This window comes from Armigeres subalbatus, chromosome 2 (assembly GCF_024139115.2).
Source record: "Armigeres subalbatus isolate Guangzhou_Male chromosome 2, GZ_Asu_2, whole genome shotgun sequence".
NCBI lineage: Eukaryota > Metazoa > Arthropoda > Insecta > Diptera > Culicidae > Armigeres > Armigeres subalbatus.
Genome location: NC_085140.1, coordinates 354,436,091 through 354,508,179, shown reverse-complemented (window position 1 = coordinate 354,508,179; position 72,089 = coordinate 354,436,091). Strand labels below are relative to the sequence as shown.

The 72,089-nt window shown below is 40.3% G+C and overlaps 2 protein-coding genes across 3 annotated transcripts in view; both read right to left on the bottom strand.

Annotated features, from left to right (window-relative positions):
- LOC134217096 (putative helicase mov-10-B.1) overlaps window positions 1-9,630 on the bottom strand; it is a 16,045-nt gene extending 6,415 nt beyond the window's left edge. Inside the window, exons 1-5 of the mRNA XM_062695867.1 lie at window positions 9,496-9,630; window positions 9,379-9,430; window positions 1,860-2,508; window positions 1,550-1,793; window positions 1,184-1,485 (exon numbers count right to left, since the gene is read on the bottom strand). Coding sequence (XP_062551851.1) covers window positions 1,184-1,485; window positions 1,550-1,793; window positions 1,860-2,508; window positions 9,379-9,430; window positions 9,496-9,525 — 1,277 coding nt within the window. The 5' untranslated portion in view covers window positions 9,526-9,630. The remainder of the gene's footprint in view (window positions 1-1,183; window positions 1,486-1,549; window positions 1,794-1,859; window positions 2,509-9,378; window positions 9,431-9,495) is intronic.
- Window positions 9,631-24,346: 14,716 nt separating this feature from the next.
- Window positions 24,347-54,647, bottom strand: LOC134212936 (putative helicase MOV-10). Of its 2 annotated transcripts, XM_062691289.1 has the most exons (7): window positions 54,631-54,647; window positions 54,027-54,396; window positions 53,896-53,956; window positions 43,585-44,395; window positions 43,227-43,518; window positions 42,861-43,162; window positions 24,347-26,122 (listed from the first exon to the last, which is right to left on the bottom strand). In XM_062691289.1, the coding sequence occupies exons 2-7, from the start codon at window positions 54,081-54,083 to the stop codon at window positions 24,520-24,522; spliced, it is 3,126 nt and encodes a 1,041-aa protein (XP_062547273.1). In that variant the 5' UTR covers window positions 54,084-54,396; window positions 54,631-54,647; the 3' UTR covers window positions 24,347-24,519. The 2 variants fall into 2 exon arrangements, with proteins under 2 accessions (XP_062547273.1, XP_062547272.1); XM_062691288.1 differs by lacking the exon at window positions 54,631-54,647 and having other exon boundaries at window positions 54,027-54,455.
- Between the last annotated feature and the right edge of the window lie 17,442 nt (window positions 54,648-72,089).

The following is a 72,089-nucleotide window of genomic DNA, read 5'->3' as shown; positions in this document are numbered from 1 at the left end:
TACCCTACCGCAACATTCATGTTTGCCAAAAATACTACGCTGCAAAATTCATCAAATCTCACATGGAACAATATACTCCAATATAACTGCTCACTAGCGCCGCCTTTTGGAAGAAGTACTCATTATACTAAGCACCGTTTTGTAGTCTTGGACATCATGAACAACTTTGCCGAATACTACTTGAGTATAGGTACAAAGGATCCCAAGCTACAGCCATATTTCACACATTTAAGAATATTGCGAGCACACTAGCGCCACCTATTCCAAATAACCTAAATTCCTAATTCATTAAAAATTACTAATTACTTCTCCCATCACAGGGCAGTCCATTCCCACTAGACGATCGTTGCTAAAGACATCACCTTTACAAATTCCAAATTCGTTCGAGCAAAATATTCACAATGTACAATATTCCATATATCGGAGCATCATGAGTAGTCTAAAATAATGAGTTCATACATACCACCACCTAGCGGCCAAATTCTGAACTAATCAATGCCTCATATCAAAGCACACGCCTTCCTGCATAACCTTTTTGAGAAGGTGCAGTTCAAAATGGGTAGGGTTATAACTTACCCTTAAAGGGTATATAAGCAAAATAAGCATAAAAAACACTGTTTTTGTATCCTTTTTTACGAAAACCCCTCCCCGCGAGGTATTCGCCCACCTATGGTCGATCTCATAACGTTCAAAACGTTCTTCTAGATTAAATTATCTTTCGATACAGCCCAAAAAATCCAGAATTGACCAAACAACCAAAAAGTTATAACAATTTCAATTTGGAGTCAATATGACCCCATACAACGTAAGTTTTTTGAGCACAGACAGAAGGTTAATGACGGAGCATGGGAGTTACTTTCCAACCTCAATGTGCACAGTCAAAGTGTATTAAAAATTTCAATTTTCAATAACAGTACTGGCCACGTCTTTACGGTTTATTGGGAATGGGTATACCGTAAAGGAAATCATGATGCAATCAATCACCTACTGCATTTGATTGAAATTACGTGAAAATGATCCTACAATTTATTTTGTTAGGTAATTGAAGTAAATTTTCCCTGATCGCTTATTTGATCACTTACATGAGTGTCACTAGTTTTTAAATTAATAATTTGTTAAATAACTCAATTGTTTCTAGTGTCTAAGACAAGACATTGTAGTATTGAGTTCATCTTAGACTAACCTTGTAAAACACTTTGGTGGACATCTTGCAACCGCTACCGGGAAACAAAGGCTCCTGATCAAGTTCGCACTCATTCGATTCAGTGCACACTGCTCCAAACAAAATGTCGTTCGATTCAGCAAGAAAGACACCTTGGATACTTTTGCTGTATCGATGAGCTTCAGCTTCCGGAAGGTGATCGTTTCTTTGGAGATGTTATCTATGAAACCGTATATTTTTTTCGTTTCATGCTCACCTTCCGATACGAAAACAACCTTTACTTCCTCGCTCAGAAGTTTGGGTTTCTGTTTGAATTGGTCAATCTACAGCAAAGGAATACATCAACTAGTTAAAAAGAAGGCTGCTTTCAATCATGTGTTCACTTACCGAAATACTAAAAAATCCTGAATTACCGTGCGCAACGATGACTGGTTTCAAAATAGTGTAGTTAGAATACTCCTGGAGCAAGTGTTGGGCTTCCAAGTAATTTAGCAAAGCAAGTTGTATGGAATAATTCTCCACCGTCAGTGACACCCTATATAAATTATTATCGCGGCAATTGGTTTTGTAAAGTGAGACTACATATCTTGGAATGTCATATGGCGGTAATTTCGCTAATTTGAGCTCGGTTCTGAAAATAATAAAATTAATCTTCAACAGCCTACCAAATCAACATTTTTTTCAAACCAGTACATACTTGTTTGTCTTTCTCGTATATGTCTTAAGTTCAGCTTCCTTGTTCGTAAAGTAAAACTGTTCGACGATTTGATACTCGGAATCAATGCCTGGAATAATGTAAGTTGCCGTGATAAGAAGAGAATTATTACGTCCTTTTGCCAGCACCATTTCATCGAGCGTGACCGTTATTTCAAACGAATTACTTGAATAGACCCGAAGCACCTGATATCCAACGAATACCGGCATGAGTTGGACGCCATCGAAGATGTAAATGGAGTTCAAAACCATAGTCGTCATACGTTCGGTAGTTATAGTGATTGTAAATGTTGGAGGCATCATTGGAAGCTGTTTCAAGCTCAGCGTAAATATCTGACAATAGATTCGGTTATTACGGGGATCAAAGCTTAGCAAATGATCCAACTTGAATCCGCTACCATGGTCCGTTGCTATATGGTTCCGGAACATCCACACCGATCCGAATCGTTGCTGACAAATGGCGCAATCTTTAGTTGGATCGATCACCGTCAAGCGTCGTGGAATCCGAACGATTGTGTCCACTTGTTGGATTATCCATTGTCGGTTAAACGAAGGATCCTCTAAGAATGGTTTCGGATTAACGGCTTCCGCTTCCGGCTTATAGGTTGTAGGCTCATCATGCTTTTTTGAAACTGTTTCATTGGAATTTTTTTGAGTTAGTGAAGGGTCAGCTGTGTTTTGATGATATGGAATGATATGGAAATGCTAATATCATCTTCCAAACTTAGACGTGTTTTGATGTTTTGTTAGCTATAAAGCTATATATGTAGACAAATAATCAGAAGGAATACATTTTGGCTGTTACGCCCTGTTCAAATGTTGGTCTAGAATTATACTTGATTTTTTCCAATGGGGCATTGCCGTTGTTTTTCAAGTCCGCCTGTGCTTGTGATTTTGTACTGCACAGATAGTTAATCTATTAATCTATTGTAATACCACAATGGCACGAAAAAAATCTAAATATTTTTTTATAGGCTGATACAATCGCCTCTCCACATCTCGATATTGAAGGGACCATCGAGATAGGGAGAGATCGAGTAATGGAAGGAAAATTTAAATGGGTACTAGATCCAAAAAAGCTCGTTGCTATGAAAAACGACAACAAAACAAATGTACAAATGAACAACAACAGGAAACATTGTTGATGTGTTTGTTATTGTCCAAAGATGGTCTAGTAGTCCAAAAATCTGACCATATCGACATAAGGAGAGTGAATCCTGAACAAAATATGATCAGAACCCATCGAGATAGAGAGATATCCAGATAGGGAGGCAGTCTTCAAGGTGCAACATATGTGAGACCTAAGTTTGTGCACCCAATCAAACATTGCTTGCTATGTTCGAAGTTGCACATAGCAATCTGAACACGAGCCTGAACTTCGATACACCCAGGCGCAATGTACAATGTTCAAACATCGAGTTTAAACTTGGGTTCAAACATGTGCGCTTGCACACGAGAATGCTACGCTTGGGTAAATGAACGGGTTGCTAGGGAAACTATTGTTGATTCTTCACGTTTCCCAGGCTTGTTATTCATATCTCGAATAAGAGAATTTAACCAAACTTCAATGAAGGTATGATTGAAAAATTGAAACATGTTGTGCACATTTTTCGCACTTGCATAACGAAGCATTTATAGAGTTGAGGTCTTGATTCAGGCCTTTCATTCATGACGTCTTAGGTTCGAATCTGCTCTGAGCGGAGCTTTTTGTTCCATTTTCGAGGTTCTGAAAGCAATTCTTCTTAGGATTTTGGGACTCTGCAACCACGAAAAAACTAAAAGACTATTATTCTTCCATTTACTTCCACTATTCACTTTTTATGTATCAACAAACAGATACGTATTTCGTTTCCTACTTAGAAACTTCTTCAGTGTTTTGTTATCGACTCGATAACAAAACACTGAAGAAGTTTCCAAGTAGGAAACGAAATACGTATCTGTTTGTTGATACATAAAAAGTGAATAGTGGAAGTAAATGGAAGAATAAGTCTTTTAATCTTGTAGCATTTCCCCTAAGACGCCCTAAAATAATTAATCATCACGAAAAAACTGATTACCTAGTTAATATTTCTAAAATTTTGGATTTGGATTGGATTTTGATTGGATTTGGATTGGATTTGGATTGGATTTGGATTGGATTTGGATTGGATTTGGATTGGATATGGATTGATTTGATTGATTTGATTGATTTGGATTGATTTGGATTGATTTAGATTGGTTTGGATTGATTTGGATTGATTTGGATTGGTTTGATTGGTTTGATTTGATTGGATTTGATTGATTTGGATTGGATTTGGATTGATTTGATTGATTGATTTGGATTGGATTTGATTGATTGATTTGATTGATTTGGATTGGTTTGATTGATTTGGTTGGATTGGATTGATTTGGATTTGATTGATTTGGATTGATTTGATTGGTTTGGATTGATTGGTTTGATTGGATTTGATTGGTTTGGATTGATTTGGATTGATTTGGATTGATTTGGATTGATTTGATTGATTGATTTGATTGGTTTGGATTGATTTGGATTGATTTGGATTGGATTTGATTGATTTGGATTGGATTTGGATTGATTGATTGGATTTGATTGGTTTGGATTGGTTTGGATTGATTTGGATTGATTTGGATTGGTTTGGATTGGATTGATTTGGATTGATTTGGATTGATTTGGATTGATTTGGTTGATTTGATTGATTTGATTGGATTTGGATTGGATTTGATTGGAATTTGGATTGGTTTGATTGGATTTGGATTGATTGGATTGGATTTGATTGATTTGATTGATTTGGATTGGATTTGGATTGATTTGGATTGGATTGGATTTGATTGGATTTGGATTGGTTTGGATTGGATTTGGATTGATTTGGATTGATTTGGATTGGTTTGGATTGGATTTGGATTGGATTGACTGGATTGATTGATTGATTTGGATTGATTTGGATTGGATTTGGATTGATTGATTTGGATTGATTTGGATTGGATTTGATTGATTTGGATTGATTTGGATTGGATTTGATTGATTTGGATTGATTTGGATTGGATTTGGATTGAATTTGATTGGATTTGTATTTGATTTGAATTTGATTTGGATTGATTTGATTGATTTGGATTGAATTTGATTGATTTGGATTGATTTGATTGGATTTGGATTGATTTGGATTGATTTGATTGATTTGGATTGGATTTGATTGATTTGGTTGGATTTGATTGATTTGGATTGGATTTGGATTGGATTTGGATTGATTTGGATTGATTTGGATTGGATTTTGGATTGATCACGTTGGATTACCTAGTTATTGGTTTGGATTGATTTGATTGATTTGGATTGGTTTGGATTGATTTGGATTGATTGGATTGGATTTGGATTGGTTTGGATTGGATTTGGATTGGTTTGGATTGATTTGGATTGATTTGATTGGATTTGGATTGATTTGATTGGATTTGGATTGATTTGGATTGGATTTGATTGATTTGGATTGGATTTGATTGATTTGGATTGATTTGGATTGATTTGGATTGATTTGGATTGATTTGGATTGATTTGGATTGGATTTGGATTGATTTGATTGATTTGGATTGATTTGGATTGATTTGGATTGATTTGGATTGGATTTGATTGATTTGATTGATTTGATTGATTTGGATTGATTTGGATTGGATTTGGATTGATTTGATTGATTTGGATTGATTTGGACTGGATTTGGATTGATTTGGATTGGATTTGGATTGGTTTGATTGATTTGGATTGATTTGGATTGATTTGGATTGATTTGGATTGATTTGGATTGATTTGGATTGATTTGGATTGATTTGGATTGATTTGATTGATTTGATTGATTTGGATTGATTTGGATTGGATTTGATTGATTTGGATTGATTTGGATTGATTTGGATTGGATTTGGATTGATTTGGATTGATTTGGATTGATTTGGATTGGTTGATCTGGATTGATTTGGATTGGATTTGGATTGGATTTGGATTGGATTTGGATTGGATTTGGATTTGGATTGGATTGGATTTGGATTGGATTTGGATTGGATTTGGATTGGATTTGGATTTGGATTGGATTTGAATTGGATTTGGATTGGATTTGGATTGGATTTGGATTGGATTTGGATTGGATTTGGATTGGATTTGGATTGGATTTGGATTGGATTTGGATTGGATTTGGATTGGATTTGGAATGGATTTGGATTGGATTTGGATTGGATTTGGATTGGATTTGGATTGGATTTGGATTGGATTTGGATTGGATTTGGATTGGATTTGGATTGGATTTGGATTGGATTTGGATTGGATTTGGATTGAATTTGTTTTTATACAAAATAGCATAAATCCTTATGATTTCATCGACACAATCCTATACTCAGCAACACATATTTGAAACATGGAAAGACAACATTCCACTCAGCAAAATAAAAATTGTTGTTTCTTTTCTGCTGCCACTTTGTTTAAATAAATGATTCATGATGTACGATTTTTTTGTGGTTATAAATTACAGCCACCACACACAACCACTTGTGAATAATAAAATTGTTTTTTAATATCAAATCATTTAATGAATATAATTAAGGCAGTCAAAATTAGAGGGGCTCAAGTGAAAATTGGGTCAAATTTGAACTACGTCAGTTCAGCGGACGATGGAAGCCAACCAGCCCCCACCTTGAGGGAAGTTAAGGATGCCATTCAACAGCTAAAGACCAATAAAGCAACTGGTAAGGATGGTATCGGAGCTGAGCTCATCAAGATGGGCCCGGAAAGCTGGCCACTTGCCTGCACAAACTGACAGTCAGAATCTGGGAAACCGAACAGCTACCGGAGGAGTGGAAGGAAGGGGTTATATGCCCCATCTACAAAATTGCCGTGAATACCAGGTCCCAACGCACCATCTGTTCGTTGATTTCAAGGCGGCATACGACAGTATAGACCGCGTAGAGCTATGGAAAATTATGGACGAGAACAGCTTCCCTGGGAAGCTTACCAGACTGATCAAAGCAACGGTGGAGGTGTGCAAAACTGTGTGAAGATTTCGGGCGAACACTCCAGTTCGTTCGAATCGCGCCGGGGACTAAGACAAGGTGATGGACTTTCGTGCCTGTTGTTCAACATTGCGCTAGAAGGTGTCATGCGGAGAGCCGGGTGTAACAGCCGGGGTACGATTTTCAACAGATCCAGTCAATTTATTTGCTTCGCGGATGACATGGACATTGTCGGCCGAACATTTGCAAAGGTGGCAGAACTGTACACCCGCCTGAAACGTGAAGCAACAAAAGTTGGACTGGTGGTGAATGCGTCAAAGACAAAGTACATGCTTGTGGGCGGAACCGAGCGCGACAGGGCCCGCCTGGGAAGCAGTATTACGATAGACAGGGATACCTTCGAGGTGGTCGAGGAATTCATCTACCTCGGATCCTTGCTAACGGCTGACAACAACGTTAGTCGTGAAATACGAAGGCGCATCATCTGTGGAAGTCGGGCCGGGGTCGGAGTATTCGAGAGACGGGTGCTTAGAACCATCTTTGGCGGTGTGCAAAAAGACGGTGTGTGGCGGCGAAGAATGAACCATGAGCTCGCCCAACTCTACGGCGAACCCAGTATCCAGAAGGTAGCTAAAGCCGGAAGGGTACGATGGGCAGGACATGTTGCAAGAATGCCGGACAGCAACCCTGCAAAGATGGTGTTCGCTTCCGATCCGGCAGGTACGAGACGGCGTGGAGCGCAGCGAGCGAGATGGGCAGACCAGGTGCAAAACGACTTGGCGAGCGTGGGGCGTATCCGAGGATGGAGAGATGCAGCCTCGAACCGTGCATTGTGGCGTCAAATTGTTGATTCAGTGTTATCTGTTTAGATCTTAACTAAATAAATGAAAAAAATGAAATGAATTTCACAAATTACGTAACGCTAAATTTGATGATTTTGGATCACCTCCCACGTAACACTTTTTGAATGGAAGGTTTAATTTTTTGGATGTATCGTAACGCTCGGCCCGACCCCCTCCCTCCCCCTATAGCGTTAGGTAATTTGTAAAAGGCCCCTTAATGTAAAAAAATCACAGGAAAACTAATAATTTCTTGATTTTTCATGCAATTGGTATGAAATAAATAAGAATATTGAAAAACTTTACACCCAATTTTCTCAAAACCAAATTTTTTGTCACAGAGGAATGCACGAATATTTTAAATTTTGGATTTCTTGAATGTTAGTTTTCTTCAATTGTTGTGAGTATTGAACGCTGTTCTGGATTGATCCCACATGTGACATGCGAGCGATTCCAGTCGAATCGTGATAAAAAAAACAATACCATACTCGCAATGTCGTTTGAAATTCGTGAAGCTTGAAACCCATATTTCCTAAAGCACAATGGTTTCATTTTTGGCCGCTTCGCTCGGGCTACTTCCATGATCAATAACAATCCGAGCCTTCCGAAACACCTTAATGACCACCATAAGGGGTCGTACACTTATTACGTAAGCATTTTTTCTGGGCTCCCCCAATGTAAGATTTTTCCCATACAAATGATTTATTTATATGGCCGCAAAAGTGCTTACGTAATATGTGTACGGCCCCCAACGGTGTCTCTATGGGGAAATATTAATTTTCAAAAATCAGTATCTATGAAACACGTACAACGCTATTCAAGAGGGAATTTTCATGGATTAATACAGATGACACCTCAGTTCGGCTTGCTAAGTCTAAGTACCTCATATCGAAAAAAAAATTTTGGAGTGTGGAAAATGTGTCAAACGCAACGCAAACGTATACTATGTGCAGGGCTCTTAAGCCTTAGTGTGAGAGAAAGACAAACATGTCTAAGCCCCTCTATTGATGAAAATACGACGCGATCCGTCATTTTCCGGTTGACTATTGGTTTAGATTCTGATTGCCGATAAAAATGCAATTATCACGTATACTATAGCGGCACACACCATTATCAGCACTCAGAACACTAATATGTCCTCTAATATTTATGTAATGAACGAATGGTTAACCCTCTGACACCCAGATTTTAGTTTTAGCTCTAACTCACTATTTTGCTTTTCAAAATTCATCTGAACACGTTTTGGGCCATACAAATTTGCAATTTGCGATTTCATCAATTTCACATTTTGAATTTTTAGAATTTAGATTTTCAAGTTTTTTGTTCAAGGGTTTTTTATTTTCCGTGTCAACAGTTAGGGAAATATTTGAGATTGTATCATTCACAGAAATAACCTTCTGTTGAATAAGCTTAGTTGTGGCAAAATACTAAACTTCAAATTACAAACGAAAACAAGGAAGAACAAAACATTACTCAATTATCAATAACTTTTTATACGTTTGTAGAATTTTGAAAATGAATTTAAACCACATTTAAACATACATTGGAGTTTACATTTTTGGTCGACATCAAAAACGTTTCGAAATCTGAACAATGAAAATTACCAAAAAAAAATGATCAATGTACCCCGTCTAAAGGCGGTCTAAGGCGTTAGAGGGTTAACAGCAGATGAATATTTACCTGATTCATCATACGGGTACGCCCTTGCATTAGAATCATCTCCTAAAAACAACTGAAAAAATCAAAACGCAAAGTTAGACCAAATTGCTTCACATTGTCTGCCAAGATATGTTTTACTTTCTTCAACCATTGAATAAGCTTTGCCATGCCACACAGGTTTTGCTAGTCGGTCTAGATATTTTAAATTCCTTCTCTAATACACGCAGGAACGACTGATTGCCAGTTATAGAACTAGCTCCCGTCTCTGCCGTGTGGGCTCAATATATGTTTCTCGTCAGCTTGGTGCCGATGTATAGTTTATATAGTTTTTGTGTTTCTCGTACACTAAGGCTCTGTCTCATTTCCAGAATTTAGTTCAATTTAACTTAAAAGTGCTACCCAGCAATACCAATAAGACATCGATCAAAAATGATTCGATATCTGTCAAAAGTAGTCTTGCTCTGCGCCCAGGGTTATTCGAGTATGTTATGTCACTTTTAAGGTTAATTTGCGTTTGATTCTCCAAATGAGATAGCTTTGGGCTTTGGTCCGATTCGCGAATTAAAGTTAAATTAAACTTAAAAGTGACAGTTCGAACAACTTCAAATAACCCTGCTCGCAGAGCAATATTACTTTTGACAGACATCGAATTATTATATGACCGGGTGATTTTGTAATTTTTAAACTGTTACTTTTAGGCTTAATTTGATTTTAATTCGCGAATCGAACCAAATCCTTAGTGTACAACTATTGATCGCCAGTAATAGAACGTTATCACAAGTTAAAAAACGTGCCTCGGTCTCTGCCGTGTGAGCTCAATGTTTGTTTCTCACGGACCGTGAGTCACGGTTGTCAGCACCGATATTGTTATTGTCGTTCTTAGTGTACATAAAGGCTACATGATCACTCCAAAAGCGAACTTTTAATAGAAGGTCCGGTGACAAACTAGTGTAATGTCTGTATGCGTGTAAATATTCTTTTTAAAACTCCCGTTTTAAAACCCGTTACCCGTTTTTCTCGCAACAAGTTGCATTCAACAAGAAATTTTAGGCCACTTTTTTTCGCTATTGAAATTTATCTCGATCAGATTATTACCGCTAGTAGAAATGCAGTTTGTAAATAAGCTCTATTGCACTTGCACAAAAGATATTTTAGTTACTAGATAAAGATTGTCGCTGTCGTCGCTGTCCGGAACATCTTTTGCTGGCGAGGATAGGGGATCTAAATGTCAATGAAGGAAAAATACATACGATTTGACAGTTTGATACCACACATGTTTCGGACAGCAGAACAAAGGGAACAGCAGCGACAATCTTTATCTAGTAACTAAAATATCTTTTACTTGTACACATGGGTAAACGACTTCCCAGATTTTTTTAAATTTTTTTTTTTCTAAATACTTATATTTGCAAATTATCTAATACATGCATTCAAATAAATGTGAATTAATGGAAATAACTGAATCTATCTCCCTAAAAAGCAATTTTGACCTCTCTTACGCTGAAAAAAATCCAATCATATCCATTATGTGTGGCACACTTAAATTTTGACTATAGCATTTCCCACATAACGGCTATGTGAATTCGCATAACTCATATAAGGAAACACACATTTATTAACTAATATCCTTTATGTGGTTATTAAAGCACTTTTTTTTTTTAATTTCTTTGGATTTTTGTTATTAAAAATGTGTGGATTTTTATTAGTGTAAGTGCTTTTCTTGTTACTATTATGTATTTTCTTGTTTTATAGTACACGAGAAAGGCACCATCACCGCTAGGTGGATTATGCTGGGTTTTTCCTTCAATCTAATCTAACTTGGGCAATTATCCACCGGTATCGTTGGATCCAGAAACTCATATAGTTGTCGTTCCCGGAATCTGGAGGAGCATAGTTCCGGATTCCGTTTGGGTAATAGATTTTTTGTTTTGTTTTGAAAAAAATCTTTTCTCAGCAATTTAACGATTTTAAAATATAAATTCAATAACAGATGTTGTTACACTACGTAATGCAGAATGACCTGATAGGCTCTTTGTGATTATTAGGCCACTTTGGAAGCACCTGGTGAGATATGAATACGCTTTTTTTCTTGAACAAGGTAAACGGAAATCTGCAAACAGACACCTGAGGAGGTGTTTCAGGCACTGTGGGGATGGGCTCACCCCACCCACAAAAATCAAAACCCGTTCGCCAGTCCATATCCCCCGGTTCGCAATTAAGCAATACATCAGGGGATGACTATTGAGAACGCTCACGCCTATGCTAACGCACTCGACTTTATAACACAACATTGACTTCAAGGGTGGTAAGCTCACCACCCATCGATCGCAAGCTATGATAGTAACCTATCGATCTGTATCATAAACTCACGTAGGAGACGAGCACCCCGACAACAAACACCGCGCGTGAACCGCAATGACCTCTATATCTACATACGGAGGTCACCGCAGCCCACCCACGACGTTTTGGTTGTCGGGGTGAGCATGGTGTTCGCTGCATCACAGTAGTCTCTACTGCAGCTGCTGCTGCACAGTACTTAGTATCTCTCTCATTTAAACCACGTGCTATCTTAGCCGTTTCCGTTACCCACCCGAATTGTTTCGATGGTAGAACGGCCTTTGCGGAACCCATACTGGTTGCTTGAAAAGCTACCAGCACACTCCGTATAGTCCGTCAATCTATTCAGGATCACCCTCTCTTGCAACTTACCAGTTGTGTCGAGAAGGTAAATTGGTCTGTATACTGAAGGCTCCCCGGAGATTTCCCAGGCTTAGGCAATAGGACCGACTTCTGCTGTTTCCAACGATCTGTGAAGTTTTCTTCGTCCAAGCAACGTTGGTGGCAGCTCCAACATATCTGGAGCGTCAAGAATCACGTGCTTAAGGACCAGGTTGGGAATACAATCCGGACCTGGTGCCCTATTTAGCTTAAGTTTTCTGGCAACGGCGATAAGCTCATCGTTAGTCACTAGCGGTACCACGTTCACTGACTCGTACGGTGTGGCGGGCCAATCCGATGAGTCATGTTTCGGGAACAAACCTTCAACGACCTGGCTAATATCTCCGGGGATTTCTCTATCCTGTATGTATCCCATGGAGCAGCGGTTCTCAACCTTTTTCTCAAGAGGCACCCCTTCGAACTTTTCAATCCCCCTATTTTTTCAGTATAAATGGAAATAAACGTTACTCATAAGATACATGAAAAAGAGATCTGAAAACTATCGGAATGTATGGCTCTCCAAAAAGTTATCTGAAATCTCTGTTATTCCGTGAAACTTTCTAATTCAAGTTCAGTTCACGCATCAGGACTATTTGAGGCTTCCGAGTTTAGAAGAAGGCTTTCAAGTCTCTTGAAAGAAAGCTTCCGAGCCTCTTGAAAGGAAGCTTCCGAGCCTCTGTAAAGCCTCTTGAAAGGAGTCTTCCGAGCCTTTTGAAATGAGGCTTCCGACCCTCTTGGAAGGAGGCTTCCGAGTTTCTTGAAAGGAGGCTTCCGAGCTTTTTGAAATGAGGCTTCCGAGTCTTTTGAAATGAGGCTTCCAACCCTCTTGGAAGGAGGCTTCCGAGTTTATTGCAGAAGGCTTCCGAGCCTTTTGGCAATCGTTTGGTGATGGGGCAAAGATCATTGTTATAGAAAACGCAGCCCGAAAGCGGTTGTAAAATGCATTGGCTGCGTTCGACAGTTGCTAATTAAATGAGTCCGTATGTACTTCCGCAATCAGTTGAGTAGATGGCAGTTGTGGGCCAACGTATGTCAATTCAAAAGTTCACACAGGATTTGCATTAGCATGAGCATAAGCATTAGAGTGGGGCGTCATGGTCATTTTTTCAAATCAATGGTTTTTTGAAGCCATTCTGGGTCCTGAACAACTCTGCAGAATTTGGGACCGATTGGTTGCCTCCTCGCTTTCCGCATCGCGTTTGAAGTTTGAATGGAAATTAGTATGGGAGAACGTATATTTTTGCTTTTCTACTACTAGAGGTTTTAGTTCATCGTAAACCAAGTGGCACATTGCATTAAAGTATAACCCAAAGGATGCCGAAAAACTTTGCTGAAGAAGGCACGTTGCTGGAACGTTTACGAAAAAAGTTATAACGCTTCGAACATTGAGTGTTCAAACCATATGCAAAAATCGTTTATTCTGCCGGCACTGCCGTACTACGTAGACCAATAATTTAACTGAGTGTTATTTCAAAACTATTGATCTTATAGGGCTTTAGAGCTAATGGGAGCTATCAGGAATTATTTCACAAAGAAAAAAATCCGACAGAAAGGAAGATGGGTTTTGCCCTTCGATAACCATAGGTTGTCCGGTAGTGCTGGCAGAAACATTGATTTCTTGCGTATGGTTTGAACAATCAATTTTCGAAACGGAATAACATTTTTTGTAGACCTTCGAGCTACGTGCCTTCTTCGGCAAAGTCTTTCAGCATCTTCCAGACTATATGCTAACGTATTGAGTCACGTGATTGATGATAAATTGAAGCCGCTAATAGCAAAAATGTAAAAAAATACGTTTTCCCATACTAATCTCCATGTAAATTAAAAACGCGATGCGGCATGCGAGGTTGCAACCAATCGAGCCCATATTTTGCACAGTTGATGGGGGTCCCAAAACGATTCAGAAAAATCTTTATCTCACTTGATCGGACAAAGTTTGCGTTTTTCCATACAACTGCGCCCCACTCTAATAAGCATGAGCATGAGACCATGAGCATGTGCATGATGACCGTGCATTTCGTAGTTGCTACTCCGTGATCGACCAGAACAATCGCAATTGCACAGGGGCACAGGAATGGATGGAAGCATGGGACTTGCTCTCAAACCTCAATGTGCACAGTCCGAGAGCTCTAGTATTTTTGATAGTCGATAACAGCGCTGGCCACGTCCTCATGGGGATGGGAAGGAATTGATGATGCAGTTACTCGCCCACTGCAAGCCGAGAACACCTCTGCACTCGCCACGAGTTCCTGCGGAATTTAATTGGAATCTGGGGGTTAGGTTCTATGGCAGAGGTTCGTCTTGGTTCACGGGTTGCCAATGTGATAGGAATGAAAGGGTGGTGTATATTCTAAATTGGATGCCGAAACGAGCTTCTTTGCTCATTTTGAATAGCAGTTACCTGCTAGAAATATATGAAAAGATACAAAGTAGAAGGAATGGAACGGACCTGGGATTGAACCCACGACCTCCTGCGTGTGAGGCAGAAACGGTAGCCATATGACCACCAAGTTCGTTCAAATTCAAAAGTTTACATAGGACACAGGATCTAAACAGATAAAACTCACAAAGGATTAACAGGAAAACAAGGAATATTTGCTTGTGGTGGAGCTACAAGCTGCATTTTTGTGACCAACGGTTACAGGTGTTTGTTGTCTGTGTCAGGACCAGAGATCAAACACCTCAGTACGGCCTGGCAGGTATGAGTCTTGTGACCTTCAACTCCACACCTCCGGTAAAGCCGACTCCGATCCGGACCTTTGCAGTCATATGACTTATGTCCGTAATCGAAGCACTTGAAGCAGGCATGAGGTTGTTGGTTTGTACACACAGCGAAAAAAACCTGTGATTCCAACATTTTTTTAATTTCATTTCAAAAGTTTGCAAAATTTGGTATATATAACAGCTAAAACTTTTCCGTCAAATGTAAAATTGATTGATTCGAAAGTTTTTTCTTAGTTTGAAGTTGTGATTTTTACAGTGTAAGTTCTTAGAACAAAATTTGTAAAATATTCAAACAAACTAGAATATTTTACGTTTTTGGTAATACTGGGAGGAAAAAATAATATTTATAACTGGTAGCTCATGGCTATTCGTCACTGACAGTTGCAAAAAAGCAGTCCAAAGCGCGCCTAAAAACTTTTCTCTTTTCAAACAGGTAAATACTTGTGATATTTTTTAAAAGTTATTTTGTCTTTAAAGTATTTAAATATAATTTTAGCACTTCAATGATCCCTGAGATACTGAAAACCGAAAAAAATAATCCAGCAGTTTGTTACCAAGTTGAAGCGATTATGCAGCAGAAAAAAATTGAAGGAGGGCGGAATAGGCGCAAATAATCCGCAAGATACAAATGGGTTACCGGCGGTTGATTGCAGTCACTCCTGGAGGAGCGATGTGTGTAAGAGGGAGTTTGGGGAAAGCTGGATCAATGCGACCGACACATGCTGAAAAAATTGAGGCCTCTTTTGGTAAGTGAATAAGTTTGGTGCAGCAATTATTCCGTTTCAAATTATATCGATTATTTGTGTTTAATGAAGTATTTACTTTCAGGAAGTAAATTAAACCGCGTATACCAACCAACCTACCTTCAGCTTGGCCTTATGCAGTACCTTCTTGGCGTCAGCCAGAGCTACCTGGAATAAGGCAACCTGTGTTCCAGCATAAACTTTCCGCAACCGAATCGGGATTTCCTGGCGTTCAACGCCACACAGATCTCTCAGCTTCAGTAATTTCGTCCAGGCCTCGGCATTGGATTACCTCCACTGAGCATAGGGCTCTCACTTGTACCGCATCATCCAGCACCTCTTCTGCCAACTTTTTATACGCGCGCAGATTCCCGCTTCAGGACGAGCATCATCTTGCCCTTCTGCGTTCTACGGATGCAGTTGACACCATCCCCTAGGCCACTGAGCTGTTTATCGCTCTGCAAAGCCTTCAGAACGACAGCATTGCTCTTACCATCAGCCTTGACGATTATTGCTTCACCTCTGTCCTTCCTACCATGACCATTGGAAGGTGTGCCCTTTCCTCTACACAGAGAAAAAAAAAGTTGGGATTCCAACAATGTTCTAATTTTATTTCAACAATATGAGAAAATTGGTGTTTTTGACAGCTAAACCATTTCATTCAAATAAAAAATTGATTGATTTGAAAGTTTTTGTTTCGATCAAAATTCTTATTTTCACAGTCAAAGTTTTCAGAACAATATTCTTAAAATAATCAAACAAACCTAAACTAATCACAATTTTGGCAACACTGGCAAGTAGAAGTAATGTAACTGGCAGCCAACGACTGTCTGTCAGTGACAATTGCGGGAAAACAGCAGTGGAAATTTTCTGGACTTGAACAGGTAATCAATTTGTTTTAATAATATATGTTTAAAGCTTAATATAAGCATTATGTTTTAGTATTTCTCTGGTTCGTTGGCGTGAAGTAAAGACGCAGTTTAAAATGGCCACTAATTGGACCGTTCGTTCACTTTCTCAGGAAACCAAATTGCAATGCTGTATGCTCGGCTGAACGGCACTGGACCACAAACGGATTGATCCAGAAACGCCCATAAATTGGAACCACCTCAACGATTCCCACAACTATGACGACGCTGGTAAATACGGTGGCCACGGAATCGGCAAAGTCGGCGGCTCCCACTTCTGGAATGGTAGCCCGGCGAAAACTCCCGTCACCGTGTACGCATCAATGTGGCGGCAGAATTGGCAATCAGTTAAATCCTTTTTGCAGAATATCAACCTTGTGGTTGTTGAAAGGATGGAAATGTGGGCAAAATCAGAAATTGTTTATATGAAGAAATAAAAACAAAACATTCTATTTAAATACAATACAAATTGATTTAATTATATGCATGATTTTATTTGGGCAAAAATAAATTGAAAAACCACATATGAAAATGAAAGTAAACATGACTTGTTGTTTTAAAAGTATCACTAGTTGATTTTAATGTAAAACACACATTTCATTTTGAGAGGAAAATGTTGTTTTGAAAGATTTGACGCTTATCAATGTTCTTGCGAAATGACAATTTTTGCATTGGTAGATTTAACAATGCTATACCACAGACAAACAGACGTAACAGCTTGAACATTTTTCTGAAAAACCCATCGGTCAACTCCTCTACCACCATCTTGCGAGCATGTTACACGAACCAATGTTTCGTATGACATTGTCACCAGAAGGCGCTGGAGTGAAATGTCAAACTCGAAGGATTACGATGCCAGCGCCCCTAGTTGTGAAACGCGCAATCAATCAAATTCAAAATGATCGTTGAAGTCATGGTCGATGGTAATTTCTCTAGTGTTACGTCTGTTTGTCTGTGGCTATACTTTCTACTGAAAATCACTAACTAATTTTCTTAGTTTTACCAACGTTTTTTTACTTTTACCAACGATTTTTTTTTGTGTGTACTGACACACCTCTTCTTGGCCAATGGTGCCTTCGCTCTGTCGGTTTTCGCCTTTTTGGGGTTAACAACTTCCCTCCAGGGCAGGCCTTCCTCCTGGTAAACTTCGGTAGTCCTCGTAGAAGGAGGAAGTGATTTCCGTCGTTCCTTAGGGTCGGTAACATGCTGAACCTTCTCCCGATGGATCTTAGTAGCCTTCCTCTTTTGCAATACCGGCTTGGCGCTAGCTCCTTTCAGGTCGGTTGCCATACTGACCTTACTTAGCTATGGAATTGCTCCAGTGACTGCCATGCGTCTGCGGAGCTCTGCAGTCTGGCTTTCTGCCAGCTACTTTTCTTCAGTAAGGACTCGAATCTTCGAATCGGCTACTTTCCTGGCCTCCACCGCTTGAATCAGAGATATGAATAAGCTGCCCTGAGGGAAGTTAGTTTGAATCGAACAATATCATGCAACGTGTATCATGCAACAATATCATTATTTTACAACACCAGTTCAGTTCTGACAATTTCGTATAAGATAAGGTGAGGAGACTTGATCCCTTGGCAAACTTGATCCGGTTTACCGAGAATCAAAGTAGTTTTGCTCTAGCGTATTTTTAAGTATAATATATTTATAAGTATACAGCCCATGATGAATCATGCGTCTGCGCCCCACACCATTTTCTAGTTTCCCTCCGCGTGTTGTACGTATCACTTTTCGCGCTAAAACCCCGAAAGCTCTCCGGTCCGTCTTTTTTAACGTCCATGCTTCTTTAGCTTAGCTTAGGTTAGCTTAGCTTGATTGACTGTACCCATCGTAGTTGCTAGTGGTGATTGGCCGAGAAACAACAAATAATGCACAGCTCACCAATTGAATAATTTTCTCGGGACTAGAAAGCTATTCGAAAAGTTTCTTTAATACAATAACGATGCCGGCCACGTCCTCACAATCAATTAGGATAAGGGGAGGAAAATTAGTTCGACGCTCATTGATTCAAGAGACCGAGGAATCCTCTGCATCTCCATAAGCGCACTGGAAAGGATTAGTATGTTAGTTAGTTGTTTTGAACGACGCCATATTCATGATGATACAAAAACGGAAAAGCAACGTTTGTCTTACGTATTTTCCCGAAGACTGATTCGATATCTTAACTACTTCGCGACGACTAAAACACGCACTGCACAACGCTTGCTCGATGGCTACTGCAAACCATTGAAGATCGCGCTTGTTTCGACCGGAGCAGAGCGCAATACATGCACATAAGCCACCAAACACCAGATAGATAATTTATCATATTCGCATCGATTGTTCAATGGCTACTGCCAACTCATGAGCCACCGAACACCGTATCACTTACTGGATAAACACGACTGGACAAGAAACAATTTTTCACTTTCTGATTAATTTACTAACCCGCACCAAGCAGCACACAATTTCGGTGACCGGCCGATCATTTTTCTTTCCGCAAAAAGCATAGTTAACCTCTTTTAACGTCCATGCTTCATGTCCATAAATCAGAGTTTTATATAGAACAAATTTCGTTTCCGTCTGCATGTTGCGGGACCTAAGCTGGTTACGTAATCCGTAGAAGGCAGTATTCGCAGCAGATATACGTCTTTTCACTTCACGGAAAACGTCATTGTTACATGTCACAAGCTTTCCAAGGTAAACAAATTCTCCAACAACTTCAAACACATCCCCATCAAGCACTACCTCTGCACCAACACCACTAGGTCTTCCTCTATCTCTCGCTGCCACCATGTACTTGTCTTGGTAGAGTTAATGGTTAAGCCTATCCTCGCCGTCTCCCTCTTCAGTGGAACAAAAGCCTCCACTACTGCTCTGTGATCGATTCCAATGAGGTCGATGTCGTCCGCAAAGCCCAGGAGCATACGTGACCGTGTGGTGATAGTGCCGTTCCTCTGCACGCCAGATCTACTAATAGCGCCCCCGAGTGCAATGTTGAAAAACAATTCGAAACTGCATAATCCTGCTTCAATTTGTCTAAGGTCACAAACGAGGTTAACAGTTCGTCTGCAAACCGAATACTTGATTTCGAGCCATACATCATTGCACGTATCAGTCTAATCAGTTTCGCCGGAAAACCATGTTCGGACATTATCTGCCACAGCTCATTTCTTCTCACTGGATCGTACGCTGCACTGAAATCAATGAACAGTTAGTGAGTCTGCAAGTTGTACTTCCGGAGTTTATCAAAGGATCATCCGCAGGCTAAACATCTGATCCGTCGTTGATCGGCCCTAACGAAAATCTGCCTGGCATTCACTGATGAAGGACTCCTCAATCGGTCTCAGTCTGTTAAACGGCAGGATTTTTTATGCCGAGTTCAGAAGGATAGTCCTTCTGTAATTGGCACACTCTAGTCTGTGCCCTTTCCTATAGATTGAGTATATGAGGCCGAATTGGGTTACGAATCTTTACGAAAATTTGCAACAATCAGTCGCACTGAGCACATTATGCGAGCACCACTTGCACTCATACAAAAGTTTACAGCACTAAGTCGAAAAGAAAACTTCTAAGCATACCTGAATTGAATTGTCATAAATGTTAACAACGTAAATTAACCAGCACACTTTATTATTACCGGTATTAAAATTGATCAGAGTACCAGAAAGAGTTTGGTTTGTTAAGCCCCAAACGCAATACAACGAAACGGCGACGGAAACGGAAAATTTGACAGTTAGCCCATATATTTTCTGTCAAATTTGCCGTTTCCGTCGCCGTTCCGTTATATTGCGTTTGGGGCTTTAGTGATTCATGACTACAAGTGTGTTTATGTTAATTTTTTTTATTTGGGGGATATTCACAAATTACAAATACATAAAACTTGAAAAAACATCAGTTTTTTAAATATATAGACAGGGGTTTTTATACATGTACTTGAGCTGCAAAATGGTGGGTTGACATCAAGGAAGGAGCGTCCAACAGAGCTCTGGTCCCCACAAGTCCCTATCTCACGCTTCCACGGGTCGTCCGATGACAAAAAACCGCCAGCTAATGGTTGTGTACTTAGCTGGTAGTGCAGCCTGGGCAATGTTGTCCCTCTGACATCAGCTAGAGTGAGAAGGTACGCCTCGAGCGTCTGTTCACCAGGAGGTGCGGCTCAAACAGCGTCTGCCTGGTATCCAGCGGCTGATTAACGAAATGCTGTATCGCGTCAGCTATACCTAAGGTGGCAGCCCCATCATCGCGATGTAGGTAACGCGACCCCGGTAAGGTAGCTTACTGAAGCCTCTCAAATACCACGAAAAATGGAGATAGAAGAAAAAGAGAACGTTATTTTTGGCAACCGACCCGGCAACGAAATAAGGACTATGATTGGAAACTCGGTACCTGGAATGTCAAGACCCTAAATGAACCTCGACGAGTGAGCCTTCTGGCTCGCGAACTGCAGAAGGTTGGAGTGAACGTGGCCGCTGTTCAAGAAGTCCGATGGCCCAGAACCGGAGAACGTGATTTCCGAGCCGTGGACCCCACGACCAACACTGCATTCAAGTATAACATCTATCACAGCGGCGGTGAAAAAGCAGAGCATGGAGTTGGTTTCGTAGTGATGGACAAGCAGATGAAGCGAGTGATGCGGTGGAAACCCATTAGCGAACGAATCTGTGTGTTGAGGTTACGGGGCAAATTCTTCAATTACAGCCTAATCAACGTTTACGCACCGACAAACGATAAATCCGACGACGTGAAGGACACGTTTTATAAATGTCTTGATAAAGCCTATGGAGAGTGCCCAAAGCATGACGTGAAAATTGTTATCGGAGACGCTAACGCTCAGGTCGGTAGAGAGGACTTTTTCCGTCCCATAATCGGTAGGGAGAGCCTTCACTCCGCTACCAATGACAACGGCTAGTAAATTTTGCTGCTGCCAGAGGGATGGCCATCAGTAGCACCTACTTTGCACAAAGAACATCCGAAAGCACACCTGGAGACACCCAAATGGTGAAACTTGCAACCAGATAGATCATGTTCTGGTGGATGGGCGCCATTTCTCGGATGTTATCGATGTGCGGACATTCAGAGGTCCGAACATTGACTTTGATCACTACCTCGTTGTCAGTAAAATTCGATCACGGTTGTCAACTGTATCGAACGAAAGATCACAGCGAACGATGCGTTACAATATCCAGCGATTGTCGGCGGAAGGAGTATCGGCTGAGTACCGCCAGAAGCTCGACGAACGGATAAGTGCAATCAGCGTTAGTGACAACATCAACGATCTATGGGAGTCGATCCATGGAGCGGTGAGCACAACAGCACGAGAAGTGGTAGGCACTGCACAGAGGCGACCCAGGATGGGTTGGTTCGATGTGGAGTGTCAGAGAGTGACAGACGAGAAGAACGTTGCCAGAAGCCGGATGTTGGTGTCGGGTACCCGATCGAATAGAGATCGGTACAAGGGAGCAAGAGCAGCCGAAAAACGAACCCACCCCAGGAAGAAAAAAGAGTACTTAGAACAAGTTATTAGTGAGGCGCAGGAAAAAATGGAGCAGAACAATATGCGGAGGTTTTATGAGTCTGTCAATGGCGTGCGGAGAAAGACAGCGCCATCTCCCGTCATGTGCAACAACCAACAAGGGAATTTGCAGACAGATAAAACTGAAATGGCTGCCAAGTGGAAGCAACACTTCGAGACTTTGATGAATGGAGGAAGTGACAGTGCATCGGTGAACAGAATAAATATTAGCGACGATGGACAAGCTGTGTCACCTACACTAGATGAGGTTGAAAAAGCTGTTAAAGAGCTGAAAAACAATAAGGCTGCGGGGAAGGACCAGCTCCCGGCTGAACTTCTCAAACACGGCAGTGAGCAGCTGAAGTTCTGCTCCATATTATGTTGAAAATATGGGAAGACGAGGAAATGCCTGCTAGCTGGTTGGACGGCCTCATTTGTCCTCTATTTAAGAAAGGGCACAGACTGGAGTGCGCCAATTATCGAGGAATAACCCTCCTTAATTCGACGTACAAAATTATGTCCCGTATTCTGTTCAACAGATTGAGACCGCTTGAAGAGTCCTTCGTCGGCGAATACCAAGCAGGTTTTCGTGAGGGCCGATCAACGACGGATCAAATGTTTACCCTGAGACAAATCCTTGATAAATTCCGGGAGTACAACTTGTAGACACATCATCTGTTTATTGATTTCAAGGCGGCGTACGATTCAGTGAAACGGAATGAATTATGGCAAATTATGCTTGAACATGGTTTTCCGGCGAAACTAATACGGCTGATTCGTATAACGTTGGACGGATCGAAATCAAGTGTAAGGGTTGCAGATGAAACATCGATGTCATTTGTTACCTTAGATGGATTAAAGCAAGAAGAAGGAAGCGGTACCATTATCACAAAATCGATTTGCGGACGATATCAATATTATCGGGATTGATCGCCGTGTCGTGGAAGAGGCTTTTGTGCCTTTTAAGAGGGAGACAACGAGGATTGGACTCACGATCAATACCAGCAAAACGAAGTACATGGTCGCTGGCAATCAACGTGGGTTCATTAGTGGTGGTGGTGAATGGTGAAAAGTTTGAAGTGGTGGAAGAATTTGTGTATCTTGGAACATTAGTGACGTGACGTGCGATAATGATGTTACCCGCGAGGTGAAAAGGCGTATTGCAGCTGCAAATAGGGCTTATTACGGACTTCGTAACCAGCTTAAGTCCCGTAGTCTGCAAACGAAAACAAAACTCGCGCTGTATACTACTTTGATTCTTCCGGTGGCTTTATACGGCCATGAGACATGGACGTTAAAGGAGGCTGATCGGAGAGCTTTCGGAGTGTTTGAGCGTAAGGTGCTGCGGACAGTACTCGGCGGTAAACAGGAGAACGGTATCTGGCGGTGTCGCATGAATCACGAATTGTACCAGGTGTATAAAGGGCTGGATATTATTAAGCTTATACAACACGGCAGACTACGGTGGGCTGGTCACGTTGTTCGTATGCCGGAAGAACGTCAAGCGAAGATAATATTTAGTAGAGAACCCGAAAGAGCCTGGGCCAATCGCTTCCAGTCGCCCTGAACATTGAGCGCCCTCAGGTTCTCTTCAACTGCAAAAAGCCATCGTGTACGCGGCCTTCCACAAAGCAGCAAACTCAAGCGTTTTCTTGGGGGCGGAGTAAAATTTAATGTTCGTCAAACTGCTTGACTGGTGTGTACGGTGCATTACGCCTACTTCGATCGTCCCGAAACCGTTTAATATCTGCTTTATATTTATAGTAAACAGCGTGTACTGTTTCACTGCCACACAGCGGTTTACAAGAAAACCGTGTTTGGCGGCGAAGAATGAAACACCAACTCTACGGCGAACCCAGTATCCAGAAGGTAGCAAAAGCCGGAAAGGTGCGATGGACCGGGCATGTTGCAAGAATGCCGGACAGATGGTGTTTGCTTCCGATCCGGCAGGTACAATAAGGCGTGGAGCACAGCGAGCGAGGTTTGGTTATGGACGAAATGATGGACAAAATACAAAAGGGTGCCCACAACTGAACCTCTTCCCCTAATGATGTGAATTCATTGACACAGCCTAATGCTACATTTAGACAAGGCAAGTGAATTGAGCAAGTCGCTTAAATCGAACGCGAATTGAACGTGTAAACACCTTAAACCAATTCACTTGAACGAAAAGAAAGTTGAACATGTTCAACTTTTGGCAAGTCAATTGAATTCAACTGAGTTGTTCAACTCACTTGCCCTGTCAAAACATAGCATTAGGGTCGATGCAACGCGATGCGACTGTGCAATTTGACACGCACGTCACGCGTTTACTCTGGCTGGCACATAATATGCACTCTCACATCGTTTAGAAGTATATACAATTTACAATAAATAAGTAGTACACGACAAACCAATATGTGGAAAGTATTGCAAGTTCTGCTATACTTTAAACGGTTTATTGTCAACAATCATTAAACAGCATCAATCTACATAATGGAAATAAAATATTTTATAATATATCACATTTCAGCAAAATACTTTATGATGACGCTTTGTACTTTTTTTTAATGAGATAACGATTCGAAATTTAATCAATAACTGAATTATAATCACTACTGTACATGCCGCGTACTAGGGCTTGAATGAGCTCGCGCTCAAGGTTTGTCCAATTTACCTCGCCTTCGTCAGATTCCGAAGATGACATTTCATTTGCGATCAAATTTAAATTTTTTGACATTTTTCCATTTTTTTTGGCTTTTTCAGTCTTCGTGGGTGTACTGGAACTGGACTTATTGGTCTTATTGGTCTTTTTGACAAAGTTAGAACTGGAATTCAATGACTTTCTATCCTTACGTTGTTTGCTGTCATATGCTTGAGCGATAGCATTATTTTGCCGACAGTAAGCAATAAACTTCTCCCACAAAGGATCCTGTTCAAGCGTTTTCATATTGCCGATCACAATCATGAGTGATTTTGCTCTGGTAAGGGACACATTTAGTCGCTTAGGGTCAGCCAAAAATCCAACGCTGTTACAGCTTGACCGTACGGTTGATATGATTATGATCGTTTTTTCTCTGCCTTGGTACTGTTCTGCTGAACCGATTTCAATATCATGCCACGTTTTGGCTGAGCAAAGCTGCTTCAGTAGGGTGACTTGCCGTGCGTATGGCGACAGAATGCCGATATCGCTTTGATTAACTTGCCTTCCATTAATGCCATTGTTCAGCAAGTCCGAAACGTAGAACATGACTTGATTGGCTTCGTCTTTATTGAACATACTGGTCGTCAGATCATCCTTTTTAGTTTTCCCAACGATCGGATGGAAAATGAGCGGACAATTCCTATTGGGCAAGCGCCACCACCCAACAGCTTTCGATTTTATTTCGTGTGGTGCTTTGGCCCTAAGTTGGCCTTCGTAGAATTCTTGGTTACAGAACTGCAGCAAGTTGTCGTGGGATCTGAAATTGTCACGAAGCTGCATTATGGCATCAGTGTTGTATTGCTTAGTAGCTTTATTTCTGGCGTACAGTGGCAGATTCATCATTCTTTCCAGCATAGACAGGCTGTGCGTTGTTTGCTTGAGAAACTCGTATGGAATGACCGGTCCCAGTTGCTTTGGATCGCCTGCCAGTACAATACTTGCATTGATATCATCGCCGTTTGTGGCCAGACCAGCAATCGGAATAAGTGATGAAATCTCTTTGGCACTCCCACATTCGTCGATAAACACATAGCTGAAATGTTTGGATTTTATGTTGGCCTGGATTAGTCTACCGGCTGTAGTAAGTGTAGCCACCGTCACGCGACACATGTAGATGTCTTCGTAGCATATGTTGCTGTAAATTTGACCGGCTAGATTGGAAACATCGAGGACATCCACATCGGTATCCTCCATTTTTTTTAGAAACGAAGATGCAAAAAATCGAAAGATGGTCTCCTCCGGAATGATATTTAGGAGGCGACTAGTGAGTTCATTTGCGGCATAGTTTGACGTTGCCGCCACCAGAATATTCACCGTTGGGCGCAGTTTATATATTTGGCCGATAGCTTCCACAAGAGTAGTAGTTTTTCCTGTTCCTGGAGGTCCAAACAAAATATACGGCGCCGGAAACGAAGTTTGATTGGTAATATTTCGAACAGCTATTTTTTGTTCCTCATTGGTGGCGACGCTTTTCTGGATCCACTCGAATCTAGAAAAGGAAGTAAAAAGATCAAATTAGGAAATATCTTTATTTTTTCTGTATTTCATGTTTTTAAGCTAAAAGATAGGGTTTGCACAAAATACAAATTGTAAAACGCTGATGTTTGTTATCTACAAAATGACTTTTCGCCTTCTTATACAAGCTGTAGCCAAAGCCAGAGTGGCGCAAATTAGACAAATTTGATGCAGCAACTTATATATGACTGGATTTGATTGTACATAGGTCACAGTTAATCCTTTATGACAAGTGTGCTGTATGTCGGTGTGTTTAAGTCTGTACACGAATATTGCGATGAATAGTTACGAAAAAAAATGGATACTACCGTTGACCCTCAACAATTTGAACGGTACCTTATTCACATTAACGGGGCTCATTTTTATTTTACACTTCATGTTACTCTATATGCATTCAAGGACCAAGGCTGTTATTGATCAATTATTTTAATAGTTTGTAAGTAATAAGTAATTTGGGATCGATCATTTAAGGTCTGTCTCATTTGGAGAATTAAACTGAAATTAAACTTAAAAGTGACATTTCAATAATTATCAAATAACCCTGCTCGCAGAGCAAGATTACTATTGACAGATATCGAATCATTTTGCATCGATGTCTTATTGGAATTGCTGGGCAGCACCAGCCATTCTTATTACCGGGTTATTTGCTAATTTTCGAACTGTCACTTTTAAGTTTAATTCTCCAAATGAGACAGACCCTTAGTAGTTTGAAACTGAATTTCAAAATGTGTTGAATGGTAGACTTCAAATGCGAAAGATTTTCTACAATTCTGCCTAATGGTTTGTCATTTGAATTCCACTAATTACGGAGTTATAGTGCTAGATGCAGATTCTATCAGAGTGCTATCAGATTGAACAAATCGACGTATGAATCATTGTTTACAAAATCACATACGTCCTTTTGAATAAGTACCCGAGATTTGCTATTATTGAGCTATTTTCGTCTAGTCTGGAAGGGTCAGATTACCTCTTGCCAATAATGCAAAAAGCAGGCCCACTCTGGCATTTTTTGTGTATAAAACAAGAAACTACTGTGTCTGAAACTCGATTCATGCATAATGCATATGCACAACATATGATAGATTTAGTTCGGAAAAGGTATTGGAAGGTAACCACTCCCTTCGGTGAGGTTTGATCCCACGAAACCAGTACGCTAGACAATTGCTTTTCTTACTAAGCTACGAAGGACCTCCGACTGATGAAACCAAATTACCATCACCAGGCACGTAGCCGAACTCTCGCAATCCGCATTTAGAATTGTCTGGCTCCTACACACTTGCTTCATCAGCAAGTGCGCTCGATGAAGTAGGGTTGTGTGAGATTATGCCAGTTGGTCGTCAGATCCCAACCCGACCACATAAGTAGAGGTGTGTGCCGCCACCGCCGATAGCTTTTGGCACGCTGCCGCCGCCGGCATTTTTGCATCGACGCGCCGCCGTTTGAAATGTTGTCACGCCGCTGATCTATATTTTTCCACGCCGATTCAAATTTGAAGAAGTCCGCAGAATTTTCCGTGGAAATTTCGAAGATTCCGTCGAATTTCCCGAATGATCCCCACATCATTATGTTGGAACCCCAGAGAATTTTTCGTGAAAATGCCAATGATTTCCTTGAGAATTATCGTTGAAATTCCGAAAACCTCTCCGTAAAAACTTAGAAAAACTGTGAGTGGAAATTCCGAAGAATTTCTCGCTGAAATAAATTTTTTGTCGTTTGGCAGAAAATAATTTGACCGAAAGCCACAAGGTACATCATTTGACCGAAGTCCATCTAGCGCAAAATTATTTGGTCGAAAATGTCATTTGGTCCCTTTCCTGTTTTAAATGTTTTCCAATAGAACTTTTGAACAATTTCTTAAGGACAATTCAAAGAACCTTCCGTAGAAATCCAAAATCGTTCCGGAAAATTTTTCGTTGAAATACTGAACAATTTCCGTAAAATTTCACTCATAAATTCTGAATTTTGGGCCTCACAATCACATGTTTTCTCCAAAGGTGAACCAGCCAAGAGCTGAAAGCCTCTTTCATAAAAAAGAAAAAAACATGTTTTCTCGTCATCTTTTTCTTCTTATTGGCAGAGGTTACATATCCCACTAGCACATTGCCGCCTCGCAGTTTAGTGTTAATTAAGCACTTCCACTGTTGTTAAATGCGCGATTTATCTGAGCCGGATTACCATTTTTCATTCATATATCGTGAGGCCAACACGATGATACATTTATATTCCCAGGGAGGTCAAAAGAATTCCAACCCGAAAATTCTGATTGGGAATCGAACCCAGTCACCTTCTACATGGTTTTACTTTATGGCCCTGACACGTAAATTAGTTCATCCAGAATTTGCTTCAATCATTCAATGAAAAATTCCTTCAGGTATTTCTTCGAAAATTCCTCCAGGAAATGAAATTGGAAATTCCTTCAAAGAGACATTCTAAGAATTGCTTCGAAAAAATTTCCCTCAGGAATTCCTACGGAACTTCCTCCAGAATTCCATAAAAAAATCCTTCAAGGTATCCTTCGTAAAATACTTTGGAGATTTTTGCAGATATTCTTTTAAATTTTCGATCGATTTCAATTAATAACTTCTTTAGAGGAACTTTAGTAAACTTCTTCAAGAATTATTCTGGAAATTTGTTTGGGACTTTCTTCGGGAATTCCTTCAGAGCTTCGTACGGATATTCCTTCAGAAAATCATTTGACGATTTCTTTGTAAATTCTTTTACAAGTTCCTTTAGCACATTCCTAGGAAATTTTAATGTCTTCATTAATGAGATTTTCAGCCAACGGCTGACTCATCTCAGATTCCTCGAAAATGTTTTAAAGAATTCCTTTAGAAATTCGTTCGGAAATACATCTATTCTGCCCCAACCACATATTAGTCCCATACCGTTTTTTTTCGTATACTGAGATTAGAGGTGTGTGCCGCCGCGCCACGCCGCCGACGCCGACATTTTTGCATCGGCGCGCCGCCGTTTCAAATTTGTCACGCCGCTGATCTATAATTTTCTACGCCGATTCAAATTTTCGGTGGGAATTCCAAAGATTCAGTGCAATTTCCGTAAAATTTGCTGACAGATCACGTAGTAACTCCACAGAATTTTTCGTCAATTGCCATGAAAATTCCATACACTATCTTGTTGAAATTTTGAAAAGATCTCCGTAAAAACTAAGCGTGAAAATTGCGACGGAGTTCCCGTTGAAATTCAAAAAAATATAATTGAAATTGAATTTTTGAACAGAAACGAGTCGTTTGGCGAAAGCCACATGGCTGAAAGTTGTTAGGCCGAATATGTCGTTTAACCGAAAAGACTATTTGGTAGAAGCCTTCCCGAGCAAATCGATAACTTTTTTTTAATGTTGTGACATCATTGATTATGTTTACTTAATTTGATATCTTTTTGGTCGTCGGCAGAAATCGGCAGAAATATCAAAACGTAATAGCAGAAATATCTTTCTGTGACATTCAATCATAAACTATTCCTGCTGTCGATGAGAGCAAATCGAAAACTAATTTTTATATTGGTTTCCGATAACAAAATAAGTACACAGTTTGATGTCATATCATTCAATTTAGTAATCTACAGCAAAATGAGATCAAAATATGTAATCAATCATAATGATTTAAACTTATTTGAAATAAATTATGGCTCAATTTGATGTAAAAATCAAAATATGTTTTCTATATGATCTCATTATGTTTTCAGACTTCGATAGGATATCTAGCCTAATGTTATTTGGCCGAGAATGTCACTTGGTCGAACAGTTCCTTTGGCTGAAAAAAAAAGTCGTGAATATGTCTTTCGGCCGAAATAGTCGTTTGGTCGAATAGGACATTCGGTCGAAAGTGTCGTTCGGCTGAATTGGTCATTTTGGATATTTTCAAGATAATAACGGGAGAATCTTTTGAATTTCGCCTCAAAATTTTAATGAATGATTTCCAGTTTTTCCAGAATATTTATTTGAAAATTATTTTCAGATTTTCCACGGAAACTACTTTCAAGTATCGAGAACTCTTTGGAATTACCAAGAGGAGCTCTTTCAGGGCTGGTAGCGACCGAAGCCACTCAAAATAGTGACTTTAGTGACCAAAGTTGACGAAAAAAGGGACCAAATAGTGACTTTCAGTTGTAGAAAAGTGACCAAATAGTGACTTCCAATTTCAATTGCAAGTTCGATGAGACAAAATCAAGCGTTTTTGGGTCGAAGGAGAATATTTTTTGTAATTTGTGGCGGAAAATATTTTTCACTCGCCACTCTTTTCTCTTAGAACGAGCTCAGAAGAAAAATGAAAATCGTACTCGGTAACTTTTATCTACTCAGTGACTAAGTTAAATTATTGCCCTCTCTTTTAACCCCACGGAAATTTTACTCAATATCAGTAAAAATCAGGACAACTTAAAACTATGAGTAGTCTGCGAGCAAATCAAATTTTTACGCCACTGGAAGTGATCGAAATATGGTTAGGGACACGGCAGGTATTTTCGTCTGTTCGTCATAGTCTCGAAAACCAATAAAAGAGACGCTTTTCTGTAAAACTCATACGTACCAAATCGTAAGCTCAGGAGAAACGTTCTGCTATAGTGGAGTTCTAGCAAATGTACGTTGCTTTCATTGGTTTTAGCCCCTATGACGATGGACGGAAATACCTGCCGTGTCCCTATCACTTTTAACACTTGTTTTTCTTCCCTGAAAATTATTTCTCGGCGAAAATCTGCGTGAATGAGCATTCTCTTCTCGTGAGAATAAGTGAAAATTACGATCATTGGATTAGCTACCTACTTAAGAAAGATGCAGAGAACTCTAACGATTTGTCATAGGTGCCACGGATGTTTTTGGAATTTACAGTGTGACAGGAACAACAGTAGGATCGTTTTGGTAGAAAACGATACAAAAATTATGAAGATTTATGTACAACAAGCTTGGGATTGAACGCTCGACCTCCTGCTTGTAATGAGGACCATGCTCTCTGAATTTTTAAATATTTTTACTCCAAAATACGCTAATTTTCCGATTTGATGTGCGTATTCATGAACGATTTTTGCTACGGAATTCGACAGCGCATGCAATCTTCAAAATTGGGGAGACTTGATCGCCTTTCTATGATATCTTCTCAATAAATATTATTTGTTTAGAGCAAACCCTTCATTACATCTGTCAAAATCTACAAAAAAAGCCGCTTGAGAACAAATTATATTTTCTTGAATTTTTTAGAGAAATGTTTATATAGATGCCTAATGAGAGATAAAGTCTCCTCAAATTGAGGCAACAACTCAAAATTCAAATATCCTGAAGTTGGGGTCTATAAAGTCTCCTCAAATTGAGGCAACAACTCAAAATTCAAATATCCTGAAGTTGTGGTGGAATGATGTCATTTTTATCAGTGAAGGTCATTTAGCATATTTATGGATTTGTGCTGTGAAAAAATGATAGCATTTGTAATATATGCATTTTGGTTGATTTTGTAAATCGTTTGTTGATTCTCCCCACAAACTCAATCATTTCCAGCTTACCACAGATAAGCAAGATTGTAAAACCTGTTTTACTGTTGTGGAGTGTTACAAATATGCGATCATGAGCAGTTTAGTTCTTGGTAAAACAGGAGAGAATCAAGTCTTCTCACCTTCCCCTACTGCATAAAGTTTGAGTTAAACTCTAAATCGACAGGTCTCCTGCTTGCATGACTATATACCAATTTATAAACTATGACGTAAAACACCTTCAATTAGCTACTGGTGAAATGACAATAGGAGCAGCGAGTTAAATGGCTGGCGATGTTTCAGAGTGATCATTTTTCCAAGATCCGTAATTTCATCTCCGCCATAAACAAAACAGCTTCCGATAAACCTTTATAAAAAATCTTAGTCAATAGTTTCAAAATAGTTGAAAATAGTGACTTTTTGCGAGCAAAAGTGACTTTAGTGACTTGAGGTCGAAAAAAGAAACTTTTTAGTGACTAGCCCGAAAAAAGTGACTAAGTCACTAAAAAGTGACCCGCTACCAGGCCTGCTCTTTGGATTTACCAAGGAAAGTTGTTTGGGATTTCCATGAGAATCTCTTCAGAGTTTTCACGAGAAGTTGTCCCAAATTTCTATAGGAAAATATTCGGAATATCCACGGAATGTTCCCATTGAGTTTCTGTTGTGTTTTCTTACATAGAAAATTGTGACTGATAAAAGAGATGCTTCCCCAATCTAGGTTATATAAGACGGTTAGTTTTTTATCCTTTATTAGAGTGATTTTTTTTTTTGCAGGGAGAAGTTCATCACTAAATGGCTAGTTTGGCATAGCCATCTTTAAAACATCGAAAAAATAGGGACACGGCAGGTATTTCCGTCCATCGTCGTAGGGGCTAAAACCAACGAAAGCAACGTACATTTGCTAGAACTCCACTATAGCAGAACGTTTCTCCTGAGCTTACGATTTGGTACGTATGAGTTTTACAAAAAAGAAAAAAGCGTCTCTTTTATTGGTTTTCGAGACTATGACGAACAGACGAAAATACCTGCCGTGTCCCTACTCGGAATTTTTCAGGATTTTTTTGGATTTCTTCAAAAAATTCTTTCTATTTTCGATTAGAAATTCTTGGTAAGTTCCATTGACCGAAAGCGACAGACGACCGTACTGGCAATTTGGCCGATAAAGCCGGTCTGTCCTACCAGGTTGTCCGGCCGAAACGATCGTTACTCAAAAATGCCATTTTGCAGAAATAGTTTCTAGACAAAATGGGCCACTTGTTTAGCTTAGCTTAACTTGAACTGACTGTACATATCAAAGGTTGCTACTCCGTGATTGATCAGAATTGCTGTAAATTACACTTCGATCCAAGTGAATAGTGGTTAGGATTTTCCATCTATTCTTGAAGTGCACGTTTCAGCACCTCGCAATTATTGACTAATAACGACGTCGGCCAAGTCCTTACAGTCAGTTGGGGAAGGAAGGGAATGTTAGTGTGTGGTTATTGTTGCTACTAGAGACCGAGAATACCTCTGCATCTCCAAAATAACCGCGGGAAGGAGGTTGTGTTAGTTGGGTGGGATAATCAGAAACATAAATCGGGATTCACCATGGAAAGAGATGTGACCTATGTTACTTCTACTCTACTAATAAGATTTCTCAAAATACAACATACAACATTATTGACATTCTGACTTATCGACCGCACAAAGCAGAACAGAACATTTTGGTAATCGCGTGATCGTTCTGCGTACTAAATAAAACACGATATGACGCGTACTGGTTTTTAGTTATTTTATCGTTTATCCATAGTAAGGATAAACAATCAATCGCACAAAGTGTGAACACAAAGTGAACACGAGGAAAGTAGAAAAGGGGAGGGTTTCAATAGTGAAGTTGATTTTAGCGTTGTTACAATATCCTCTTGAATTGATTACTTTTGCTGCTCAGTAAGCAAAACGATTCCTCCAGGATCATCGAGCACATGAAACGAAATACACAATGTGTTAACACCGCAATTTTCCCAGTGTGCCTACCAACACTACCGTATACGTCGCAGGTGTTGGTGGTACCTATTTATTTTTACCGACTTGTATCGTTTGTTGCTGCCGCCCGAGAATGAGGAGAAATATAAGAAAAGGAAGCGAGTATTATGCAAAGGTAAACAAACAACGGTTTAGAAAAGAACGTTTAACTGGCTTTGCAGTGAAATTTAGAAAACTTTAAATTGAGTGAAGTAGTTAGATATTGTGTAGAGCGAGGTGTAGAGTAGATTCTGTTCCGGAACAAAGTAATGCTGTTTAAGTGCGTAAGGTAGAATTTATTAAAATATATTGATTGTATTTAAGGTTGCTACTGCTACAGATGGTACTTTGCCGGAAAGTATAAGATAATTGTCATTCGTTGCAAACCGTAAGTAAATATGATAGAACATGAATTGAGAAGAATTAATTAGAGTGAATTATATAGGAACGTGAATAATATAGGGAGAAAAGGACCGCAGTTTATGTGAAAAAAGAATCGCTGTACGGAAGCTGTTAATGTGTATCAGGTATCAGGTATCAGAACGTCGGCTCCAGGGGCACGTTCACCTCAATTCGGGAGATTTGTGCCATCGCCTTCACAGCCTTTCTCATCACGCACCTGACGGAAAAGGAAGTGAACAAAAAGGAAAGGAATATGGATGGGAGAAAAATTGGAAGTTTGGGAAAGGGACCCTTGAAGAGGGCATACAACGTATACAACACGTACAAAAGCTCATAGCTCCTTACCACAACGGGTTATGAACAACAGAATACTTTGAAGGTTCAGGTTTCTGTAGTCAATTTCACTTAGTAAGTGTTTACCAAATATTTGGAAACGCAGTTGCGCATAAACTGGGCAGTTACATATCAGATGATAAGAAGTTCCATAATCGGATTCACAACCATCACAGACAAAGGATTCAACACGTTGAATATTTGCCATGTGATAGTTGAGTCGGCAGTGACCTGTCAAAGCCTTGACTAAGACACTGCAATTCTGTTTAGACAGATTAGCTAAATAGTTAGCTACTACCGGAGATGGCTCTCGGATATACAATTTTGTTTGTCGACATGAATCCAAACTACTCCAATACCGTTTGTGCTGAGTGGAAGCCCAAGAACTAATCAAACGCTTCACCCAACACTTAGATATTGGAATAGCTGGCTCAGGACCAAAAAAGTCTTGTGATGCTCCAGTGCGAGCTAACTCATCAGCCAATTCGTTTCCAGCTATGGAAGAATGGCCAGGTACCCATATAAGGTGCAATGTATTAACTGAATTCAGTTCCTCTATTTGAGTTCGACATGCGATTACTAACTTCGACCTTGAGTTGGCCGAAGCGAGGGCTTTGATAGCTGCTTGACTATCTGAACAGAAGTATATTACTTTGCCCATTATGTGTTTCTGCAGTGCGGATTGCACTCCACACATAATGGCAAATATTTCCGCTTGAAAGACAGTGCAGTGTCTACCCAGTGAGTGGGACTGTTCCAATCTTAGCTCACGCGAGTAGACACCTGCACCCGCTCTACCTTCGAAGAGGGAGCCGTCAGTATAACAAACAATGCTGTCCGACATACTTCTCTCCAAATAGCCAGATGTCCACTCATCCCGCGAGGGGAATTGTGTTGAAAATGTCCTATAAAGGGAAACTACTAGCGAGTGTGAGATCACTTGGAGCAAGGACTGTTCTGTCCCAATCAACCATGAGCTGTAACAACGAAGTGTATGTAGAACTGCAGTTTACAGGATTCTCTTCCATGAAACCGAGAACCCATAATCGGTAAGTACAAGAAAGTGCTTCTTGTTTGAGATGTATGTGTAGTGGGACAACGTCGAGAAGAACCTCGAGAGCAGCCGTGGGAGTCGAAGAGAACGCACCAGTCATTGCCATTAGGCACATCCTTTGAAGATGGCCTAATTTAGACTGAATTGTCCTCACTTCACCCTTTTGCCACCACACAAGACATCCATAAGCCAAAATTGGTCGTACAACTGTTGTGTAAATCCATTTGATATATTTAGGTTTAAGACCCCAAGTTTTACCAAAAGTTCGTCGGCATTGACCGAAAGCCATACACGCCTTTTGACTCTGAACTCAATGTTAGGAGTCCAGGAGAGCTTGGAATCAAGAATTAGTCCCACATACTTTACCTGATCCGTTACATTGATTTCAGAGTCAAAAAGATGTAATGGGCGAATACCATTACGGTTACGTTTTTCCGTGAAAAGTACAATAGATGTTTTATTCGGATTAACCGAAAGGCCATATTGGCGACACCAACTTTCGACTTCCTGAAGAGCATTTTGCATCAGGTCGAATAAAGTAGTAATACACAAACCGGCTATTAATATTAGATAGTCGTCGGCAAATCCATATGTAGGAAAACCGCCATTATTGAGTAATCTCAATAGCGTATCTGCAACGAGGTTCCACAAAAGTGGAGATAATACTCCCCCTTGAGGGCAGCCACAGACACTTAATTTCCTAATCGCTGCTTGACGTAATGTCGAGTAGAGATGTCGGTTTTAAGCATCTGGTGAATCCATTTGGTAATTATATTAGGTAGCCCATGACAACGTGCGGCTTCCAATATTGCATCGAAAGACACGTTGTCAAAAGCACCCTCAATATCTAAGAACGCACCCAAGCATGATTGCTTTTGAGCAAATGCTTTTTCGATGTCGTAGACAACCTTGTGTAGAAGAGTCACGGTGGACTTTCCAGATTGGAAAGCATGTTGATTAACATGAAGAGGCATGTTTGCCAAACAGTCATCACGAATGTGATGATCGATAATGCGTTCTAAGCATTTCAGAAGAAATGAGGTCAGACTGATGGGTCTAAAACTCTTTGCTTCTTCATACGAAGCACGTCCTCCTTTTGGGATAAACTTTACAGTGACAACCCGCCAGGATATGGGAATATACCCAGTAGCAAAACTGCATACTAAAAGTTTTTTCAAAACATGTTTGATATGCTCAAAACCCTTCTGAAGAAGAACGGGATAGATCCCATCTTCCCCTGGAGATTTGTAAGGAGCAAAACTATTAAGAGCCCATTGAATCGATTCAGTAGTTATGATTCTACGAGCCTGAGCCCAAGACCCATAACTACATGAAAAGACATCAGGAACATCCGAAGATGCAATATCTACACATCCAGGGAAGTGTGTATCAAATAAGTGCTCTAACGCTTCTTCGTCAGAAGAAGTGTAGTCGCTCATTTGGCTTGCGAATTTCGCCAACTTGGAAGTCCTTGGAACTCGGAAGAATTTTGTTCAATCGAGTGGCTTCACTCAAATTGGAAACATTTGCACAAAGGTTTTCCAGCCGAATCGTTCAGCAGATCGTAGAGCCTTCTTGTAAGCTTTGCGAGCCAACTTGAAAGAATCCGTCCCTGCTGAATGGCGTCTGTTCCAACTCCTTCTACACTGCTTCCTGAGCTTAGCCAAATCGGAATTCCACCACGGGGTTCCTCTTGAGGTTTTCACAGAACGCAAAGGGCAAGCTTCTTCAAAAGCTTCCACGATATGCAACGTTGTAGTACCAACGGCATCATCCAAGTCGGTAGGAGTTTCAATGGATGGTAAATATCCATGAAATTTTGTCGAGAGCGACTCTGTATAGAGATTCCAGTTGGTTGAACGGGGATTTCTAAAACGCAAGGTCTGCGAAGAAACATTCAACTGATCAAAATAGATGTAGCGATGGTCAGATATGGATTCCTCATCTGACACATGCCAATTCGTCAACTCGTGACTGATTCTATTGGAGCAGAGAGTTATGTCTAATACTTCTGCTCTGTTAGATACCATAAAGGTTGGGCGATTGCCTATGTTAAGTAAACCAAGTTCGGTACTACTTAAGTATTCCATCAAGCTGGAGCCTCTCAGATTGATATCCGAGCTACTCCAGATGATGTGATGAGTATTAGCATCACTACCGACAATTAGCGGAAGGCCTTTTGACGTGCAATAACTGACCACTTGTTTGAAAGCATCCGTAGGGGATGGTTCATCATGTGGTAAATAAACCGAACAATAGACGTATTTCCTGACGGGGGATCCGCCAGTTGCATCAATTGTGACAACACATACATCTCTGGTTGTTAGTTCAGAGATAAGTGTAGCAACGATAGCGTTGTTAACAAGTACACATGCACGCGGCATTGATCGAGAGTTTGCCATTTCATTACTGAAAGCAGCAAAAACCGGGTTCACTAGGTTACCTAGGTAAAAGCTACCCTTGCGAAAATAGGGTTCCTGCACCAAAGCCACTTGGGATTTGCCATTTTGCATAAGTCTACAAAGAATAATCGTTGCGCTGAAGATTGATTTGAGCTATCCTAACTGTAGCCATTGCGAATTACGATAATACACTCCACAACTTCAACATTTATGTGAACAGCAACGATGAAACCAAGTCGGTATCGTATCAAGAACGTCAAAGACGAAACACAGAGTACACTGTGAAAAACGCATAAAGCGAATCCATATAGGTGACAATTAGATAAAAACTAAATAAAACATACTCATAATCCCACCCTTATTTAACCTCAAGTTGAGATTGAATAAGAGTAGCCGATTATTCGGAGAAGCAATAAGTCAACTACGCCATAGCTCCGGTTGGCGCAATAAGGGCTAAATACTGTGAAGGGGGCCCTGGTGCTTCACAGGCTCTGTTTGCGGTTAGATTCTTATTAGACAGGGGGGTTAGGGGGAACCATTCATTCATAGGCACGGTAAGCATAAAGCCGCATCACACCAAGAATTAGGGGTCACCTGTATGGTGGACTTTTACCACTGGAACAGGCAATCCGTAGCGTTATTCTTAGCCAGACAACCGGCTGCCGACACCACACGGCTATCTAGGCTGTTCGTGGAGAGAAGTTGACATTGACTTTACGTCAACTCTCAATGTGGCCGAACAGCCGTTCAAAAACACTACCGTATACGTCGCAGGTGTTGGTGGTACCTATTTATTTTTACCGACTTGTATCGTTTGTTGCTGCCGCCCGAGAATGAGGAGAAATATAAGAAAAGGAAGCGAGTATTATGCAAAGGTAAACAAACAACGGTTTAGAAAAGAACGTTTAACTGGCTTTGCAGTGAAATTTAGAAAACTTTAAATTGAGTGAAGTAGTTAGATATTGTGTAGAGCGAGGTGTAGAGTAGATTCTGTTCCGGAACAAAGTAATGCTGTTTAAGTGCGTAAGGTAGAATTTATTAAAATATATTGATTGTATTTAAGGTTGCTACTGCTACAGATGGTACTTTGCCGGAAAGTATAAGATAATTGTCATTCGTTGCAAACCGTAAGTAAATATGATAGAACATGAATTGAGAAGAATTAATTAGAGTGAATTATATAGGAACGTGAATAATATAGGGAGAAAAGGACCGCAGTTTATGTGAAAAAAGAATCGCTGTACGGAAGCTGTTAATGTGTACAAGGGGAGAGTAGAACCAATCGTTGTGAGTAATTTTAATATGAAATTTAATTGCAGAAGAATAATAAAGAAAAATATTTAGTTTTAGCTGCTACCAAAAAAAAAGAGTACTGCTGATAAAACAGGTTCTTATCCGAACACAATGGTTATTCGACTTGTACGTAACCTTCCTCTATTCTGTTTTTGTTTAGCAATTTTAAAGACATAAGTGCTTTGACGCGGCGAACTATAGTGTCTAGGCCCTCTATATAAAAATACTATACTGGTTTTATACTGACAAATACTCACAATCACAAAATTATGGCATGTAAGTTTTAAGACAAAACTATAAACATGGGATAGTGTATAACTTGGTGTATAATCTTGCTAAAATTTATTTTGATAAGAAAGGAAGTTCAACTTTAATTGATTTAATTGATAGAGAGATGCTCTCCTAAAACAGAGAAACATTGAGAAGCAACTAAACGACATGTATAAGAACGAGGAGATGGAAGTATTGAAAATGAGTCGTTAAATAGGGAAAGCGAAGGGTAAGATATGAAATGAAGAATTATACCTAATTTAATCCTGAAATAGCACAGTTTAATAAAAGCTTGGAGCAACTGATATCCGAAAGTAGGGTATCCAACTTATGAAACCGGAACCAATCCGTGACTTCGTCGGGATACCTAGTAGAGGATTAACAAGAAATGTTTCTAAGGTCTTTCGTCTCTATGATGTCCACTATGATGACGGTTTCTTTCACTATGCTTTTTGACAGAATGGGCCATTTGGCCGAAAAAGTCATTTGGTCCAACGGGTAATACAACCAAATGTCAATGACTGAACTTCGTACTGAACGGGTAATATTGTCAGAAATGGCCATTTGTTTGGCGAAATGGTATTTTTGTCTATTGACCATTGAACAAAATTCCTTCAGGTCAAAAGACATCTAATCAGTTACCAATTAGCAAAACTAAACGTTTCACGGAAACTGTTATCAGGTCAAAACTGGTTTGACCAAAAATATAGTTTGGCCGAAAGCAATGGCTGTGGCAATGACAAAAGGAAAATTTGGGCAGACTTGTTAAAAGTTGTTTATCCTAACTATTTGGCTGAATATGCGGTTGGATGAAAAGCCATTTGACCGAATATAGAGAATTTGACCAAAAATGCCGTTTAGTAAAAAATGTCATTCTATAGAAAGAGTCATTTGGCCCAAAAATGTACTTTCTGCAACCTTCTTTGAAAAGTGTTGTTCGGCTGAATTGATAATTTTTCCAAAAAGACGTCTATCCGAATAAGTCATTTGAAAGACATTTCCTTTCGGCCAGATAGGTTGTTTTGCAGAAAGGACATTTTCGGGCCAAATTACCATTCCAACCAAACGGCATTTTCGGTCAAATGATCTATTCGGTTAAACGATTTTTTTTCGGTCAAATTACCAGTTCGGTTGAATGTCCATTTCTGCTTTGTGTCATTTTCGGTCAAACTACATTTATGGTCAAGCCATTTTTGACCTGATAACAGTTTCGGATAAACGTTCGATTCGGCTTAATGAGATTTGGTTAGATGACTTTTGGCTATCAACTTAAAAAGTAGAGAGATTACGAAATTTCGTTCAAGGGTCGTTTGACAATAAGCCTTTTCAACGTTAACGTCATTAGATATGGATGAATATTTTGGATTAAATTACCCGTTCAGTTATTGACACTTGGCCGTATAACCTGTTGGCCTAAACTATATTTTCGGACAAGTATTCCATTCTGCCAAACGACCATTTTGGCCAAACAGAACTTTTGGGCTGATGACCTATTCGGCCAAACGACATGTTAGGGCAAACGACTATTTGGGCCAAATTACCAGTTCGGTCGTCTGTCGCTTGCGGCCAATGGGATTTTCCAACAATTTCTTATGGACAACACACTAGTCGTTCGATAACTGCAACATGTTTTCGTTTCAGTTAGCGAATGGCGTTCGATAACTGCGACGCATTCTAGACGGCAAACAATTGTCAGACGACGTCAGAATAGAAGTGCACCTGATTGTTCAGCGCTATGCAGCTATCATCGACATTGACATCGTTTTGAAGCTCAGCTGTCCGATAACTGCAAACCTGATGTAACTATCGAAATGCTGTTAAAAGCATTGCAGTTAAATTACATTCAGTTATCAAACGTTTAATGTACAAAGAATTTCCCGAAGAAACTCAAAAATTTGGAACATTTTTTTGTGGAGACATTTTGAATAATTTTCCGCGGAAATGCTAAAGAAGTTTCCGTTAAACTTACGGACAATTTCTCGTGAACATTCCAGAGATTTTTTCTTGAAAACTCAAGAATTAACTGTTTTATTGGTGGCCATGCCAAGCTAGCCGTCTTTATTATTCTAGACTGAGAAAGCCAACGGCCAACTACCAATCGCACTCTCCTACAATTATCAAGAATTTTCTGTGAAAATTTCGACGAATACTCAACAGAAATTCAACAGGAACTTTTCGTAAATCTCGTAAATTTCTGAAGTTTTTCCTGTAGAAGTTAAGAACATTTTTTTTGTGAAAATTCTGAAGTTGCATGCACATTGCGACGATTTTCTGCTGAAATTCCAAACAATTTTATTTGGGAACTACAAAAACCTTCTCTTGGTAATTCCAAAGATTGCTCGAAAATATTTTCCAAATTTTGGAAAACCAATTTTTCTGGAGAAGTTCATTAAATTTTCTATGCGAAATTCAAAAGATTTTTCTTTTAATGTTTTGAAAATATCTCAAAAAAATCTTAGAAAAAATCGTCACGCCGATTCACGCCGCCGCCGCCAACTAAAATTTTGACAAACGCCGCCGCCGACGAATATCGGACCGGCGCACACCTTTAACTGAGATAACAACTATTGAAGTTTCAAAACTTCTATATGAAACTTTTATTATGATTTATGGAAGTACATAAGAAATGAACCCTATTCATTGGGCTAACTCAAAAGTGACAAAAAGTCAAATGGGACTGTTATGCGAGTGGGGGCAGTATTGTGCTCAAGCATTACAGCCAAAAAAGTATAGTATAATTGTCAAACCGATGTTGTTGATGCAACCAATCATACACTACAACAGCATATGCCAAGTTAAGCTCATTGAAGCCAAATATGTAATTTCAAAAAGCAAAATAATTTTAATGGTTACAGCGTTACTAGCGATTTAGTGCTTATGCTCTACTGGGAATACATTCGGAAAATGCTTCGGATTATTTTGAAATCCTTTGAGATATTTTAGGAATTCATTCAAAAATTTATTCAAGAAAGCACCTTAGAGAATTGTTCTGGATATTTTGAGAAAAAATCCTTTAGATGTTCCTTCGGAAATTCCTTTACAAATTTCAATGGAAATTTCAATAAATTCCTTCAGCAATTTATTTGGAAATTATTTCTAGAATTCTTATAGGTGATTATTTTCGGTATTTGTTCTAAGGAATTCCTCGAGTAACTTCTCCGGAATTTTTTTCGGTCATTTCTAGAGAGTTCCTCTTCTAAAAATTCCTTTGAACATTCGGAAATTCTCTTAAAATTTCCATACAAATTGATTTCGAAATTCCTTCGGCAATCTATTCATAAATTCATTGTGGAATCCTTCTGAGGAATTCTTTGATTTTTTTGAGAATAGTTCGAGAAGGTAAGTTTTCAAACATATGAGTCCTAATGACTTTTACTCAACCAATTTAAAATATATTATTTAAGATTTAGCTCAAATTTGTCATTCGTCTTGGTTTGTTGCAGGCATTTAGTAACGTGAACCTTGAAGTGTTTTAGACTAACCTGGTAAGCTGCTCTAGTGGACCTCCTGTAACTGCTGCGGGGAAGCAAATTCTTCTAATAAGGGTCGACCTCATAAGCTCCAGAGCACGCTTCTCCAACACAAATGTCGTTCGATTCAGGTAGAACATCACCTTTTTTACTTTATCTTTATCGACGAACTTCAGCATCCGAAATGTTATCTTCTCTTTGGAGATGTTATCTATGAAACCGTAGGTTTTTTCTGCGCGATGTTTCCCTTCCGACATGAAAACAACTTTTACTTCTTCGTTCAGAAGCGAGGGTTTCTGTTTGAACTGGTCAATCTACAACAAAGCGAATACGTCAACTAATAATGCAGAGTGCTTATTATATCGTGTTTTTACTTACCGAAATACTAAAAAATCTGGAATTATCTTTCGCAACGATGACGGGTTCCAAAATAGTATAGTTGAAATACTCCTGGAGCAAGTGTTGGGCCTCCAAGTAATTAAGCAAAGCCAGTTGTTCAGAGTACTTCTCCGCCGTGAGTGAATTAAGGTTTTCAGACTTCTTAATCAGCAATAGAAGTTCCCTCTCGTGATCCGTATATAAATCATTCACCTTGTAATTGGATTTGTAAAGCAAAACTACATATCGGGGAATGTCGTATGATGGTAGTTTCGCCATTTTTAACTCAGTTCTGAAATAAATTAAAACTAAGTTCAACAGCTCACCGAATGAAAAAAATCTTCACTGGAGTACATACTTTTTAACCCTAACTTTGGATTCCTTCTCTGTAAAGTGAAACTGTTCGACGATTTGACGCTTGGTAGCACTGTCCTCAATAATAGGAGTTGCTGTGATGAGGAGAGAATAGCTCCTTTCATTCACGAGCACCAAATCATCGAGCGTAACCTCTTCTTCGAACGAATAACCTGGAACCATCCGAAGCACCTGATCACCAGCAAATACCGGCATTAGTCGGACATTTCCATCGAAGATGTAAATCGAGTTCAAAAGCATGGTCACCGTGGCTACGTTCTTGGCAGTGATGGCGAACGTGGGAACTGCCATTGGGAGTTGTTTCAAGCTCAGCTCGAATATCTGACGATCGATTCGTCGATTGCGGGGATCAAAGCTTAGCAAATGATCCAACTTGAATCCGCTCCCATGATCCGTTGCTACATGGCTACGAAACATCCGCTCTGATCTGAACCGTTCTCGACAAATGACACAGTCTTTAGTTGGATCAATTGGTTTCAAGCTGCGTGGAAGCAGAATGATTGTGTCCACAGGTTTGGTTATCCATTGCCGATTAAACGTGGGGCGCTTCTTCGTTGATTGCGGGATATTATCGATTGCAAGCTCTTTGTCCTTTTTCGATTTTGTTTCGTTTGATGAAGTTTTGGTTTTGCTTTGCCTCAGCCGTGGATTAATAGACAAAGTTTTTTTCTCCGTAGAAATCATGTGTTTGGGATTATTATTAATTTTTGACAATGGAGCATCGCTGCTAGATTCCACGTTCTTTTTATTCTTTGAAATGGTATGCTTTGTCTTTCTCCCATTAGTTCGTGATTCTGAAAATAGTTGAAAAGCACAGGTTTTAATAAATAAGAGCATGATAAATGGAATTGCTGCAGATATTGAACACAAATTTCTCGATCATCCATTAGGGAAGCGAAAGAAGGTGTTCGCCTGAAAGGGAACCCAGACATGAAAAGCATGACACACTTTTATTATTTCTTTTGCTTTTAATGTGTTTTTATATAGGGAAGCATTGAAATTAGGCTTTGAGATAAATATTAGCTTCCCTAACACAAAAAAGCTTAAAAACTAAATGATTTAATAAGCTTATGTTGAACCAGAACAAAAGTAACTTGCAAATAGTGATTCCACTCCAGAGCTAAAAGTTTGAAGATTTTTGTTTCTTTTCTGGAATCAACATTTACAAACTAGTAAAGGGCACGCGCGTGATGACTCAAGAAATAATTTGATCAAAGTAGAATCCCCGTTTCTTCTCCTTTTTAATTCGACAGTATGCTTTTTAGTTTTTGTTGAATCTGGTTTTGGTTCGTGATTACAGATGTTGATTCTGCTGAATCATGTTTTCTTTGTTTCGCCACCTTTATGCAGTGTTGAAGACGATATGTTTGAGATTCTGCTTAACTGCACCGAACGCCTTAACGATTGGTCTGCGATACTTTGTTTGTATAAGATGCGTGAACGTTTTTTACTTCTCTACGCATTAGTAATAGGGTAAAACGTCCTATCGTTATGGTATGACCTAATGTTGAGCTAGTGTCCATCCTGGATATAATAGCATCAAAAACAATTGTGGTTCGACTAAAACGCTTTGAATCAACCTCTAGAACACCTTTTGTTTGAAAAAATTCAGTTCAAAATGATGAAAAATCATCATTTTTCATTAAAAAATGGCTTCCTTCGAGTCTATTATTGCGGTAGTGCTAAGGTCCTATTGTTGTGGTTGACGGCAGGTGCAGTCAACACAGTAGACAAATGACATGGGAGGAATTCGGATGACGATCGAGGAACTACAGAAAACTCGCGAGAATTACTTTCTACGAATACTTTATTTAAAGTAATAAAACTATCACGACGGCGACACGTTCTTCTGGTGGTTAGAAAACTTAACATTTTACGTTGTTCATTATTGTTTACGTTTTTACTGTCCGAGAATAGCTGGCACAAAACAATATACTTTACGTACAAAAGGTACGCACAAACAGGGATGTGTAACAGCGCAAGATACATAGAAAAAGAGGTACACATTGCACCGTTCCACACTCCCCCTCAATGTGCAATCTCAAACAAAACTCCTGGTGCTTTTGAGGACCCAGAAGCTTCGTCGTCAGCTGTTAAACATTCGGTCGAACAATGCTGAAGCATAATCTCCTATTTCGTACACAACTCCTGCACGAACCGCTCACGAGTATCACTGTGCTTGGAGCGTCTGCTGGTTATCTCTGTACACACAAACGCCAAGCACCCCTGGTTGTCTTCCATCACTATAGTCGGTTGCTCCTGTTTTTCACCAAAGCCGTGAAGCAGCTGTCGCAACCATAGCGCTTCTTGGCATGTTTCTCTAAGCGCGACGTACTCGGCCTCCATGGACGACAGTGTAACGGAAGATTGACGACGACTCGCCCACAAAATAGTACCGCCTCTGAACTGAAACACCATTCCAGATGTGGGGCGACGGCTTCCGACATCGGAGAACCCAATCAGCGGACGATCAACTGCTCCGTCCAGTTTCAGCTTATAGCACTTTGTTCGTTTCAGGAAACGCAGCACGCGCTTTGCTGCCGTCCAATCTACATCACAAGGCGAACTGAATCTTCTTCCCAAAATCGCAGCCGAAGCCGCAATGTCTGGCCTTGCTACGACAGCAAGATAGATATCCAGGATCCATTAAAGATTTAGCAGGTTTAGCGCCGCCCATTCCGTGCATTTTCAGCAATCTGTCACTCCGATTTAAAACATGTGATCCCGTGTGTCGTATTCCAGCCGAAAACGGCTGAATGGAATCCGCCGTTGAAGAGCGGTGCGACTGTTCGTTTTAAAATTCGACAACAAACTCCGGTGCAATCTTCGTCGTTGCTACTCAACCCGATGGCGCTACCAACACCATCTCACACTGCGGTGGCAGCAATGCGCTAGCATTGCCATACCCCGCCGCGCAACCTCTCCCAGCCCCTCACAAGCTACCGATTCATTGGCACACGCTTAAGCAAAGCTCGTCAGAAAATTCAATATGTTGCTCTCCATACTCTCAAATACTCAATCATGCACAGATTCTTTCACGATAGAGATCAGTATTAGCGCATATGCAAAATTGAGAATTCGAATCAAGTCTAATGTAAAACTTGCCACATTGTACGGTAAATTGGGGCACGCGAAATATGTGATTTCACGATTGGTATATTTGATTGCTTATGTTTAATGTACAATCCGCAATAGCAGAATCAATTCATAGTCTAGAATCACTTATACAAACTAAAATCATTAGCCGCTTGCTCTGAATGCTACACCGTGGTGAATTTCAAATTCATCACATGTTTTTCTACTCCATCTTCCAAAAACTGAAATCTGATGCAATATTTTTCGTACAGTACTAAAATTGAAATCGATTTTTCAGCATAACTAATCAAATGGTTTACCATTGTTTATGCGTTTTATAGTTCTATCAAATTCAAAATAACTGAAAAAAGAACGTGGTTTCCAAGATGGCCGATTTGTGGCTTTGTTGTATATTCGCCTTAAGGGTATATGTGCTTGTTTTAAATTTAGATCTGTTTTTTTTTACTTTTTATTTTGTTTTTTTTTTTGCTCCAGCTTTGGTTGCCTTCCGATACTGGAGATCCGCAAAATAGAGGTGACATTGCGCATCTCGATTCGAAGAAATTCTATACCAAACCGAGCATGTTTGGCATTACGGCTTTCGATTCGATCTCAAAAATTAATTATCGTTCGAGGAGATACAAGAATAGCGAGATGTTTTGGCATTATGGATACTCGATAGCACATCCAAGAACGACTCAAATCGAATTAAAAAAGCTGGTCACCTATTTTGCTTTCGAATGCTGTTCGAGAGTCAATTCTTGTTGAAAATTTATAACTATATTAGCTATTTTTTCTGTACGTGAAAAGAATGAATCATCAACATCAACACCATCAACACGTAAGTGAAGGATTCTGCTATCTGTTGATGGTGTTAGTTTGCGTGGGAGTGCTATCAGATTAGTCAAATCGACGTTTGAATCTTTGTTTACAAAACCAGATAAGTGGTTTTGAAAATTTGGTATTGGAATGTTTTATTATTGTATCTCGAATGAAAGAATGCCATTAGTATATGCCTTCTTTTAAAGTTTCAAGGCCATATGCTATTTCTTATTAGTTTTTTTTAATGGAATTCAAGTGTGGTGTAATACGAGTAAATCTCCAGTTACGTGGCATATTCGTTTTACTTTAGTTGATTTTAATAAATCATAAAAAATAAAAGATTAAGTGGGCCAAAAACAAATTATTTTGTTTATTATTAATAATATATAAAATACTGAAGTCGCAGTTTAAGTGGGGAATACGAAATGCGTAAATTCCAAATCTAACAAAATAACGTTAATCCAGAAAATTATGTAAAAAACTATTTCAAGCAAAGTAATTTTTCGTAATTTTTACGTATTTCTTGCCGATTTCGTAAAATCACGTAGATACATCTGGGGAAAATTCTCGTAAAGCTTAGCCTAGCTTAGCTTGATTGACTGTACCCATCGTAGTTGCTAGTCGTGATTGGCCACAAGGCCATTAAGAGCAGTGAGAGAGCGTGTTTCGACAACCTATGCGAAGGAGCCAACGCGGATCCGTGGGGTGACGCCTACCGGATAGTGATGGCCAAGACCAAAGGGAGCTCTTCACCCTCTGAACGGTCCCCGGATAGGTTGGCGAGGATTATCGAGGTACTATTCCCGTCTCGAGCCACAAGTCCCTGGCCTCCTGCACCAGAAGGCAATATGGGTGCAGCCGAAATGGTGGCTCCGGTGACGAACGAAGAGTTACTCGCGGTGGCCAAATCCCTGGTAACGAACAAAGCTCCAGGGCCTGATGGAGTTCCGAACAGCGTTCTCATGGCAGCAATCATAGCGAACCCGAACATGTTCAGGCTAGCTATGCAAAGATGCCTAGATGAGTGTAGTCAATTAGGATAAGGGGAGGAAAATTAGTTCCACACTCACTGCTACAAGAGACCTAGGAATCCTCTGCATCTCCATGAGCGCACTGGAAAGGAATAGTATGTTAGTTGGGAAGGAAATATATTGGAAATCGTCTTGGTAAGCGACTAATTATTTCATTTGACCGACGCCATATTCATAGTGATACTTACTTGATACTTGATGGGCTACAGCTTTCGATGAACCTACGCCGAATGGAGTATCCTTCTCCACTGGACTCGATCCTGGGCCAATCGCTTCCAGTCGTGAAGTGAACATTGAGCGCCCTCAAAGCCATCGTGTACGCGGCCTTCCACGAAGCCTGCGGCCTCTTCCTTCTACTAAATATTATTTTCGCTTGATGTTCTTCCGGCATACGAACAACGTGACCAGCCCACCGTAGTCTGCCGTGTTGAATAAGCTTAATAATATCCAGCCCTTTATACACCTGGTACAATTCGTGATTCATGCGGCGCCGCCAGATACCGTTCTCCTGTTTACCGCCGAGTATTGTCCGCAGCACCTTACGCTCAAACACTCCGAAAGCTCTCCGATCAGCCTCCTTTAACGTCCATGTCTCATGGCTGTATAAAGCCACCGGAAGAATCAGAGTAGTATACAGCGCGAGTTTTGTTTTCGTTTGCAGACTACGGGACTTAAGCTGGTTACGAAGTCCGTAATAAGCCCTATTGGCAGCTGCAATACGCCTTTTCTTCTCGCGGGTAACATCATTATCGCACGTCACTAATGTTCCAAGATACACAAATTCTTCTACCACTTCAAACTTTTCACCATCCAGCACCATTTCGCTACCACCACCACTAATGAACCCACGTTGATTGCCAGCGACCATGTTCTTCGTTTTGCTGGTATTGATCGTGAGTCCAATCCTCGCTGTCTCCCTCTTAAAAGACACAAAAGCCTCTTCAATGATACGGCGATCAATCCCGATAATATCGATATCGTCCGCAAATCCCAGGAGCATATGCGATTTTGTGATAATGGTACCCCTTCTTTGCACACCAGCTCTCCTAATCGCTCCCTCGAGCGCTATATTGAACAGTAGATTCGAGAGTGCATCACCCTGCTTTAATCCATCTAAGGTAACAAATGACGTCGATATTCCATCCGCAACCCTTACACTTGATTTCGATCCGTCCAACGTTATGCGAATCAGCCGTATCAGTTTCGCCGGAAAACCATGTTCAAGCATAATTTGCAATAATTCATTCCGTTTCACTGAATCGTACGCCGCCTTGAAATCAATAAACAGATGATGTGTCTGCAAGTTGTACTCCCGGAATTCATCAAGGATTTGTCTCAGGCTAAACATTTGATCCGTCGTTGATCGGCCCTCACGAAAACCTGCTTGGTATTCGCCGACGAAGGACTCTTCAAGTGGTCGCAATCTGTTGAACAGAATACGGGACATAATTGTGTACGCCGAATTAAGGAGGGTTATTCCTCGGTAGATGGCGCACTCCAGTCTGTGCCCTTTCTTTGAGAGAGGGCAATTGAGGCCGTCCAATCAGCTAGCAGGCAATTCTTCGCCTTCCCATGTTTTCGACATAATATGGTGCAGAACTTCATAAAGCTGCTCACTGCCATGTTTGAGAAGTTCAATCGGGAGCTGGTCCTTCCCCGCAACCTCATTGTTTTTCAGCTCTTTAATAGGTTTTTAACCTCTCTAGTGTATGCGACTCCACAGCTTCTCCATCGTCGCTAATATTTATTCTACTCACCGATGCACCGTCACTTCCACTATTCAAAAAAGTCTCGAAGTGTTGCTTACACCTGGCAGCCACTTCGGTTTTATCTGTCAGCAAATTCCCTTGTTGGTCGTTGCACATGAAGGGAGATGGCGTTGTCTTCTCCATTTTTTCCTGCGCCTCGCTAATCACTTGTTCTTCATATTCTTTTTTCTTCCTGCGGTGGGTTCGTCTTTCGGCTGCTCTTGCTTCCTTGTACCGATCTCTATTCGAACAGGTACCCAACACCAACATCCGGCTTCTGGCAACGTTCTTCTCGTCTGTCACTCTCTGACACTCCACATCGAACCAACCCGTCCTGGGTCGCCTCTGTGCAGTGCCTACCACTTCTCGTGCTGTTGTGCTCACCGCTCCATGGATCGACTCCCATAGATCGTTGATGTTGTCGCTAACGTTGATTGCACTTATCCGTTCGTCGAGCTTCTGGCGGTACTCAGCCGATACTCCTTCCGCCGACAATCACTGGATATTGTAACAACGCGTGTCTTACGTATTTTCCCGAAGACTGATTCGATATCTTAACTACTTCGCGACGACTAAAACACGCACTGCACAACGCTTGCTCGCTACTCCGAAAAACACGCACTGAACTGATTAACTTTATTACCGGCCGCACAATGCAGAACACAATATTTCGGCAGATCGCGCGATCGTTCTGCTGTCCGAAACAACAGAGAACACGCACTGAACTCATCTGGGGAAAATTCGCGTAAAGGGGTGTAAATCGACCGCAGTGCACTTAAGTAAAACACATTAAAGAAACATCAAGACAATTTACGATTGAGCCTAGTATTAGCTTATTTTTTGCCTTTCTCGTACAACAAAGTTGTACCGAAAGGCTATCATTTCACTCCAAAATCGAACTTTTTATAGAAGGCTCGGAGACCCATGATGTTATATACCAATCGACTCAGCTCGTCGAACTGAACAAATGTCTGTCTGTCCGTGTGTATGTGTGTGTGTGTGCACACGAAAATCGAAAAACATTAGCCACTTTTTCATATAGTAATTCTTAACCGATTTTCTCGCAACAAGTTGCATTCGACAGGGAACAAAGCCTTGTTGATCACTATTGAGCTTGATAACGGGCGACCATCGCGTTAAAAAGTTATTAGGAAAATGGAATTGAACTATATGAACGCCATATGAACCGGTGCCAGCGAAAATGGTACATGTCACATTGAGTAAATTTTACAGGAGACGCATTTTTCCAAAAACATCGAAAATAAAATTCAAATTAGCAATTTTCTGCATCTCAACTGTAACAACGTGTTATGACTGATGTGCATAAAGGTAGTAATGAGAAATATGCGAAGTTTCTTGACAAATTTCAAGTTTGATGGAACAAAATTCACATGTACCACTATTAATGGGAACAAAATGCAACAGAAACCGAAAATCGTTGCCAATAAAAGTGGTACATGTACATTAATAAAATTATTATAAACGGCAATAAACCATCTTGAAATTCAAAATAGGGTTAAAATCTGTGGCGAAAACATCCATGTTGTCAAATTTTCTTTTCAGTGAGCTGATTTTAGTGAGTAGAACTGCACATGTACCATTTTTCCTGGCAACGAAATTGCCATTGTGATATATACCAGAAATTAAAAAGTGCATATCTCCAGATTTAGTTGTCAAAAATCACTTTTTCGTTATTCCCTTACTAGACTTTTGCTCACAGAAGCAATTGGTGTAAAAAACTCAAAATCGACAAATATGGTTTATGTACCACTTTCGCTGGCACCGGTTCATATAAGGTTGGTGTCTTGGCTAAATGCGAGAAAGGCAGTATCACCACACGGTGAATTAAGTTGGGTTTTTATTTTAAAAATAAACGTTGGTCGGTTCAACAAACAACTTAAAAATTAAATTTATATTTTTGTCGTAGCAGTATCTCAATTGAAAAGATGTTAGCAAAAAATGTAAAAAATCGGTCGCAATTGCTCAATAAAAATCATTGCTTTTTCAGCCCTTGAACATGATTTTTCTTGATCATCAATTAATTACCAATCCATGCGCTGAAGGATGTCTTTCGAACAGGCAGTATTCTTCACGAAGATAAAATTGGGGAAGGGTCGTTTGGCCGAATGCCACTAAGTCGCACAAACCATTTGGCCGAATAAGTCATTTGAAAAGTGAGAAATGAGGTGCGAAAAGTAGGACGTCTCACTTCTCATTACTTATTTCCCACTTCTCATTGTGGAAAGTGAGTAGTGCGAAGTGTGAAGTGACCCGGCTCAATGCTCACTACTCATTTCTCACTTCTCATTGTAAAAAGTTAGAAGCGCGAAGTGAGTAGTGAGATGTTTCAGGACAGTGCGAAGTGGGAAGTGAGTCTATTGAGATGTCTTACTTCTCACTTCCCATTTTTTACTTTTCACGGTAAGTGAAAAGTGAGTTGTGAGGTGTCTCACTTCTTACTCCGCACTACTCACTACAAATGACCTATTCATCACTCGGCTATACGACCTTTTCGGCCAAATGGTACGTTCGGCACCATTCGAAATCTTGTACTGCGAATGGATGGGGACGAACCAAATACATAATGCCACCGTTTTTGTGAATTGAGAGCGAAAACGTGCAAATCGAGAGATTCGATTCGAGATGCGCAACGGCACCCCAGATTTTAAAGATACTCTTTCGAAATCAAATCTGATGATTGTTATTTTCGAGAACAAATTCGACACTGTTGTTTCATAGGGGCGAATGTCGCAAACGTAAACAACGCCTTTTCCTCCAAATTCCTCAACAACTAGGACCGCTCCCAGCTAACAACCACTTGGAACTGGTGGTGCTCCGCGCTCCGTCTTTAAACTTCCTGAAATCGGCAGAAGAAGTCAATGTTTACGTTTGCGACTTTTGCCATTATGAAACAACAATGTCGAAATACGAAACTCCAAGAATAATTTATTTTTTCATGAACAAATTACATATTAATCCCTTTTTCATTTGCATTGATTTTGAAGGATATTTCGATTTTGTATTTAGCAGATCCGACGAAGTACGTCTCGCCTAAAATTGATTAATTCACCATAGAAACATTTCTTGTCTTCAAAAATCTCCACATGCAAATTTGGTTCCATTTGCTTAATTATTTCTTGAGTTATGCAGATTTTTTTTTGTATGGGAGCCCCCCTTGCATAGGGGGACGGATCTCGATCAACCTAAACAACCTTCCCCAGCCCCACAAACCTCTGCTTACAAATTTTCACGCTGATCGGTTTACTAGTTTCCGAGTCTATAAAGGTCATACATAGATTGAGGGATCATTACAATATTGAAGTTTTTGAAAATAGAAGGTTTTACAATTTGCCATGTGTACCGTAAACTTTTTAAACAATTTATTATATTGTACAACTCTCCTATGAAAAATATGATGCATTCTAGTTATCAGTGTTTTGCCGTTGAACATTGCTGCAGATATTAATCATCGATAAGACAAATTTTACGCTTTGGCTTATATATTGCAACAGCACACACTGAATTATTATCAGCAACTCTGAACAACAGTTCTGAGAACACTAATCTGTTTATCCTTTCACTAAAAATACCAATGGTCAGATTCAAATAAATAGTTACCTGGTTTATTGTGTTTACATTTCTCGAATGCCTTTGTCCTTGAATTTTCTTGAAGTGCCATCTATATTGAAAGAAGCATTAAGAAAAATTGAATCAAATTGCATCACATTGACTTCCAACACAAGTCTCACATTTTGCATCCATTGAATAAGGCTTTCCATGTGACATGTTTCGTCTAGTCGATCCATGCTGGCTGTTAATTCAAACAATCTCTCGGGGCGTACAAGAACTATTTCTTATTTTCTTCACTCAGATGCAGCTGCCCAACGTCTAGTCACAACACTCACTGAAAACAACTGATCGCCGATCAATGGACTTGCTTCAGTCAGAGCTCGACGTGTATGTTTCTCACTGATGTCAGCGTTTCGTGCCGATATAGTTTTGTTTGAATAAACATTCGTCCACTACAATCGATCTTCCACACAGTAGAGGGCCTTACAGTTGATTATTTCGACGAATGTATTTCATAACAGTAATTATTAAGCTGCCTGGAACGAAAAGCTAAACAACGAAACTTGTAGGTAGAACGGATGGACTGCTCCAATGCAGATTGCGATGTGAATCCCCTTGCCGAAAGCCACAGGCAAACGGACGTTAACAAAATCCGCCTGTAGGAGGTAGAAACATTCGGTTTTGTATTCACAATGAATCTCCCTACAGATGAACTTTTCACGCTTAAGTGCTCATCTGCAAAAATCATACCGCAAAAAAATTCAAAATTATCACATTGCATACCTCAGAGGTAGAAGTTTTTCACACGATAGCTCTGTTTGGCTTTCCCCACAGATGAATCAGCTGCTTGAAACTGCACACAGTGTCCAGATTCCGCGCTACATGTATTGGCAATGATTGAGTATTTTCGAACAAAGGAATAATTTGATACATTCACAGCACCTGTGCCAAGTAGTCGAATAGAATATTTTTATGTGAACTATTATTCTACCTATTATTCATTTTTATAATTTGACCAAATATAATCAGTAATAGTTATCGAAAGTGAACTCAATATTTGCATCTATTGAGTCGCGTCTTATCACATCGCTGATTCTCATAACATGCAACTATAACCACACAACCAAGATTGCAAACGCATTCAGGATGATGACTAATCCAGTTGCATCGTTATTTCATCATCACACTCACACCGGAGGTATTCAACACAGCTGTTTTGCACTATCGAAGCGCCAAGCAGGTTAACGGAGATCGGATTATTAACTTTTAATTTGTTTTCTATTTGATAACTTTACGCTCATACTGGAACTTGACCTGATTTCCGATTTGGCTTTTCGGTAGTTATCAGCTCAAAACTGTCTATGCATTCCTTTGGCATGAATGTGTGTCTTGTGTAAGTACACTGAAGTTTTTTTACGCGGTTAGTTTTACGCGGTACCAACGTAGAAAAAACCACGCTGTTTAAAAAAAAACGAAGTAAAAAAACCTATTGGGGGACTTCGAAAATTTGATATGCTCGAGACCTACTGGGGATTTTTTTTTATGTCAATGCCTACTGGGGACTTAAAAAATTTTAAACTGCTATTTATAATAAACGGGGCTTCTACTTATTTGTTCACTAGGCGTTGTTCGTAGGTCATAGTACGCTAGTATGGATCGTGATATGGCTCATGGTTTCTGTGATATGAAACCAGGCAACGATCTAAGCTCAAACTCATCCAAGAATTTCCTGAAATAAGGCCTTAAGATCTATACGCGTAGTAAAAGATCTATCTACCTGTTTCAAATATGGTGCATGCTCTGTGTGGTTCATAGAATGAATTATGTTCAAAGCATAAGTTCTTGCTCATCCAAGAGATCCCTGAAGTAAGGCCTTTAGATCTACTCGCGTAACCAAAGATCTATCAGCATGTTTCAAATATGGTACATGCTCTGTGTGACTCACTGAATAAATTGTATTCAAAGCATAAGTTTTTGGTCATCCAAGAAATCCCGAAGTAAGGCCTTTAGATCTACACGCATCACAAAAGATCTATCAGCCTGTTTCAAATATGGAACATTGTGGTTCATAGAATAGACTGTGTTCAAAGCATAAGTTCTTGGTCATCAAAAAAATCCTAAAGTAAGGCCTTTAGATCTACACGCGTAACCAAAAATCTATAGGCCTGTTTAAAATATGATACATGAACTTTGTGGCTTATGGAATAGATTGTGTTCAGAGCATTTCCAAGAAACTCCCGAAGTAAGGTCTCTAGAGCTACACGCGTAACCAAAAATCTATCCGTCTGTTTCAAATATGGTAAATGCATAAGCATTGGTAGAAGCATTAGCATTAGCATTGAGCAATTCGCACAAATTCGTAGGTGGTACAAGCCTAAACTATTGTATGAGATTAGCAATACTTTCATCCGTTACCACAGATATTGATTTGGAACTAATCACTATCTTTTAGATGTAAATAATGCACTCTTCAATATTCGAGATCTGTCCTGGCCACGTCATTGCGAATGCTGAGAAATGGGAAGGATGGTTCGTTTGACACCTACTTAAGAAAGATGCAGACAACTCTACGACCTTTCACGGTGTTAGAGAGGTTTTTGGAATTTTTAATGTGGTAGACCTGTGCGCCGAAGTATTTGTGAACGGCGGCGGCGTAAGGCCATTTTTACACCGGCGGCGGCGGCGTCGGCGGCGTCACGCCGTAAGTAATGTTCGGCGGCGGCGGCGGCGGCGTGAATCGGCGTGAAGAAATTTGAGCTGAGAAAAAAACACGCAGCACGGCATTTCATGCTTTTTATGAATTTTAGGGTTTTTTTTTGTACAATTGCTAGCCTCAGTCAGACTGATGGGGGGAGCATTCTTATATCTATGGCTTGTATCTCCACAGCAAAAGCTTACATTATGTCCTCCACTAGGACATTTCCGTATCACAGCACATGAGTTCATTGGAAAGTACTTCGGATTTCGGATATAAATCCAGAAATTCGTGTGGAAATTCCTCAAGATAATCCTCAGAAAATTCGAGAAAGGAATTCTAAGAATTAATTTAAAATTTCCCTAATGAATTCCTTCAGAGCTTCCACCAAGAATTCCTTTGAAAATTTATTAGGGTATTTATTAAAATTTCTTCAAAAGTTTTATCAGGAATTTCCTTCTACTTGAGGGATTTCTTCAGAAATGCCTTTACGGAGTCTTTTGGGAATTTCTTCAGTAATTCATTCGAAACTATTTTTAGGGATTCCTTTAAAAATTAGATACCCAGTGAAAATCCTTCAAGAAGTTCTATATGAATACCTACGGACACTGTTTTAGGAATACATTCGAAAATCCATTTGGGAGAAAACCTTCAGAAATTTCTAATAGAAAATCTTCCAGTAATTCCTCAAAACATTTCTTCGGAAACTCTAGGAATATATTTTTGGTATTCTTTCGAAATTTCACGCTGGAATTTTTTTGAAAATTTTTTTCAGGACTTCTTTTCTAATTTCTTATAGGAATCAATTCGGATATTCCTTTAGCAACTCTTCCAGAAATTCCTGTAGACCTTCGAAAATTTCCTTTTAAATTACTTTAAGAATTATTTCGGGAATCTCTTCAGAATTTCTATTGGGAAATCTTCGGAAATTTTGTTTGTAAATTCCTTAATTTTTTTTAAGCCGTTTTAAGTGTTTTTTTTTTATTTGAAAATAACTTTAACTCTCAAATACCTTTAGAAATTTGAAAATACCTGAAGTAATTTTCTAAATACTTCCTGGAGGAAGTTCCAAAAGAATTTCTTAAAATATTACAAATGCCTTTCCGGAGGGGTTTCTGAAGGAATCCCTGGATAAATGTCCAAATTAGTTCTTGGTGGCTTTTCTAAAGAAATTTTCGAAGAAATTCCTGAAGAAATTTCCTACTCAGTTGTTGAAGGAATAACCGAAAAAGAACCTGAAAAGATTTTCGATCAGAATTTTAAAATGAGTTTCTGAAGGAATATTTGAAGGAATTCTAAAAGTAATTTACCAGGGAAATTTAAATGGATTTTCTAAACAGCTATTGGAATTTACATAGAAATTCCTATATTTCTCCTGGAATTTCTTCAAAAAACCCGGACAGTAGTAAAACAAATTCAGTTCAGAAAAACTCCCAAAATATCGAGATTGCAGGGCTGGTAGCGACCAATGTCGTTCAAAATAGTGACTTTAGTGACCAATGCTGACGAAAAAAGGGACCAAATAGTGACTTTCAGTTCCAGAAAGAGTGACCAAATAGTCACTTTCAGTTGAAGTGACAAAAAATTGACTTTTTTGTATCATGTCCGTAGAGGACAACCGGTCTTATAAGCGTCTTGTACATGACACATTTGGTGCGGTGGCGAATCTTTTTCGACCGCAGTTTCTTCTGGAGCCCGTTGTAGGCTAGACTTCCACAGATGATGCGCCTTCGTATTTCACGACTAACGTTGTTGTCAGCCGTTAGCAAGGATCCGATGTAGACGAATTCCTCGACCACCTCGAAGGTATCCCCGGCTATCGTAACACTGCTTCCCAGGCGGGCCCTGTCGCGCTCGGTTCCGCCCACAAGCATGTACTTTGTCTTTGACGCATTCACCACCAGTCCAACTTTTGTTGCTTCACGTTTCAGGCGGGTGTGCAGATCTGCCTCCTTTGCAAATGTTCGGCCGACAATGTCCATGTCATCCGCGAAGCAAATAAATTGACTGGATCTGTTGAAAATCGTACCCCGGCTGTTACACCCGGCTCTCCACATGACACCTTCTAGCGCAATGTTGAACAACAGGCACGAAAGTCCATCACCTTGTCTTAGTCCCCGGCGCGATTCGAACGAACTGGAGTGTTCGCCCGAAATCTTCACACAGTTTTGCAAAAAATGCATCCCACTTTAAAGTATATTCATGAAGGGAACTGTTCCGTTTTCCATTTCACTAAACACATATTCATCTCATCGCAAAACAAACAAATACAGCACAACTTCATTGTAACATTTCACAAACATGTATGCTCACTGTTTAAAGATTAAAGAATCATTTCAAAATCTATATTTTTTTTGTTAATGACATGTCTGAACAAGCAGTTTGTTCGGAATATCATACGGTGTGAGTCAAATTCAAAATCATTAAACATTCTAAACGTTCACGATTTTTTATATTTGAGTATCCAAAATTTATGCATTTTCAGTTTCAGATGTATATCATCTGAATATATTTTTAAAAATTCACAAGTATTGATACGTAATCAATAAACCGCCTCAAATCCCATTATCTTATCGAACACAGATGCAGATTTTAATATTTCGATTCATTTAATGTTACAACATTGTTATATTTATTTGTTACAAAAAATGGAAAGCATGCATGTTTGCTTAAGGAATGCATTATTGACCTTTCGACCAACCCCTTGCTCACTTTCGGTTTCCTCGAAACACTGGAAAGTATTCCTAAAATTGAAAATATTAATCTGAACGTAAACAGTTCAATTGATACGAAATGAAATTTAATAGTTTTTGAAAAAACTTATAAAATCAACAAATCCCTGTGCGCATTGCATCACTTATAGTTTATAAACTATGACATGAAACTCTTTCAATAAATTATTGTCTAAAATCGCATAAGAGCACCAAGGTAAACGGTTGGCCAAGTTTCAAAGCGAATATTAAGTCACGAAGAAGTTAAGAGCAACATTCGGACCAAAAGCAACTTAGCGGTCATTTTTTTCCGATCCGTCATTCAATCTCCGCCATGAACTCTAGGAATTGGCCAAAATTAAAATTAGCCAAAAGTTCCAAAATAGTTCAAAATAGTGACTTTAGTGATTTGAGCTCGAAAAAAAAAAGACTTTTTAGTGACTTTCCAAAAAATGACCAAGTCACTAAAAAGTGACCCGCTACCACGCCTGAGATTGCGGATATTCGAATATTCTCAAGAATTCCTTGGAAACTTACAGCAAGAGCTCCTTCGAAAATTTCTACATTTTTTTTCGTGAATACCTTTAATAATTCTTTAGGAAATTTATACAGTAAGTCATCAAGAAACTCATTTCAGTATACCTTCAAAAATTCCGTCAGGAATTCGATCGGGAATTTATCCAGGAATTCCTTCAAAAAATCTCCACAAATGAAACAAATTTTTCTGGAGATTCTTAAAAAAACTCTCCTACAATTAATTCTGACAATGAGCAATTTTCAAAGGAACCTCTAAAGGAATTACCGACATGCTTAAATTTCTTAAAGAATTTCTTTGGACATTCCTCCAAGAATTCCTTCGGAATTTTCTCCAGGGATTCCTTCAGAAAATCTTCCAGACGGAGATAAATTCCGAAATTTCTCAAGACTCTAAGAATATTCTTCAGGTATTCCTTCAGAACTTCCTCCAGGACTACCTTCAGAAATTACTTCAGGAAAACCAAGCAATTTCTTTGGGAATTGTTTATCAGAATAAATCGAAACCATTATTTTTAGAGCAATTCTGACTATTTAAGTACAAGGATGGTGAAGGAAACGTTCAATTTGGTGGGTCACGTGCCCCATCGTGTTTCAGCTTCAGAAGTCAAGTTACCATTATTGCTTTCTGTAGCCAATAAGATCTTGGATGATCTAACTTTTAACACGCCAATGCGGGTAAAAGTGACAGAGATAGAAGCAAACAAATCTGCTAAAGGTAAAACATCTATTTAATTTTAATGCCTGATAGGTTGCCTTGGTCCGGCAGATGCAAACGATCTGCATACTGTGATTTTTGTGTTAGCCAATCATCGGCGTGAAATACAAAATTCGGCGGCGTCGAGCCAACCGGCGTATGGCGCGCCGCCGACACCTTGATCGGCGTCGGCGTACGTCAATAAGTGTCGGCGGCGGCGGCGTGGCGCGGCGGCGCACAGGTCTATGTGGAAGATTATGACAGTAGGAATCGTTTTGGTGGAACGTGAAACACAGAAATAACTAAGATGGAAATACAAAGTTGGAAACGGCCGAACCTGGAATTGAACCCATGACGTCCTGCTTATAAGGCAGAAGCGGTAGTTACTAGACCACCCAGCTTGTCTTTTTGTGGTTCACAAAGCGTAGTATGTATTTAAAATTCGTCTGCATTCAGTTCGGTCGGTACATGCGCGTCGCCAGCCTTACAGTTCATGGAGGGTCGGCAGATTACCTTCAACTGACCGATTCATTTTGCTCGCTGCATACCTCGCCTTCTTGTCCCCATAGTGATGGGCGATATTCAAAGGCGCGTGATCTGGTGGTTCTTCAGCTTTAGCATAATCATCGTCCATAGCCTACACTCCAGAAAGCACTGATGATGATGAGGACGCATTCTGCCCCTATCTTGAGGAAAGTCAATGATGCCATCTAACAGCTAAAGACCAATAAAGCAGTATGGTATCGGAGCTGAGCTCATCAAGAAGGGTTCCAGAATTTCAGTTCGTTCGAATCCCACCGGGACTACAATGTGATGGCCTTTAGTGACTGGGCGAAACCAAGCGCGACAGAGCCCACCTGGAAAGCAGTGTATCGATAGACGACTACTTTGGATCCCTGCTAAAGGCAGATAATAATGTAAGTCACGAGCATCATCTGTGGAAGTCGAGCCTAATACGGGCCCTGAGAATAAACTGGTGTAAAAAAAAGAATCCCATCTACGGACATGGAACTTATATCATGCTCTAGGCTAGGAGAACAGGCAAACATTTTTTTTTGTGTCGGACTATCTTTATACCACCGAGAGGGCGGTAAGTGGCGACCAAGAATGAACCACACGCTCGCCCAAGCAAACCCAGTACCTAGAAGGTAGCAAAAGCAGGAAGGGATTACAATCTATTCTGATAACTACAAAGATGATGTATCATATTTGAAAAAGACAGATAGATCCTTAGTTACGCGTGTAGATCTAAAGAGCTTACTTCGGAAATTTCTTGGATGAGCAAGAACTTATGGTCTGAACACAATCTATTATGTGAGCCACAAAGAGCATATACCATATTTCAAACAGTTGGATAGATCTTTGGTTACGCGTGTAGATCTAAAGGCCTTACTTCGGGAGTATTCTGGATGACCAAGAACTTATGCTTTGAACACAATATATTCTATTTTCTGACAAGAAAGTGTAGGATTTTCTCTACCCGCAAAGCTAATGTTGAACAATATTGTCGGCGTAGCACCAACTTAGAATTCGGAAGTCGGGACTTCCGAATCGAACTTTCTTCCGAAGTTTTATCTGTCAAACTAATTGATGCGTCGTTTAGCGCATCTTTAGGCGAATCCAGCACACTATTTCCGAAGTTGGGTAAGTTGCCTGTATCTGGAGAAAAATCCAACTTCGGTATAAAAAGCATACTAACTTTGTTCCGGATAGACAATATGTCCATCCCACGAAAAACAAAGCAATGAAAATGAATTTGATATGTTTCTCATTTATGTGATTTTTTTCAGCGGTGAGCACGCCTGTTAGCAAAAAGAAGCGTCGAAATTGATTCTGTATTTCTTTGTTTCACGATTAGATGAATATATGTTCAGTTAGATGAAAAACGGAACAGTTCCCCTACTTAGTCTCCGACGCAATGATGACTAGTCCGATTTGCTTCGCTTACCTCTTTAGTCTGTTGTAAGTTTCTTCCGTCTTCTTAAAGTTACATGCCGTAATATCTGTAGACACTATAGGTTCCATAGACGAGCTGAGGCGAAGGCGAGTGTAGCCAAACGAACTGTCAGTTAGTGTAGCCAAACGAGCATGACGTCACGATTGCAATCCAAGCAACGGGACGTCAAATTCACGAGGTACACTGTGAAAAGTGGAAAAACACACTTAATCGAAATGACTCAACCATTCCTGCGCTCGTCTATGGAACCTATAGTGTCTATAATATCGATCTCGTCAGCAACACTAAATAGCGAAACTAAAATCAATTACCCATGCTTCCAGACAAATTTTCAAAAAAAAACAGGGGTATCGTGAAGTGCCCTTATTCCAATCAGGAACTGCTAGTGCTGAATTCCGTTCACGCCGTTCATTTTAAATGGCATGAACGGAATTAGGCACTGTCATTTGCTGATTGGAATCAGGGCACTTCACGGTACCTCAAGCTATACAAATGTTTGAGGGGGTACCACTGAAGGACAAGGTTGAGAATGGCTGAATTACAATAATAATGTTCCTAAGAAGAAATTTTATCCAGTTTTCCGCGAGCGGTAATGGCCGACAGCTTGGCTGCGGGTTAGTCTCTGATTTGACGTCTGTGGAGGTCAACTGCACCCACCGCTCCGAGCATTCTAACCAATGTGGCATATAAAAAGGTGCTGTATCAGTGAATTCTTGCCTTCTTATATACCACATTGATAAAAATGCTCGAATGGTGGGTGCAGTTGACCTCCAGAAACGTCAAACCAGAGACTAGCCCGCAGGCATACTGGCGGCCATTACCGCTCGTGGAAAACTGGATAGAAAAACATACAGTGGTCACTCAATTTTATAACAACTTATATGTCTCTTTTCACGATTTTTTTAATTACAAATGTAGAAAATATTCAAACTTTTGAAGCCTGTATTGATTCATTTCCATTTATTTAGTTTACATCTAAACAGATAACACTGAATCAACAATTTGACGCCACAATACACGGTTCGAGGCCGCATCTCTCCATCCTCGAATACGCCCCACGCTCGCCAAGTCGTTTTGCACTTGGTGTGCCCATCTCGCTCGCTGCGCTCCACGCCGTCTCATACCTGCCGGATCGGAAGCGAACACCATCTTTGCAGGGTTGCTGTCCGACATTCTTGCAACATGTCCTGCCCATCGTACCCTTCCGGCTTTAGCTACCTTCTGGATACTGGGTTCGCCGTAGAGTTGGGCGAGCACGTGGTTCATTCTTCGCCGCCACACACCGTCTTCTTGCACACCGCCAAAGATAGTCCTAAGCACCCGTCTCTCGAATACTCCGAGTGCTTGCAAGTCCTCCTCGAGCATTGTCCATGTTTCATGTTGATAGAGGACAACCGGTCTTATTAGCGTCTTGTACATGACACATTTGGTGCGGTGGCGAATCTTTTTTGACCGCAGTTTCTTCTGGAGCCCGTAGTAGGCCCGACTTCCACAGATGATGCGCCTTCGTATTTCACGACTAGCATTGTTATCAGCCGTTAGCAAGGATCCGAGGTAGACGAATTCCTCGACCACCTCGAAAGTATCCCCGTCTATCGTAACACTGCTTCCCAGGCGGGCCCTGTCGCGCTCGGTTCCGCCCACAAGCATGTACTTTGTCTTTGACGCATTCACCACCAGTCCAACTTTTGTTGCTTCACGTTTCAGACGGGTGTACAGTTCTGCCACCTTTGCAAATGTTCGGTCGACAATGTCCATGTCATCCACGAAACAAATAAATTGACTGGATCTGTTGAAAATCGTACCCCGGCTGTTACACCCGGCTCACCGCATGACACCTTCTAGCGCAATGTTGAACAACAGGCACGAAAGTCCATCACCTTGTCTTAGTCCTCGGCGCGATTCGACCGTTGCTTTGATCAGTCTGGTAAGCTTCCCAGGGAAGCTGTTCTCGTCCATAATTTTCCATAGCTCTACGCGGTCTATACTGTCGTATGCCGCCTTGAAATCAACGAACAGATGGTGCGTTGGGACCTGCTATTCACGGCATTTTTGAAGGATTTGCCGTACAGTAAAGATCTGGTCCGTTGTCGAGCGGCTGTCAACGAAGCCGGCTTGATAACTTCCCATGAACTTATTCACTAATGGTGACAGACGACGGATCATGATCTGGGATATCACTTTGTAGGCGGCATTAAGGATGGTGATCGCTCGAAAGTTCTTACACTCCAGCTTGTCGCCTTTCTTGTAGATGGGGCATATAACCCCTTCTTTTCACTCCTTCGGTAGCTGTTCAGTTTCCCAGATTCTGACTATCAATTTGTGCAGGCAAGTGGCTAGCTTTTCCGGGCCCATCTTGATGAGCTCAGCTCCGATACCATCCTTACCAGCTGGTTTATTGGTCTTTAGCTGTTGGATGGCATCCTTAACTTCCCTCAAGGTGGGGCTGGTTGGCTTCCATCATCCGCTGAACTGACGTAGTCATCTCCTCCGCTGCCTTGACTTTCACTGCCTGTACTCTCAGCGCCATTCAGATGTTCCTCGTAGTGCTGCTTCTATCTTTCGATCACCACACGTTCGTCCGTCAAGATGCTCCCATCTTTAACCCGGCAAATTTCGGCTCGCGGCACGAAGCCGTTGAGCTTCTGATAGAACTTGCGTGTTTCTTGAGAACGGCACAGCTGTTCCATCTCCTCGCACTCCGCTTCTTCCAGGCGGCGTTTCTTTTCCTGAAAAAGGCGGGTCTGCTGTCTCCGCGTCTGAGTATAACGTTCCACGTTCGGCCGGGTACCTTGCTGCAGCGCGACAGCCCGCGCTGCGTACTTCCCCTCCAAAATCTGTCTGCACTCTTCGTCGAACCAATCGTTCCGTTGACTTCGTCCCATATACCCGAAGTTGTTCTCCGCTGCGGTAGTACCGCGGCGGTCGTCGGTACCGAACATTGTTGATGATGGATAGTTTTGTGCGCAGTTTCACCATCATCAGATAGTGGTCAGAGTCGATGTTAGCGCCACGATATGTCCTGACGTCGATAATGTCGGAGTGCCGTCCATCAATCAGAACGTGGTTGATTGGTGATTCTGTCTGCAGTGGTGATCTCCAGGTGTACCGATACGGGAGGCTGTGTTGGAAGTAGGTTCTGCGAATGGCCATATTCTTGGAGGCGGCGAAATTAATTAGTCGTAGGCCGTTTTCGTTCGTCAGCCGGTGAGCGCTGAACTTTCCAATAGTCGGTCTAAACTCCTCCTCTTGGCCAACCTGAGCGTTTAAATCTCCTGTGACGATTTTGACGTCGTGGCTTGGGCAGCTGTCGTACTCACGTTCCAGCTGCGCGTAGAATGCGTCCTTATCATCATCAGTGCTTCCGGAGTGTGGGCTATGGACGTTGATTATGCTGAAGTTGAAGAACCGGCCTTTGATCCTCAACCTGCACATTCTTTCATTGATCGGCCACCACCCGATCACGCGCCTTTGCATATCGCCCATCACTATGAAAGCTGTCCCAGCTCATGTGTGTTGCCGCAGCTCTGGTAGATGGTATGATTACCTCTAAACGTTCGCACCATTGATCCCTTCCAACAAACCTCCTGCAGCGCTACGATGCCGAATCCACGGTCCTTGAGCACATCGGCGAGTATGCGTGTGCTCCCGATGAAGTTGAGAGATTTGCAGTTCCACGAACCGAGTTTCCAATCGCTAGTCCCTTTTCGTTGCACTGGTCTTCGCCGATGGTTCCGGTCCGTACTCTCTTATTGATTGTTCGATGCGTATGTTTTTTAAAGGCTGGCTTGCATGGCATGACACCAAACCCCCTAAATTTCCGGAGGACTATTCCTCCTTATTCCCGGTGGACCATGGTGCACAGTTTCACTGAGAGTCCCTCGCTGGCACTCGGACGATGATCAGCCGTCCCTAACATGGAGAACAGACGCTGTTGAGAGCCGATCCTGACATGAAGAACAGACGCTCAGTAAGGTTTGCACCTTCGGAGAGGAGCAAACCCCCCTTCCCTGTCAGCATACGACCACAGGTCCCACCGGGGTTGGTTACCCGATCTTCCCTAAGGTTGCTCGTATCCCGATCAACACCACGGAGAGGTAGAAATAGGAGTTGCTGGGTAAGAGGCTAAGGACCGCGAGATGGGGTCTATTTTATTCCTTCAGGTACGCGAAGTACCAATGGTACGCTTTACCCAGCATTTGCCGTGCCAAATGCCTGTATTGATAACAGAATGAAAAATAGTATTGGAATGAAACCTTGCAATAGCACTCTACTATAGATAGTAGAATCTATAGATGAGCGAAAGCATGACTGAGTCGATTTTTTTGCCCGTGCACACGCGCATATGACGTCACAGCCCTTAACGTTTCCATTGAAATCGTGACGTCATGCTCTTTTGGAGACACGTTTGACAGTTCGTTTGGAGACAGAGGATTTATCTTCGCTCATCTATATATTCCACTATCTATACACTCCACCCAACATCGTTTTTGGTTCTTCTGTTTTTGGTGCCCAGTTTCTGTGTGGTATACCCGAATTCAGCTGCTCCTTTTGGATAATTGGTTCGTACGCAGTTAGTGCTAATTATCGGCAATCAACTTTTCCTGGCGGAAACTTGCAATTAGTTGAGGTATATCGAGCCTTTTGTGTTTTGATTTTGTATGCGGTAGAAGTTGAATGAAGAATAAGATATCACACAGAAGAATCTTGCAATACAATACAAACAAAACAAACAACGCGGATATTGTTGTTACCTGTTGTTACAATCTTCAATGTTGTTGTTTCAGCATGTTCACATGCTTTATTCAATAAGGGTTGCTGACGTTTAATAATCTTTCTCTTTCATGCGCATACAAAAGGAGAAAGGAGAAACGTTTCCCGATAAAAACAAATAATATCTTTCCAATGTGCTTGAAAGAGATAGATGCTAAACGTCAGCAAGCTCTATTGAACATTATTGTTGTTTACCTATTTACAAGAGCTTTTATTTACTGCATCCTTTCGATACAAATTCTCTACACATTCTGTTTGGCTAGGGTAAATCGCCCAATAGTGGACCCCCAACCAATAGTGGACCCTCCAGACAATTTTTCATTAATACAACTCAATGGAAACATTTTGCTGAGAAATTCCATCGGGAGAATCTACCTTACATTCTGATGAGTTGATTACATGCATTAAAAATTCTGTAGAAAGTAAAAATATATGATTTTTTACAATTTTCGAAAAAAGTGGCACGAGAGTGTCCATTATAGGAATATTTCAGGGGTCCATAATAGGGTGAAGAACGTCCCGAAACGAAACATGAAAATCAAATGAAGTGTCGACTATAGGGAAGCAATTTCCTATTATGGACCCCCAGGGGGTCTACTATAGGGCAAGTTTAGTCCAACTTTACAATGTTAATTTCAAAGAATAACGTCGAGTATTTGAGTGTTTTATGTATGTATCGTGAAGAGGAGATGCAGAGCTTGATATTAGATACCACGCAAAATTAATATTTTGAAAATTTCCACTCCTTATGCCAGGAAGAGCAAAATTTCGCTACTAGGGGGTCCACTATTGGGCATTTTACCCTATGACCGAGAGCTAGTACGCGTTACTCTAGGGGAACGTTGATAACTTACAAACATTAGGTCGATCATATCTTCTTCTTCTTATTGGCATTACATCCCCACACTGGGACAGAGCCGCCTCGCAGCTTAGTGTTCATTAAGCACTTCCACAGTTATTAACTGCGAGGTTTCTAAGCCAGGTTACCATTTTTGCATTCGTATATCATGAGGCTAACACGATGATACTTTTATGCCCAGGGAAGTCAAGACAATTTCCAATCCGAAAATTACCTAGACCGGCCCCGGGAATCGAACCCAGCCACCCTCAGCATAGTCTTGCTTTGTAGCCATGAATATCACAACACATGGCATGATAAAAACAAAATAATAATATTGTTTTTTGACAACCGTTTCATGATTTGGAAAAACTGTATAAACTGATCAACATAGATCATCCTTTCTACATGAAGTTAGCACGGTGCAGAAGTAAAGTGGATGACTCTCACTCCCCAAGTAACTAGTTCGATTCTGCTTCTGTCACTTTTCCTTTTTTGTTGTTGTCATTATATTGTCGATAAAGTAGTTTTACTACATTTTCTATCGTAAAAACAACCACGAATATTGTTGTTTTCTGATGTACTATTTGACAGTATTATATTCATTTAATTCACCGAATTGACAGTAAAGATAAACACAAAAATAAAGCAGATCTTGTACACTTTCAAGAATTATCAAGGAACAATTTTTTTTTGAGATTTTTGTGGCATGCCATTCATTCTTCGCGTTTCTATAGATATTAAAATGGGCAGATATGTAAACATCGCGTGGCATCTCTCATTGAAAATAAGAAATTGCAGTACAGTATACCCCCGCTGATCCGACAAATGTATGGCCGGACTATCGGGGTTTCTCTCGTTAATCCGACTGTCAAATCCATACAAATGAACCAAAACAAAATCACAGCACAAATTTGAAAACTGACAGCATAATGTGTTTAAATGGGTGTTGATACTTCTAGATTGCTTTGAGAATAGGTCGTATGTGCAAAAGAGAGGCTCTCTTTGTTCACGCTCTCTTTCGCTTGTACATAAGCTAATTTTGCATATTTTGCCACATTTTCACTTCAGAACGCTAGACAAAGCTATAATCTTTAGATATCTGCCAAGAAATCTGAAGTAAACTTTATTATAAATCTGTAATATTCGAAAGAGAATGGAGGCAAAGAGAGACTCTCTTTTGCACATACGACCTATTCTCAAAGCACTCTAGACTTTTTAATCCGGACAATTCCGAATTAGCGAGATCCGGACTAACGAGTCGTCGGATTAGCGAGGTCCGGATAAGCGGGGGGATACTGTAGAGTAGAGTGGGGCAAGAGTGCGCATGGGGTAAGAGTACGTTTTCGATTTTTTGAAGTAATAAAAAAGATAAACTAGCAGCACTGCAACAGTTTGACAGGTATTCTGGCCATCTATTATCATATGTAATTGTGAACGATTTGAATAAACAACAAGGGAGATATGGAGTTAGATATTTTTGGTTCACTTTGCTAAAAATAATTGTGTTTCCGCAACTAGTATTTTATTACCATATATACGTTCAATCAGGTGAACATTATACCATTTCGATAACCTATTGTATAGAGTACTTTATGGTGCAGAACACCAATCGGGTTGGTTTTCCAAGAAGCCAAACCATTACTTGAATAAATTTCGGGGCTGTGGGGTAAAAGTACGGAGGAACGGGTGGGACAAGAGTACGCATGTGAATAAGTTTTGATGTCAAACCCGTATCTCCGGCCGAAACAGGACTACTTCCAAAGCGTAAAGTTCCACAACTAAGAAAAAAAGGAACAGAAATCGAAAATTATCACAAGTTTTAAGGATAATTTGAAGTAATTTGGTGTTAGAAAAGACTTAGCGAACAAAGCGCTGGAGCGAAATGATGAAATGGTATTAGGACTTGTTGTACACCCAAGTATAGTATGAAAACACAATTTCATCTAAATGATTATATCATTTAATCAAAAGAAACAACCATAAATTACGCAACGCTTAGCTGGGAGGGGTTGCGAGATGTATGACGAACCTTATATCAAGCTCTTTCTGGTAAAAGGGCGAATGTCGCAAGAGAGGATTCTCTTCGTCGACTTCCCCTCTTTTAAATAAAAGTGACAAGCAGAGGATTTCTTTGCAGTTTATCACCTCAGAATGCAAGTTCGTATTGTTTTCTATCGTGCTAAGGTGATAAACCAAAAAGAAATCCGCTGCTTGTCACTTTTATTTAAAAGAGGGGAAGTCGACGAAGAGAATCCTCTCTTGCGACATTCGCCCTTATTCCAGATAGAGCTTGATATTTATTAGAGGATTTATACAAAAAGTGTAAGATAGGAGGGAGGGGTGATGAAATAGCGTAATCTTTAAACATTCCCTAATATATGTTCATTAAACATCAATTAAATGTTATTGACTCTTATTTGTGTTAATATATACTTATAGCACATGATTGGATAAGTGCGTACTCTTACCCCACCTGATGCGCACTCTTACCCCACCGGTGGGGTAAAGCCCCAAACGCAATACAACGGAAACGGCAAATTTGACAGAAAATATATGGGCTAACTGTCAAATTTTCCGTTTTCGTCGCCGTTCCGTTGTATTGCGTTTGGGGCTTAAGAGTGCGTTTTTTTACATGTCTTACAATAATGGTTCTACTAAAATGAATATCAATAATTTCAATATTTTTTCCGCTGGTTAACATAAAGGAAGAGTATATGAATCATCGACATTGATTTGATATGCAGAAGCTTGCTTCATAAGGGCCACATGATCCATTGAAAACTAAGTACTTACTTTTGCCCCACTCTACTCTACTGGTGGTGAGTTAAAGCTAAAAATGATTTAAAATTAACACAGTTGTGGATCGTTTAGGGACAGTGAACGTTCGCATGTTGGTTTTTTTTTCTGGTTGGGGTTCGCTAATTGGGGCGAAACCCAATTAAAAAGCAGCTAAACGTCAGAATGTGATGTCAAAAACGCGTTGACGTTTCGTTTCCGTGTTTGGCGGGGTCTGGTAAACGACATTGACGCTTGTCAAAACGCCCAAATTAGCGAACGATCACTGCAGTTCTATTTTCACCGAGACCATGTTATGTAATAAAAAGATGCACTAAAATATCATTTCTGATTTTCTAACATAAACTTATTTACTGTGTTCTACATTTTTGTCTTCAATCATAAACTAAATTTATGGGTTTCACAGATAATCTTTGTTGTGCCAAATTCTACACTGGGGCCGCTTTTTACGCGGATGGATTTTTCGTTTGGTCAACCCAATGTTTTGATTTGGCAATAAATAGCCAAAAAACGCGTAGATCCTACGAAATTCTCAATTATGTTATATACTACACGTTGAGAGATGGTGGGGCAAAACGCAATGCAAGCATCTAACGTCATCTGGGATGACAATGGGTCTAGGAGAAAAAATGGGCCATCGTTCTCACTAGAGATAGTAGAATCTATAGATGAGCGAAAGCATGGCTGAGTGGGTTTTTTGACCGTGCACACGTGCATATGACAGAGGATTTATCTTCGCTCATCTATGTATTCCACTATGTATAGTTCTCACGGGTTGTCTGGAAGTCGGATAACCAAATTGTTCAAATGACCAAATTGTTCGGTACCTTTATTATTGACAGTTGACATTCCTTTTTAAGGAAAATATGAACAATATCAGCCCTTTAAGCAAGCTTGGTTTATTTATCCAAACATATTTCTTTCGATACGATACGTAGGTTAGATCAGTTATAATTATACATAGTGGAATATATAGATATAGACATAAATCCTCTGTCTCCAAACGAACTGTCAAACGTGTCTCCAAACGCGTATGACGTCACGATTTCAATAGAAATGTTAAGGGTGCACGTGTGCACGGTCAAAAAAACCCACTCAGCCATGCTTTCGCTCATCCATAGATTCTATTTAGGGATCCTATAATGAGAGATATGCGAAAGCGGCCATTGTAAGCCAATCGAGCATTGAGAACTGTCAAAACGTGAGCCAAATGAACGTTGTTATTGTTGCATATTGAG

Bases quoted from the DNA above. Each gene is read 5' to 3' on its own strand.
- LOC134212936 (XM_062691289.1), bottom strand. From the start codon at position 54,083: ATGGATCGACTAGACGAAACATGTCACATGGAAAGCCTTATTCAATGG. The intron at 53,957-54,026 runs GTGAGACTTGTG...CTTTCAATATAG, and splicing joins TTATTCAATGGATGCAAAAT to ATGGCACTTCAAGAAAATTC. The intron at 43,519-43,584 runs GTATGTACTCCA...AATTTATTTCAG, and splicing joins TCCAAAGTTAGGGTTAAAAA to AACTGAGTTAAAAATGGCGA.